This window comes from Oncorhynchus keta, chromosome 33 (assembly GCF_023373465.1).
Source record: "Oncorhynchus keta strain PuntledgeMale-10-30-2019 chromosome 33, Oket_V2, whole genome shotgun sequence".
Taxonomy (NCBI): domain Eukaryota; kingdom Metazoa; phylum Chordata; class Actinopteri; order Salmoniformes; family Salmonidae; genus Oncorhynchus; species Oncorhynchus keta.
In genome coordinates, this window is record NC_068453.1 from 22,905,173 (window position 1) to 22,977,261 (window position 72,089).

At 41.0% G+C, this 72,089-nt stretch overlaps 5 protein-coding genes across 11 annotated transcripts in view; 1 reads left to right on the top strand and 4 right to left on the bottom strand.

Moving 5' to 3' along the window:
* Nucleotides 1-414, bottom strand: part of LOC118366413 (anoctamin-6-like) — an 18,692-nt gene extending 18,278 nt beyond the window's left edge. The window contains exon 1 of one of the 2 annotated variants that reach the window (XR_008089242.1): nt 110-414. Coding sequence is in view for 1 of the 2 variants with exons in the window: in XM_052492497.1 (XP_052348457.1) it covers nt 110-203 (94 nt within the window). In the remaining variant the exon portion in view is untranslated. The remainder of the gene's footprint in view (nt 1-109) is intronic. The other variant, XM_052492497.1, reaches the window with a different exon arrangement.
* A 2,659-nt stretch (nt 415-3,073) lies between these two features.
* LOC118366416 (integrator complex subunit 13) lies at nt 3,074-17,825 on the top strand. Of its 4 annotated transcripts, none has more exons than XM_052492501.1 (17): nt 3,074-3,094; nt 3,823-4,071; nt 4,227-4,301; nt 4,548-4,750; nt 9,477-9,557; nt 9,783-9,873; nt 10,148-10,276; nt 11,700-11,784; nt 11,931-12,022; nt 12,269-12,368; nt 12,495-12,673; nt 13,393-13,560; nt 13,688-13,842; nt 14,104-14,334; nt 16,531-16,664; nt 16,938-17,073; nt 17,541-17,825. In XM_052492501.1, the coding sequence occupies exons 2-17, from the start codon at nt 3,847-3,849 to the stop codon at nt 17,575-17,577; spliced, it is 2,121 nt and encodes a 706-aa protein (XP_052348461.1). In that variant the 5' UTR covers nt 3,074-3,094; nt 3,823-3,846; the 3' UTR covers nt 17,578-17,825. The 4 variants fall into 4 exon arrangements, with proteins under 4 accessions (XP_052348461.1, XP_052348460.1, XP_052348459.1 ...); XM_052492500.1 differs by lacking the exon at nt 3,074-3,094 and adding an exon at nt 3,101-3,417; XM_052492499.1 differs by lacking the exon at nt 3,074-3,094 and adding an exon at nt 3,101-3,280.
* Nucleotides 17,826-18,027: 202 nt separating this feature from the next.
* On the bottom strand, nt 18,028-20,613 carry LOC118366414 (dystroglycan 1-like). The gene is made up of 2 exons (XM_035749060.2): nt 19,599-20,613; nt 18,028-19,488 (listed from the first exon to the last, which is right to left on the bottom strand). The coding sequence occupies exons 1-2, from the start codon at nt 20,611-20,613 to the stop codon at nt 18,329-18,331; spliced, it is 2,175 nt and encodes a 724-aa protein (XP_035604953.1). The 3' UTR covers nt 18,028-18,328.
* Nucleotides 20,614-28,599: 7,986 nt separating this feature from the next.
* On the bottom strand, nt 28,600-35,748 carry LOC118366418 (zinc finger protein ZFMSA12A-like). 3 transcript variants are annotated; one of them, XM_052492503.1, is made up of 9 exons: nt 35,728-35,748; nt 34,166-34,368; nt 33,972-34,061; nt 33,657-33,752; nt 33,088-33,198; nt 32,854-32,977; nt 32,342-32,552; nt 30,678-30,727; nt 28,600-30,569 (listed from the first exon to the last, which is right to left on the bottom strand). In XM_052492503.1, exons 2-9 carry the CDS (start codon nt 34,313-34,315, stop codon nt 29,455-29,457), a joined length of 1,947 nt encoding a protein of 648 aa, XP_052348463.1. In that variant the 5' UTR covers nt 34,316-34,368; nt 35,728-35,748; the 3' UTR covers nt 28,600-29,454. The 3 variants fall into 3 exon arrangements, with proteins under 3 accessions (XP_052348463.1, XP_035604959.2, XP_035604960.2); XM_035749066.2 differs by lacking the exon at nt 35,728-35,748 and adding an exon at nt 35,184-35,349; XM_035749067.2 differs by lacking the exon at nt 35,728-35,748 and adding an exon at nt 35,184-35,319 and having other exon boundaries at nt 34,166-34,294.
* A 4,461-nt stretch (nt 35,749-40,209) lies between these two features.
* On the bottom strand, nt 40,210-54,465 carry LOC118366417 (zinc finger protein ZFMSA12A-like). The gene is made up of 9 exons (XM_052492502.1): nt 54,302-54,465; nt 53,457-53,659; nt 53,003-53,062; nt 52,726-52,821; nt 43,468-43,578; nt 43,233-43,356; nt 42,622-42,871; nt 42,434-42,483; nt 40,210-42,315 (listed from the first exon to the last, which is right to left on the bottom strand). Exons 1-9 carry the CDS (start codon nt 54,357-54,359, stop codon nt 41,000-41,002), a joined length of 2,268 nt encoding a protein of 755 aa, XP_052348462.1. The 5' UTR covers nt 54,360-54,465; the 3' UTR covers nt 40,210-40,999.
* Between the last annotated feature and the right edge of the window lie 17,624 nt (nt 54,466-72,089).

The following is a 72,089-nucleotide window of genomic DNA, read 5'->3' on the forward strand; positions in this document are numbered from 1 at the left end:
TGATAGGCGGAAACGATAGGTTACAGAGGAAGGCTACATTATCCCGCCCTTTTGCCTTGCAATGAATCCTCTCCTGTTGCAAAAGATAATGAAATCCACGTTAACTCACCAACTTCCATTCCCATCTTTATCTCCGTGTCGCCCTCCAATTTTATCTCGGACAAAAAATCAATTTCAAGAATGTTGTCCCCACTCTCATTCATCTCAAATGTCACATAGTACAACAAGTCATCAACGGTTAAACCTGGGTAGCAAAATGTCACCGCGGAATTAACGCATCATGGAAGATCACTACCAATGAGCTGCATGTATTCCAAAAGTTCCCACTTTATTTCTCAACGTCGTTTCAAAAGAAAAAACATTGCATGCTTTTTAGATCAAGTTCAAACTTGAGATAATGGGTGGGGTAGTCCTATACGTACTATGGGTACTTTATGATGAGTTTTTTTAGTTAGTCTCAGACAGGCGGGTTTCCTCCCACAATATTGTTACCAAAACAATGTAGGTAGGTCTGCCATTTCCCAGTTCAGTTTTTGAGCGATTTAGCAGGACGGGCAGCTTTGTTATGCCCATATAAATATATACACACACACACACACACACACACACACACACACACACACACACACACACACACACACACACACACACACACACACACACACACACACACACACACACACACACACACATATACACACACAAATATATATATATATATATATATATATATATATATATATATATATATATATATATATATATATATATATATATATATATATATATATATATATATATATATATATATATATATATACACAACAGCATTCTTTAGGCCCGTATTGTAATATGAAACTGTTTCCAGTTTCCATATGCAATGAATGATTCTCATTGGGAAATGTTATTATTGCATTTGCTGGTTATTAATAGGTCTGTGATTCTCAACCAGGGGGCCCCTGTGGGGCATCAAAGAGCTTAGGGGTCTTGAAAAAGCAGTGGTAAAACGAACGAAATGAACATAACAGTAGGAAGGCCAAAATACCTCACATTTAACTGAAGAATCGTTTGACATCCATTAATATATTATGCAATGTCATGTATTGAGAAACCCGAACACTGCTCTTGCCAGTATCACTGCTCGTTATTAAGTACGTAGGCAAGGCCTGCGTTAGAGCTTTTTCTAAAAAATAAAAAAGCTCTGACGAAGGCCTTGAGGCCGATAAGTAAAGCTTAATAAAGAGCATTGATACTAGCAAGAGCAGTGTGCGGGTTTTTTCTTTTTTTTTCTCATCTTATTCAAATATTACCATGCACCTGCAACAAAGACTGCTGCAAGTGCGTTTTGAATTTTATATCTTGAGTGTTGACCATGAATATCGAGCACATCTTGTTATCTGTTCTGTTCCCAACCGAATTCCCTGTCAGATACTTACAATTTAAATTTAAAAAATATATATTTCACCTTTATTTAACCAGATAGGCCAGTTGAGAACAAGTTCTCATTTACAACTGACCTGGCCAAGATAAAGCAAAGCAGTGCAACAAAAATAACAACACAGAGTTACACATGGGATAAACAAAAGTACAATATAACTCAATAGAAAAATCTGTGTGAAAATGTAGTAAGATTAGGGAGGTAAGGCAATAAATAGGCCATTGTGGACATTTATTTACAATTTAGCATTAACACTGGAGTGATAGATGTGCAGATGATGATGTGCAAGTAGGGATACTGGGGTGCAAAAGAGCAAAAACAAATAACAATATGGGGATGAGGTAGTTGGGTGAGCTATTTACAGATGGGCTGTGTACAGGTGCAGTGATTGGTAACCTGTTCCATATACTGTTCCTTATTAGATAGACCTACTGTTCTCTGCTCCATATTTGATGTACCTACTGTTCTCCACCAAACGGTTTCCCATAAGATAAGTTCCATATCACAGTGTTCGCAGATACTTTACTTCCCCATCTTTGCTTCCTATCAGATACTGATACCCCATCAGATAGGTTTGGGTCAACTGTTCCTTATACTGTTCCCTATCAAATAGATACTGTTCCCCATCATAATAGTGCCCCGACAAATATTGGTATAACCTTTCTTATCAGACTACAGAGTATAGCCATGATGACAAATTGAAATGAAAGCAAATACAATATTTGTCGAAATACATTATTTTTTGATAAAATGAAAAATATTTCATATTGAACGCGTCATATGCTGCACATTGATTGCGCACATTTTCAACACCAGGGATCATCAGCTAGATTCAGCCATGGGCCATTTTATTATTGAGATGGTCTTGGGGGCGGAACATAATAAAAACATTTTTGTAGACTTCAAATTGACCGCAAGAAGCCTAAACATATATAATATTTGACTAAAACAGAACCATTTCAAACCTTGATTACATTTGGGAACATTGGGTGCCTTCTTTCGGATGGGACATTAAAACTGGAGTCCTGACTGTGGCTAGTCAAAATCCCATGAAGTTTATTTTAAGAGTATGGGTTTCCACCCCGATGTCACGGCTAAATTCCAACTTGGCCACATTCCATCATGACCGCCTAATCATCCCCCTCATTCCTAATTGGCATCCATCACTCATAACTTCTCCACCTGATAGCTGATGTGCAGTGAACGTTCTGACACAAAAATGGTTGCTCAGTCCGTAGATAAGTGCTATATAAATGTATATTTTTTTGGTATACAATCACATACGTGGCGGCAGGTAGCCTAGTGGTTAGAGCGTTGGGCCAGTAACCGAAAACCTGTCCTTCTGCCTTGGAACAACGCAGTTAACACACTGTTCCCCGGTAGACCGTCATTGTAAATAATAATTAGTTCTAAACTGACTTTCCTTGTTAAATAAATACAAAATATGAGTGTGAATACTTGGGGACATATTTCCAAAATTTAAATAAATTGGAGCTGATTTCCTGGTGTTTTACAGTATTTTATGTCCAACAATGAAAATTCCGAAATCTTGGGGGGTCAAATAAAACTACATTTGGTCCGCGACCTCTACTTGGGGAAGGAACCCTGCTCAATATCTATAAGCAAAGAAGACAGGAACCATGAAAAGATGTTGAAGTAAGACACGGACCATCCATACCCGACGGACATAGTTCCGTCAATAACATCTACGTCCGCTTTGGATTATTTTGCTCCAGCATTATGTAGTTTTATTACCTAGATAGATAGCTATTAACTTAGTTGTACAACTACAATCCGTATTTTCGTTGGTGGAAAGGAACCATACAGTACGGGTGCTATATGGTGTGAAAATCTGACTTTATTTTAGACTAATTTGTTAGCTAACTATGTTTGATCGCTAATCTGGCTAGCAAACTAAACTAACATTAGCTTGGGTTAACGGCATCAAATCGACGCGCCTCAGTCTCATTTGGTCCCAGGTACTTCTGCAGACTGCTCGCCCACTACTTAGCTAGCTAGCTAACGTAGTAATGAAGTGTTTTAATTGGTCTAGAAACTCTGGCTAGCTAACGCTACTAAGTAAATCTAGCTAGACAAGTTAAGTAAGCAAACTAGCTAACGACCGTTATCCTTACGACATTGCAGGGGCCATAGTAACTTATTTTAGCCAATTAACGTTAGCTAGCTAAATCTATAGCTATATAACATTGTCATAGGGAATGTTTCTCTAGCCTAGTTAGCTACAGTATATATTAGTAATGTAAATTGGTGTCTACGTAGGCTGTAGCTAGCTAATGTTACTGGTGCCTTGCTCTTTTCATCTAAATTAAGAAGAGATGGTATCTTAACACCAGACTACATTTTTCCTCCGATCACCTCTGCAGAACTCACACAGGGCTGAACCAGAGATGAAGATGTTCTCAGTCTCCCACAAGACGGCCTTCGTGGTCGACCACTGCCCTTACATGGCAGAGTCCTGTCGGCAGCAGGTGGAGTGTGACGTGCTGACAAAAAGCCGTGGTCAGGGCATGATCCCGCTGGCCCCAGTGTCCAAGTCCCTGTGGACCTGTGCTGTGGAGTGCTCCATGGAGTACTGCCGCATCCTCTATGACGTTTACCCCCTCAGGAAACTGGTGAGTCCCTCCATCCCATAGCCTGGCGGTCTAGTCTGTTTTAGCCAAGGTCAGAACAGAGTATAGTCTATCTGTGCGGTTGCCAACTCGTCTGTGTTCATTCATATTCTGAGTTGGGCACAGCACATTATATCGCTTCAGTGGTTATGTTTCAGATCAACTACATTGTGAGTGATTCAGAGTTCCATATTCTGAACAGCTGGAGGCAAGAGGACCAAAGCACTCATGAGGTACTTTATTTCCATCTTCGCGAGATGGATGCTTATTTATCAACAGGGAAACAATTTTGCTTAGAATCATAGAATTAGCGATGTACAATCCATTGTTGAAAGTCTACACCTTTTTGGTTTGCACCACTCACGACACTACTACCAATCTTATTGTCTCATTTTGAGTTTAACCAATCCTGTCGAGATTGAGGTTTTGTTGTAATGTATGGTTGACTTAACCTTCTTCCCTTTGTATACATGTGATAGCTCATGTCTGCTCTGGCAGCTGTGGGTCCACCTAACCCGCAGGAGGACCCTGAGTGTTGCAGTGTCCTGCACGGCCTGGTGGCAGCGGTGGAGTCACTGTGTAAGATCACTGAGTACCAGCACGAGGCACGCACCACCCTCATGGACACTGCTGACAGGGTGGCCAACAGGGGGCGCATTATCTGCCTCACAAACGCCAAGAGGTAAACATGAACATAGTTAGTAAACCTGTTTATTTCTTATAATACCATTTTTGTAAGTGATAGATCAGCTATGAAATTAACAGAAAGATTTGAAACTATCAAATAACATTAATTTAATCATTTCTAATCCCCCTTTATACAGTACCAGTCAAGTTTGGACACACCTACTCATTCACAGGTTTTTCTTTATTTTTTACTATTTTCTACATTGTAGAATAATAGTGAAGACATCAAAACTATAAAATACCACATATGGAATCATGTAGTAACCAAAAAAGTGTTTAAAAAATGTAAATATATTTTGAGATTTTTCAAAGTAGCCAACCTTTGCCTTAATGACAGCTTTGTACACTCTTGGCATTCTCTCAACCATCAATTACCTGGAATGCTTTTCCAACAGTCTTGGCGCTCCCACATATGCTGAGCTGCTTTTCCTTTACTCTGCGGTCCAACTCATCCCAAACCATCTCAATTGTGTTGAGGTCGGGTGATTGTGGAGGCCAGGTCATCTGATGCAACACTCAATCACTCTCCTTCTTGGTCAAATAGCCCTTACACAGCCTGGAGGTGTGTTGAGTCATTGTCCTGTTGAAAAACAAATGATAGTCCCACTAAGCGTAAACCAGATGGGATGGCGTATTGCTGCAGTAGCCATGCTGGTTAAGTGGGCGTTGAATTCTAAATAAATCAGACTGCCACCAGCAAAGCACCATAATACCTCATCTTCCATGTTTTACAGTGAGAAATACACATGCAGAGATCATCTGTTCACTCACACCATGTCTCACAAAGACACGTTTCCACTGGTCTAATGTCCATTGCTCGTGTTTCTTGGCCCAAGCATGTCTCTGCTTCTTATTGGTGTACTTTAGTAGTGGTTTCTTTGCAGCAATTCGACCATGAAGACCTGATTCACACAGTCTCCTCTGAACAGTTGATGTTGAGATGTGTCTTGAACTCTTGAACCCATTTATTTGGGCTGCAATTTCTGAGGCTGGTAACTAATGAATTTATCCTCCGTAGCAGAGGTAACTCTGGGTCTTCCTTTCCTGTGGTGGTCCTCATGAGAGCCAGTTCCATGATAGTCCTTGATGGTTTTTGTGACTGCACTTGAAGAAAGTTATTTTCTTTTTTTATTTAATCAGGTAAGTTGACTGAGAACACATTCTCATTTACAGCAACAACCTAGGGAATAGTTACAGGGGAGAGGGATGAAAGAGCCAATTGTAAACTGGGAATGATTAGGTGACTGTGATGGTATGAAGGCCAGATTGGAATTTTAGCCAGGACGCTGGGGTTAACACCCCTACTCTTACAATAAGTGCCATGGGATCTTTAGTGACCACAGAGAGTCAGGACACTTATTTAACGTCCCATCCGAAAGATGGCGCCCTACACAGGGCAATGTCCCCAGTTACTGCCCTGGGGCATTGGGATATTTTTTTAGACCAGAGGAAAGGGGGCCTCCTACTGGCACTCCAGCACTTCTTCCAGCAACATCTGGTCTCTCATCCAGGGACCAACCAGGACCAACTCTGCTTAGCTTTAGAAGCAAGCCAGCAGTAGAATGCAGGGTGGTATGCTGCTGGCTTATGTCTTAAAGTAATGGTGCACTGTCATTTCTCTTTGTTTATTTGAGCTGTTCTTGCCATAATGGGGACTAACATAAATAGGGCTAACAAACACATTAAGAAGGAAAGACATTCCACAAATTAACTTTTGAGGCACACCTGTTGATTGAAATGCATTCCAGGTGACTAGCTCTTGAAGTTGGTTGAGAGAATGCCAAGAGTGTGCAAAGCTGTCATCAGGGCAAAGGGTGGCTACTTTGAAGAATCTCAAATATAAAATATATTTTGATTTAACACTTTTTTTGCTTACTACGTGATTCCATTTGTGTTATTTCATACATTGTTGAAAATAGTACAAATAAATAAAAACCCTTGAATGAGTAGGTGTGTCCAAACTTTAGACTGGTACTGTATATATATATATATATATATATATTTTTTTTTTATTATTCCCCTACCCCCCTCTTCCCTAGTTGGAGGACCTGGGGAAAACATTACAATTCTATATATACACTGAGTGTACTTTACATAGACCAGGGATCATCAACTGGATTTAGCTGCAGGCCAATATTTTTTTTGAATGTTCTGGGGGCTGGAACATAATTACAAATAATGTATAGACTGCACATTGACCGCAAGAAACTCAAACAGAAGTCTGAAACATAATCACTTCAAACCTTACTGATTTTTGTATATAATTACATATTTCTATTATGCGTGGGAATACTTTGGAACAGATTTCCGAAATTAAAATGACTTGGAGATGATTTCCTGGTCTTTTTACAATATTTTATGTCCAAAAATATTTTTTACACTTTTTTTAAAAACTTGTTCATATAATTTTTGGGGTCAAATTAAATTTGTCCCACGGGCCGCCAGTTGGGGAACCCTGACATAAACTGATCAAGTGAATTGAGGTGAAAGCTATAATCCCTTATTGATTTCACTTGTTAAATCCACTTCAAATCAAAGTTTATTTGTCACTTGCGCCGAATACAACAGGTGTAGGTAGACCTTACAGTGAAATGCTTACTTACAGGCTCTAATCAATGATGTGAGAAAAAAAAGTTGTGTGTGTTAGTAAGTAAATAAATTAAACAACAGTAAAAAGACATTTTGAAAAAAAGAGTAGCAAGGCTATATACAGACACCTGTTAGTCAGGCTTATTGAGGTAGTATGTACATGCAGGTATCGTTAAAGTGACTGCATATATGATGAACAGAGTAGCAAAAGCGTAAAAAGAGGGGTTGGCGGGTGGTGGGACACAATGCAGATAACCTGTTTAGCCAATGTGCGGGAGCACTGGTTGGTCGGGCCAATTTAGGTAGTATGTACATGAATGTATAGTTAAAGTGTCTGTGCATATAAGATAAACCGAGAGTAGCAGCAGCGTAAAAGAGGCGTTGGGGGGGACACACACACAATGCAAATAGTCCGGGTAACCATTTGGTTACTTGTTCAGGAGTCTTATGGCTTGGGGGTAAAAACTGTTGAGAAGCCTTTTTGTCCTAGACTTGGCACTCCAGTACAGCTTGCCATGCGGTAGTAGAGAGAACAGTCTATGACTGGGGTGGCTGGTGTCTTTGACAATTTTTAGGGCCTTCCTCCGACACTGCCTGGTGTAGAGGTCCTGGATGGCAGGCAACTTTGCCCCATTGATATAATGGGCCATACGCACTACCCTTGCGGTCGGAGGGCGAGCAATTGCCGTACCAGGCAGTGATGCTCTCGATGTTGCAGCTGTAGAACCTTTTGAGGATCTCAGGACCCATGCCAAATCATTTTAGTTTTCTGAGGGGGAATAGGCTTTGTCGTGCCCTCTTCACAACTGTCTTGGTGTGTTTGGACCAATCTAGTTTGTTGTTAATGTGGACACCAAGGAATTTGAAGCTCTCAACCTGCTCCACTACAGCCCCATCGGTGAGAATGGGGAAGTGCTCGGTGCTCCTTTTTCTGTAGTCCACAATCATCTCTTTCGTTTGGTTACGTTGAGGGATAGGTTGTTATTCTGGCACCACCCGGCCAGGTCTCTGACCTCCTCCCTATAGGCTGTATCGTCGTTGTCTGTGATCAGGCCTGCCACTGTTGTGTCGTCAGCAAACTTAATGATGGTGTTGGAGACGTGCCTGGCCATGCAGTCGTGGGTGAACAGGGGGTACAGGAGGGGACTGAGCACGCACCCCTGGGGAGTGTTGAGGATCAGCGTGGCAGATGTGTTGCTACCTACCCTCACCACCTGGGGACGGCCTGTCAGGAAGTCCAGGATCCAGTTGCAGAGGGAGGTGTTTAGTCCCAGGTTCCTTAGCTTGGTGATGAGCTTTGAGGGCACTGTGGTGTTGAACGCTGATCTGTAGTCAATGAACAGCATTCTCACATAGGTGGAGCCCTGGTATAGATGAAAGAAGGAAGGATTGATAAGTCTTGAGACATGGATTGTGTATTTGTCGTTCAGAGGGTAAATGGGAAAGACAAAATAGTTGTGCCTTTGAACGGGATATGGTAATTGGTGCCAGGTGCACCGGTTTGAGTGTCAAGAACTGCAACGCTTCTGGGTTTTCCACGCACAACAGTTTCCCGTGTATATCAAGAATGGTCCACCACCCAAATGACATCCAGCCAACTTGTCACAACTGTGGGAAGCATTGGAGCCAACATGGGCCACCATCCCTGTGGAACGGGTTCGAGAGCTTGTGGAGTCAATGCCCTGACGAATTGACCACTACAATCTTAATTCCAACCCTGAGATGTCCACAGACTAACCCATCTTTCCCAGTACACTACAGTTTTAATATTTCCTTTTGCAATACATTCTTCTATTTTACTGTGAAGACTTACAAAGGTCTTGAACCTCTCTGTTTGTACCAAGATTTCCCTTAAAATAAATACTAATATTTACCATTGATTGATGCTGGTTTTTCAGATTTCCTAACAGTACTGTTTGTAGGTCCCTCTGAACACAGACATTATGACTTAACCACTCTAGGACCTGTCTCCAAAAGCGAGCCACCGAAGGACCGTACCAAAAGAGATGATTTATTGATTCTGTTAAACCTGGCTATTAATTGAGAACCTGTAGATACTGAAGTAATGCCCATTTTTGAAGGCATCCATGGAAGTCCTAATGGGGTATTGTGTGTTTCTGTCTGTTACACAGTGACACCCATGTGCGAATGCTGGAGGACTGTGTGCAAGAGACCATTCTAGAGCAAAACAAGATGGCAGCAGGCTCAGACAGGTATGAGAGATTGAGAAGAGAATAACACTGTTTTTACACTCTTTAGTGTGGATAAAAGATTAACTCTAGAAGTCAGATTTTTGATGGGAGAATTCAAATGGATTTAGAGGAGGAGATTTGTTAGACTGGGTTAAATTCATTGGGCATCTTAGAAGGGATTTGAGAGGATCCTAAGGAAGTGTCTTGAATCCTCCCGATGCATTCCAATGTGTCTCTGTGTTTCAGACTGATGCCTATCCAGCAGTGTGAGCTGGTGCTCGTCCACATCTTCCCTCAAGGAGAGGACACCCTGGTCTCAGACCGGCCAAAGAAAGAGGTAGGTTTAAACCTGCTCAGGGTTGCATTAAATTGACTGTTTTCACCTAGTCTAAAGGTTAATCTAGATATGTATAACATCGCTCCAAAAACACTTTGTCATATCAACGCATACTTAATCTGATGGAGATAAAGTATACTGTTAGTATCCTGTTAACGTGTGCTCATTTCCACATGCTGTAGTTACCAAGTTCTATAGAGATGCCATACAATAAAAAATGGCATGCTACTTTGTTAGTGTTAAATTCCTACATAGTCCTCCTCTGTACCGACAGGTCTCCTCTCTGCTGACCAGCGAGGTTCACAGTGTGCGGGCAGGGAGGCACCTGGCCACCAAACTCAACATTCTAGTGCAGCAGCACTTTGACCTTGCCTCCACCACCATCACCAACATCCCAATGAAGGTACGTCTTCTGTCCTCTAGCTCTCCCAAGGTTCAGTCCTTCACCAGCCCCATCTATAACCTTTCACCCTTTTCACTGACTCCCACCCATTACTTCCTTCAGGGCTGTGTCCCAGCAGTCTTGAGTTAACTATTTTCCCGCCTCCTTCATGTCATGACTGATGTTAGATTAGTTATTTAAGGTATAAGGTGGGCTATTTTTGATGGCTGGACGAGTTTTTGAAAAGGGCGATGTCCCGTCTGCAAAATGACCTATCCTGACCCGTCCACTTATTTTCTCTACATCCACAAACCAACACATTACACATTTCTGTTGGCCCTTCCACCCAATGCACCTATCGCTTCACTCGCCTCAACCTTCTGATACCCTAACCTTGCCCCACCCCATCCTCGGGCCCAAAATGTCACAAACTTCCTTCTTATTCCCCGTCAGCCATTTTGCACTATGATTTTACACACAGTTCTTTGTTCATCATCATGTTGAAATGACTCTTGGAACCGCTGCTGTTTTCATGCTGTATTTTCTGTTTTGCTAGCCCACATTAAATGTTTGCGAGCAGGTCAGTACTCTTAAACACACACCAAGAGGGACCGCAGAACGCAAGGCTGTGTGGATTGGTTTTGTCCATCCATCGGACGCTCAACGGCCCTCACTTTTGATTGACCGCCGATTGTCCACGTTACATTCCAGCAGCCAATCAGAGTTGAGAGTGTTAGCATGTTTGGTGGATGAGAATGTACGCATTACGTGCCCTGTAGTTTGCCCCCCCACCCCCGACCTCATGTCCTGTCTGACTCCTTGTTGGTGCCTTCTCTACCTCAGTTGATTGGTCGCAGTCCCTCCTTGTAGTGTCTTGTTGTGGTTCTTTGTGCTGTGTTGAGTAGTACGTATTGGTATCAGACCACCCTCTGTCCCTCCTTTCCTTTCCCTCTCTCTTTCCTCTCTTTCTTTCTCTCATTTGAATAGTAAGTCATTTAGTCCTTAGCCATGATAGGCAGGTAGACGCCCATCTTTCACCCCAAATGTTTTTGTCCCCCATGTAGTCCCATGTTATTCATCTGGGTTAGAAAACATGTACGCCCCTTTTCACTGAAATACACGTCAGACCCTTAAACTTTAGTCTGCAACAACCACAGCTGTCAATCTTCACATCACCGGAATCACCTTATAGGAAGAACGAAAGGGAGGGAGCCAGAGACAGAGACGATGCTAAGATCAGTGGTTTATGCATTTGATGGTACTTCTCGAACCCTTGTTGTTAACAAGAAAGCAGCCATGTCTGTTTGTCTTGATGGCATCAGTGGATAGGCACTCACTACTGCAAGTAGGATAAGAGCGTCTGCCAAATGACTACAATGTCAATGAAAATAATACCTCGCTGATGTCTGTTTTCTTTTCTCTTCCCTTTACTGTGGGTGTGAAGGAGGAGCAGCACGCCAACACGTCAGCCAATTACGACGTAGAACTCCTGCATCACAGGGACGCCCATCTTGAGTTCTTCAAAAGTGGTGAGGTTTAAAAAAAGAAATAATAATAAAATAATCTGTATTGTTTTGGCCACTAAGTTATTGTGGCTTTTAGTGGCTTGGCCATAAACCACTAAAATAAACATTCCGTTTCTCCCTTTCATCTCTCCTCTTTTTCTGTTGTTCAGGCGACCTGCACATGGCTGGTAGTACGAGTCGAGACAGTGGACTTAAGGAGACGGTTACTCTTAAGTGGTGCACTCCTCGCACCAACAGTGTAGGTAGGCACCATGAACCCTGGGAAACGTAGTTATTTATTGTATGTTTGACGTCACGCTAACTGAAAGTAAAGTCCCGGTAGAGGTGGGGCTTGAGTGATGTTTGAAATGATAAAGATAAAAGAAAAATGACTGAAAATATCCTTGATATTGACACATCAAGATCCAGAGAGCATTTAATGTAATATTCTCCTTTGGCTTATCTGGATATTTCCCATCTTTCTTGCGTGTGTGTCTGTGTGTGAACTGGTGGCTCAGAACTGCACTACTGCACTGGAGCCTATCGGATCTCGCCTACGGACGTCAACAGCCGACCCTCATCGTGTTTGACCAACTTCTTGCTGAACGGTGAGCCTGAATATTTTTGCCCTGGCCCCATGTCTCTACCACCTACCCTAAATGTTAATACTACTTGCATATGGATAATACAAACAAATGTAGTTGAAATACAGATGGTGATTGATTGCATTGCAGGTCGCTCAGTGCTGCTGGAGCAGCCCAGGAAGTCTGGGTCAAAGGTCATCAGCCACATGCTGAGCAGCCACGGTGGGGAGATCTTCCTGCACGTGCTCAATAGCACCCGCTCCACCCTGGAGGACCCTCCCTCCATTAGCGAGGGCTGCGGGGGCCGGGTGACTGACTACCGCATCACTGTAAGCCCCTCCCACCTCTTCCTCCTCTACCACAATACTGTAAGCCCCTCCTACCCCATAGTGACTGACTACCACATCACTGTAAGCCCCTCCCACCCCATCCTCCTCTACCCCATAGTGACTGACTACCACATTACTGTAAGCCCCTCCCACCCCGTCCTCCTCTACCCCATAGTGACTGACTACCACATTACTGTAAGCCCCTCCCACCCCGTCCTCCACCCCATAGTGACTGACTACCACATCACTGTAAGCCCCTCCCACCCCATCCTCCTCTACCCCATAGTGACTGACTACCACATCACTGTAAGCCCCTCCCACCCCTTCTTCCTCTACCCCTTAGTGACCACATCACTGTAAGCCCCTCCCACTCCTTCCTCCTCCACCCCTTAGTGACCACATCACTGTAAGCCCCTCCCACTCCTTCCTCCTCCACCCCTTAGTGACTGACTACTACATCACTGTAAGGGGCAGAGGAGGTTTAGTCACAACTAATTGGAGTTTGTTTACAAATCTAATGCGTATAAAATGTCAACGTGAAAACACACAAACAACAAATTTGTATAGCAGCTGTGTACTGTGTTCTATATAACAATGTGTACCTGTAATGTTTTATATTTACACTGTCTATGTAACTACCATGTTAACACTGGTAGGTATAAATATTCTAAAGTGGGACCAGAAGTTTTATACCAGTCTTTTTGGTGTGTCTGCTGCAGGACTTCGGAGAGTTCATGAGGGAGAACCGTCTGACTCCTGTCCCAGAGTCCCCAGACACTGAGGCTAATGGGAAGCCCCCGGCGGAGAGGGCCAAAGCCCAGCTGGAGCGTTACACTCGCTATTGGCCAATGATCATTTCCCAGACCACCATCTTTAACATGCAGGCGGTGAGCAGGACCTTAGTCTTCCCTCACACACTGCACAGTTGTTCACCTTACAGCACTCAGTTTGTTTATTTTTTCAACCGTGTGTATAATTTTGTCTGTGTGTTCATTGTATGTGTGTGTGATCCAGGTGGTTCCGCTGGCTAATCTCATAGTGAAGGAGAGTCTGAGTGAGGAGGACTTGCTGACCTGCCAGAAGACCGTTTACAACCTGGTGGATATGGAGAGGAAGAACGACCCTCTTCCCATCTCCACTGTGGGCTCCAGGGGAAAGGGCCCTAAAAGGTAGTCTGTCTCTGTGTGTGTTTGAGACAGAGAGAGACGGATGTTGTGACTTAGTGTCACACCTTGAGTTTTTATGGGTGGGAACAGCGTATGTGTGTTTATGTGCATTTATGTGTGTGTTTGTATGTTTAGGATGTGTGCCGGAGAGAGTCAAAGTGTAACTGTGTCGCTCCCTGAGTGTTTGGGTGGGAACCGCATATAAGTTCAGTGTGTGTGCCTGGTCTCCTGTCCTGACTGGTTAATGTCTCCTCCGGGATTTAGGGATGAGCAGTACCGCATCATGTGGAACGAGCTGGAGACTCTGGTGAAGACCCACGTGGCTGGCAGTGAGCGACACCAGAGGGTTCTGGACTGCATCATCGCCTGCCGCAGCAAACCCCCCGAGGAGGAGGAGAGGAAGAAACGGGGGAGGAAGAGGGAGGACAAGGAGGACAAGTCAGAGAAGAATATCAACAAGGATTCAGAGGACAAGAGCTGGCAGGAGTCAGAGAGGTCAGGGTGACACAACACACATTTTGTTGGACCCACGCCTGACCTACTGTTTTAAAAAACAGACCTGCATCCAATCAACTTTGTGATTCTGAAAAAAATTCTGTCCCAAAGGGTTTTTCTTTATTTTTCCTATTTTCTACATTGTAGAATAATAGTGAAGACATCAACACTATGAAATGACACATATGGAATCCTGTAATAACCAAAAAACTGTTAAACATACCAAAATATATTTGAGATTCTTCAAAGTAGCCACCCATTGCCTTGATGACAGCTTTGCACACTCTTGGCATTCTCTCAACCAGCTTCATGAGGTAGTTACCTGGAATGCAGAGGATACGTTCATTAGAGTTACCAGCCTCAGGAATAATGGCAGCCCAAATATTTGCTTCACAGAGTTCAAATAACAGACACATCTAAATATCAACTGTTCAGAGGAGGCTGCATGAATCAGGCCTTCATTGTCGAATTGCTGCAAAGAAACAACTACTAAAGGACACTAATAATAAGAAGAGACTGGCTTGGGCCAAGAAACACGTGCAATGGACATTAGACTGGTGGAAATCTGAGATTTGAGATTTTTGGTTCTGGTAAAAAGAAAAATGCTATTGCAACCTCTTTGCAATAAGGAATTGAGCCCAAAAGCTCAAGAGAAGTTTCAAGTGTTTAATACCAAGGATACAGTCAGCTGAGTGCATACATTTAGAAAGTTCACAAAACATCTCATCTTCTTCCCTCCTTTTGGTCACCACCCTCTTGTAGGCTATACATTTTATGAATGCAATGAGTTTCCCTCCTTTCCCCTGTGGAATGTCCATGGTCCTCTCGTTGTTTAGCTAGATGTCAGAATCACAACCCGTCCATCTTCATTGTCCTGGGCCTAACCCTGCTCTCTGATCCTAGGCAATTTTCTCTTATCTGATTTAGGTCAACAACCTTTCTGAATTAGCATACACAGTTTCATGGCCTAAACTCCATTCATACTCACTAAACAGGATACAAACAAACTACAGTTTATCTTGAAACATGTTACATTTGAATAGAATCCATCAGTTCCAACCGCCGTTTCTTTGTGAGACGTGGAGTAGGTGAACAGATGATCTCTGCATGTATGGTTCCCACTGAGAAGCATGGTGGAGGTGCTTTGAGGGTGCGTTGCTGATGACAGTCTGATTTATTTAGAATTCAAGGCACACTTAACAAGCATGGCTACCACAGCATTCTGCAGCGATACGCCATCCAATCTGGTTTGCACTTAGTGGGACTGTCATTTGTTTTTCAACAGGACAATTACCCAACACACTTCCAGGCTTTGTAAGGGCTATTTGACCAAGGAGGAGAGTGATGGAGTGCTGCATCAGATGACCTGGCCTCCACAATCACCTGACCTCACCCCAATTGAGATTGTTTGGGATGAGTTAGACAGCAGAGTGAAGGAAAAGCAGCCAACAAGTGCTCAGCATATGTGGGAACTCCTTCAGGACTGTTGGAAAAGCATTCCTGGTGAAGCTGGTTGAGATATTGCCAAGAGTGTGCAAAGCTGTCATCAAGGCAGGGTGGCTACTTTGAAGAATCTCAAATATAAAACATATTTTGATTTGTTTAACACATTTTTGGTTACTACATGATTCATATATGTTATTTCATAGTTTTGATGTCTTCACTATTCTACAATGTAGAACATAGCAAAAATAAAGAAAAACATTGAAGGAGTAGGTGTCCCAACTTTTGACTGGTACTGTATATACCAGTTTAGGATTTTACCCTGGTATTCTCCTGGTCACTGTGTCATACTGTGTTGCATTCTACCCCCAAGCCATAAGACTCCTGAACAGCTAATCAAAGGGCTACTCAGACCCCTCTTTTACGCTGCTGCTACTCTATGTTTTTATTATATGCATAGTCACTTTAACTATAACTACATGTACATATTACCTCGACTACCCAGTGCCCCTGAACATTGACTCTGTTCAGGTGCGCCCTGTATATAGCCTCGCTTGTTATTTTACTGCTGCTGTTTAATTATTCGTTACTTTTATTTTCCATTTTCTACTTAAGATATTTTTTAAATAAGTGTTAACATCTTAAAGCATTGTTGGTTCAGGGCTTGTAAGTAAGCATTTCACTGTAAGGTCTACTACATCTGTTGTGTTCGGCGCATGTGACAAATAAAATGAGATTTGATTCCTTCACCAGGCTGAAGGGGGTGGTAGAGCGTGTAAAGGAGGAGCAGGGGGAGTCGGAGGTCATAAAGGATTCTCCTGACTCACCAGAGCCTCTCAACAAGAAGCCCCGTCTGGAAGAGATTCAACTACCTGAAAAAGCCAAAGGTGCATGCCCTCCTCCCTTCTGGTTGGCCTGGACCTTATTGTCCTCAGATCCATGGTGTGACCTGGCATGTTTGTCCAATGCCAAGTTCATGGTTATCATTGCAATGAGTAGTATTTTATTATTATTATTACTATTATTTGTTTTGTATCATCACTGTATTACCTTTTTTATTTAGAGACAATACGTTGATTAGGCGTGCCAGTACCAGTATTGTTCCTTTTCACTGATCTTTCTGTCTCTGTGTGTGTTTTCGCCCTGTGGTTACAATGTAGGTCCGGTGTCCCTGCTCACCATGTGGACTAACAGAATCACTGTGGCCAACTCCAGGAAACACCAGGAGTTTGCCGGAAGGATCAGCTCTGTGAACAACAAGGCAGAGTTGTACCAGCACCTTAAAGATGAGAATGGGTGTGTGATAATGTACTGTGTATATAACCATTCCCCACATCAGTGTATTATAGCCCCTAGTTCTAATTAAGCAATAAGGCTGAAAGGAGGTGTGGTGTATATAGCCAATATACCACGGCTAGTGGCTGTTCTTATGCACAATGCAACGTGGAGTGCCTGGATACAGCCCTTTAGCCGTGGTATATTGGCCATATAGCACAAACCCCAGAGGTGCCTTATTGCTATTATAAACTGGTTACCAAAGTAATTAGAGTGGTAAAAATACATGTTTTGTCATACCCGTGGTATACAGTCTGATGTACCACGGCTGTCAGCCAATCAGCATTCAGGGCTCATACCACCCAGTGTATAATGTTTGATAGAGATGTTGTTTGTTTTTTTGACTGAAATCTGATTGTCCAGTACCTGTTATGGAGTAGACGGCCTTATGATAAATAATTAGTTGACTTTGTTTCTACTGTTAACAGAATGGACCTCCACGAGAATGGGAAAGCCACCAGATGATGTGACCTGTCTCTATACAGGATGCACCCACTCCACCTTACCACAGCAGGAATATGAGCTTGGACCAGAGATCATGTCAATCTGAGGTGCATGGACTGTCCTCCCCTACTCTGTCCATACCAGGCATAGTTGAATGGATAGCAGTCAGACGTTGTCATTTTTAGAGTGATTTTTGTTTGTTTTCTACCCACATTTGTATAGATAGGCTCACATATTGTGGGAAGCAATAAAGTTGTCAACAGGCAGTATTTTCTTTCTGTGCCGTTCTACTTTTCTCATGGTTTGGTTAATGGTATGGTGACCGAGGAAAGGTTGCCATCAAGTCTCAAATATAACAAAATACTGTTTTGTCAATTTGGAAGGTTTTTGTCTGAAATATAGTCAAATCCAGCTATGATGGATATTGTATCTTAATTCTACTTTAAGAATCCTCAATGAAATGAAAAACAACAATTTTCATGCTTTATGTTGTACGTTTTGGTACATAGAAGTACAAATGTGTGTAGATTATCACAGCAATACAACGTTCCAGTATAAAAGACACATTTATAATTGCCCTCCCAAGATCCATTAATACGTTGTCTTCCAAAACGGTTGTGCAACACCGTTGTCTCAACAACCCTCGTTGTGGCATGAGTAGTGTGTGTATGAACATGTCACAACCTCACTTCCAAGAATGGATTCATTTGTTTGTATACATTTCTTGGGATTTGTGTTCCCATGGTCTGTTATGTGGGTATTGTGGTGGGAACTAGTATTGTGGAGGTGGGTGAAAAGACACTGGTCTTTGATAAGGCTGTCTGCCCTGGAGATATGTGGGAGAGAGATGCTCTCCACTGGCTGGTGAGGTGTTCAGCCACAACCTTGGGGGAGGTGGGGGTACTTCTGGTTGGAACAGGGGGGGCATCCTTGGCCTTATTGCCCTCAGATCCATGGTGTGACCTGGGACAACTCCCTCTGAGGGCCAAATCGCAAGAGTCCTTACCCTCACATGGCTTCTACAGAAATAGAAAACTATAAATGTAATGGTGACTGCCAGAAAGAGACAGCAGACCACTAGCAGAGCTGTCAACACACTGGCCATCCAATGATAGGGGCCTGTCTGTCGCACTGATGCACCAGTGGGATCCGAGGCTGGGACGGTGTTGATAGAAGTGGGATATGGAGTACTGGGGGAAAGAGTGGGACTAGAGGCTATAGTTGTGGCAGTAGTTGGGCTGGAGAAACAGTCACGTCTGAAGCTCACAGGGCCTACCTTGCTGATGGGGAACTCTGGGAGCATTGCCTGGCTGAACGCAGGGCTAATCTGTCTGGCCTCTGAACTAATTTCCTCCCACATGCGCCAGACCTGACCCACAGGGCACCGTCCCTCGTCACCATCACCCCCCACCTGGCATAGGGTGAAGTTGTACCAAGACACAATAGTGGATCCAGGTGCCAGGGACAGCACGGCAAGGTGGTGGCTGCCAGAGTCATTGAAGAAGCGGGACAGCTTGTCCAGGAGAAGCTCCACCCTGTGGCGCTGGCTGAGGAGGGAGTAAAGGCTCCGGTGAGCTATGAGGCTAAAGCTGTGGCAGGGCTCCGCATGGCTGCGGTGGAGGTCCAAGGTGAGGGGGAGCCAGGCAGCCAGGCCCTGATTGTCCCGAGCAGCCAGCAGCAGCTGCTGAGGGGCAAACTGCAGGTCCACTTCCAGAGGGACACCATGCAGCTCAAGTCCATCCAAGGCCACCCAGGACCCTAGAGTCACAGGAGGGCCATCTATGAACGTCAGCTCCAGGGAGAGGGACTCTGCTGCCCCATCCTCTGGATCCAGAAAGGTCATTGATGGTATTGTGTAGTGGAAAGGGAAGCCGACTGTGGCTTCCAGAAGTGGGATGGACTGCAACACTTTGGGAGGGAGATTGGAGGGCCCTGGAATAACATCAGTACATATTTAGAAAGACTGTTACATCATGCCAAAGTTCATACAGAGAGGAAGTTATGCATGAGAAATGTGATGTGAAAGTTAGTGGTACACTAACCTGAGGAGGCAGCTGAAGGAGACGTGGGTGCAGAAGATACTCTAAGTACTCCAGTTGGAGCAAGGCCCAAAGACACCTCTCGCATCTCAACTGGACCTGATGAGACACTTGAAGTTGCATCATACTCTCTCCAGCCGGTGCTGAGAATCAGTAGGGAGGTCAAAGGGCAGTAACCTGTGATTGGACACACTGTGATTGCTCTGCCCATGCTTGTGATACCTTGAGTCCTGGGCAGTGATTGGTGCATTAATGACACAGCTGACCTGTTTGTGGCACTGAGGACAGATGCTGGAATGCTGGAGGTTTGCGTGGTTACTGAGATGCTGGGTAGACATTGGGAAGAGTGAAGGGATGAGAACGATGTAGCAGTTACAAGCTGATTGGTCTTGGAGAGAAACTGCAAAGAGACGTATTCGGAATTTTTATCTGTTTTGGCAGCTGTTTGTGGACGATCCTTGTGTGACTCTAAGGAAAACTGCCTTGAGGTGTCCGTTTGGATGTAAACTGGATCAGAGTAGTGGTCTCTTATCTCTAAATCACTGAACTTTGATGGGAGCAGAGTCTGTTCTTTCTCTGCACTCTGTGACATGAAATCTAGAGAATCAGTGGGAAAAGTCTGAGTGGAGTTACCCAGCGTGTTCTCCTGGGCTATGGACTGGATATACTGAGGGTAAGAGGGATCCTCCTGGGCTATGAACTGGGTATACTGAGGGTAAGAGGGATCCAGACTCTGCAACAGAAGGAGGGAGGATTCTGTGTATAGTCTTTGAACAGCAGACAGTTCTATTGGCCAGAGCTGGCCGTGAGCTGTTGTCCCCAGGATCTCTACAGTTGCCTGTGGAATACTATATGAACTGTCAAAGTTGGATTCAAAGTCAGCCGTTGTTCGCGTCATCATGAATAACACTGAATCTACGTATAATTCCGCCCTTGGTACTGAGGTTATTTCAGAGTACAGTTCACTTGTGGCTGGAGCAGCTAATGGTATTTGAGTCAAGGAAGGCTCCAGAGTCATGTTGCTCTCTATTTGCCAGGATTGCTTAGCTGATATTGGCGATAGGAGAGGTACCTGTGATGGTGAGGCTATGGATTGTGCACCAGTATGCTGTGTCTTTTGGCTGAGGTCAATTGTCTGCGATCCTGGCCTGTCACCCAGTGGTCCTGCAGTTATCTGAACACTGTGGGTTTTAGGTCTATGGTCATCTGCTAAAACAGTCACAAGCGGACCACTGTGAGTCAAAGGCACTCGGGGCAGGTCCTCGTACAGATAAAGAGGTGAGGAAACGTATGTTGTTACAGGAGTTTTGTCAAAGGCTAACTGCCTACCATTTACTCTACTGAATGTCGATGTTAATGGTTTAGGTCAACCTGTTGAGGCGTGCTTACTAATCTCCCATTTTCAGATTGTGAAACTGTGGTCACTGACCTCTCTAGATTGAATGGCAACAATGTGGTATGCGATATGGTCTTCTCCAGTTCTAACTTTAAGAACATGGCCAATGAAGGTAAGTTTGGTGTGAGTGTTGAACCCTCCAAAGGTGATGCAGACTTGGTCCTTGATTTCTCAAGAGAAGAGAGCATAAATGTTTGCCTCTGCTGTTCTGTAAGTGAAGACATGGTCAGAGACCGCTCGTGTATAAACTGTCGAGATTTGGTCGCTGGTTGCGTCAGCTTAGAGCCAAGCCAGATGGAGAGGTGACTCTTTGTCAGATCCTGGCCTGGGACAGTCAGGAGTTGATGGAGATGAGGCGTGGATGTGTCGGACAAGTGAGTTTCAGGCTCTTTCATAGTCTCTGTGATGCCCGTGTTGTTCCCTAGGAAAAATATATAGAGATACAGGTCCTTTCAATTATCTATTTTTGTGTCCGTCTTTAAATGTCCTTCAACATGACATAGCAAACAAAAAGTACATTCCCCAACTTACTCCCCTCCCTCTGCCCTTTTGACCTTCTGATTGGATGGGATAGATAGGAGTTTCTACATACGCACACTTGTCCAAATCTTCTCAGATCGTAAAGGGCAAGTCAATGAGGAGGGTTGGAGAGTAAGTTAGTCACAGATGTAAGAATAAGACTTACCAAACAAGTCTAGGCTATACTTTGACTGCCCGCTTTCCAAAGTAGAGGTGGGTAGAAGAGCTGGGCCAGTATCCTCAGCTAGCCTTGATGCAGTCAGGGATCCATGGCCCTTTGAAAGGGGGCATGGAGATTGAGGAGTGCCCTTTGATTGTTTAGTGATGTTGTCCAGTAACCCTGTAGAGAGAATGCTTTCAAGTCTAGGGGTCTCTGATACTAATGAAGGGTAAATACTGTGGAGGCGAAGGGTTTCCAATAATATTGGAGCAGGCCAAGGGGTCTCAAGTAACGTCCTAGAGTAGATACTTTGGGACGCCGATATACTTTTCATAGACAAAATAATGGAGGACTGTTTTGGCACTCCCACAGTACTAAGCAAAGACAAGTGAGAAGCTGGAACAATGGAGCTCAAGTGGGAGTCTGCATAAATGGGGTCAGTCCTCTCTGGACGCTCCAGGTTTATTGAAGTAAGCACAGAGTCTGGTCCCACTAGTTTCCCCATAGTTGTCCTCTTCACCATAGTCTTCTGTGCAGATTGGCTTAGCTGTGCTCTTGTGTCTCCAGGTGGGTCTAATGTTAGCTGGGAGGGCTCCATTATAAATGTACGTCTACTGTGCTCTTTTGTCCATGGTGGTGCAGTTTGGACTAGTGTCAGTGGTAGATATCTTTGACTGATGGTGCTCTGGTCTAAAAGGTTTATGGTTGGTGTACTTTGTGAAGTCGATGGGTTCATTGTTCTTCCACTAGAATCATACTCTGACAACAAAGTTGGGCTCCTGCTTATAAAGGCTAAATAGACAGTGTTGTGAAGAGCTGAGGCAAATGTTGTTACGCTGTGGGTGTGTGTGTCTATGGAAACGTGTCTGTGTTCTCTGAATGGTAATGTGTATGTTTGCTGTGTCGGAAAACATTTTGCTGAAGATGTCACGATTAGCTGTGAGTGGATTGATTCTCTGGACATACTAACAGTTGATACCATCTCAGTTTTGGTGGCCGTGTGAAATGTATGCCTCTTCAGTGATTGTGTGAAACACTCTGGGAGGAGTAGGGTTGGTTTGAGAGGCATGGACAACAAATCGTCTCTCGTGCCAGATGGGGGTGATTGCAAAACACCCTCACAAGCAACAGATGATGTTAGAGGGTAACTTGAGGCCTGTGTTAGTTCTAGGTTTGGGGCCCCAGTGTGTCTCTCCAGGATGGCTGTGGGGTATGACATCATCAAACTAGTAGAAGGCTCTGGAGCAGGTATGTGTGAAAGCTTCAGTCTGACTGACTCTGGCACCTGTGTTGGTGGTGGGAGAACTACAGTTGGGGTTGCTGTATGATGCAGAGGTTGCAGGCCCCTCCTGATCCTAGGAAGCAACCCCTTGCAGAGAACCCTCCACCCTAGTATGGGGACTCCCAACATGGTGGTCAGCCGACCTGAGGCAGTGCTATGCTCCAAAATCCGGGCTAAGTCTGATAACTGCTCCCCCACCCCACAACCGACCGGCCACAAGAGCTCTGCAGCCTGCCCTCTTCCCAAGGTCCCTTGCCCCTTTCCCTGGGTAGTGTCAGCAGTCAGGGGATCCTGCCTGCACACCCTGGTTTTCTCTCTCTGCAGTGCAGTGGGGCCCCTCAATGAGAGGAGGTGGACGGAGCCAGGAGTCATTCGCAGATAGTCAGCCATTGTGCTGGTCAGCTGTACACGTTGGTCTGCGTCCAAACTGCCAGGGTCCACCTGAAGCATTAGATCAGCCCAGATGACATTCTCCCCCACAGGGCAGACGAGACCAGCCCTATCAGACACACCACCAACCAGGATTAGGGTCAAAAGTATTATTCAATTCGGTTAGTTTATAAAGTGAATTTAAATACCTACATTTCCTAAATTGGAAATTAACAAATTCATAAATTGAACAGATCAACTTTATTTAAAGCTGGAATCCTTTTATTTACATATAAATTAATTATATATACACCTATTGAATCTTGAAGATTATAACTTATAAGTGCCTAATGAGCTTAGTTCAACTGTCATACCTCATCAGAACTCAAAATACAAACATGTTTTACTCTGTTTGTAAACAATATAAATGTAAACAAACTCTGAATAGCCTTAAAACATGGTTTAAACTCTCATGTTTATATAATGGATGGTCATTCCTTGCATCTATAGCTCTGTCTATGAATTTGAGTGGTTACATTTCTCCAGGCCCATCCCTCAGCTTTTTACCCAAACACAGGCGGGGTGACCGAATTCATGTTTTTAATTTAATCAATCAATACATACAATGCACATGATGAATATAAAATGATCAATGTCCTCTTACTTTATGTGTGTAGAGAGTAGGCTCCCCTCTCCCACTGTTCTATTAAGGACATGAAGATGAAAGTAGGTAATGGATACACAGTGACCTGCGACGGACACTTTAAGAGGGTACTGCCCACAATCTTCCCTCAGAGCCAAGCCAAATAGCTTGCCAGTCTTCTCGGTGAACGCCAACCACCTTGGTATTGCATCATCATTGGCCAAAGAGACCTGAAGGAGTGGATGAACTTTCATTCAGTAACCCTTTTCCTCCATGAGTTACTTAATTATTCTGCCAGGCCTATATGGCCATATTCCATTGTAGTGTAGTCCAGAACTCCCCAGCCAAATGAGTAAACAATGTCCCCACTTGCGTGTTTGAAACAAACATTCGCTACCAAGCTATTGATATATCAGCCTCTAGTTGACATTATTAATGGCCTTGGATTTAAATGGCAACTTTCAGTACAGTCAGCTCACCTGATAGTGCTGTAAAGGTCCCCGGATGGCTGGCAGGGGGAGTGGAAAGTAGAAAGCTGTCCCAGCTTGGACTGTGCAGTTTGGGAGGCCCTGCTGCTGTCCCACTGGAGGACAAGAGTGTGGTTTCACCAAGCCCTGGGACGTTGACACACATCTCAGCAGCATCAAGATACAGAGAGGGGAGAAAAGTTCCAAAAGCATGGACTCCACTTCCTCTGTACATTCGTATCCAATAAGGAACAACACCCGTTGCGCCAGGTATCCGCTTGGAGGGTGAATACACCGTATCATGTCCCTTGGTCTCCCCTCTCACATTTCCCCCAGTCATCCAAACCGACAAATAAACACATATTCCAATTGAACTTGTGCGAGGATCCTCAGGCTTATGAATACATCTGGTCCAGAAGAATGCAGTAATCAAGGTCCAGGAGAGCAGTGGAATGTTCCTAGCAGAAAGCACCAGTTGAACATGATCCTTCAAGCCGACCTCCGCATTGATGTCATACCATGTCCTTATGTGTCCAATTACTAGGCTGCCTGGTTACTAGGAAACCAGAAATGCTACCAGGCAGGGACCCTCCAAAGGCTTCTATGACACATTCAAGGTTGGCTGAACACATTGCTTTCTATAGTTGTACAAATTCAGGGTTCCACTTTACTATCATATAGAAAATAATAGAAAATAGCCTTACATTATGACTGTAACTCAAGTTATGTAGTCTATCTATAGGAAATGCACCTGTCAGCTCATTTATGTAGACAAAACCCTGTAGCAACATGCACAAGATACAGCAACATCAAAAAGCAGCCCCATCCACCCCTATTCTTCAGCCATGTCCTATTTCACCCCCCTCTTACAGTTGTGATGGATAGAGAGGGGGATGTTGACAAACCCAGGGGGTGACATCAACGAGAGACTTTCGAAAAAAGAAACTATCACTGGGTTTCTCAATGCCGCTAGGCTTTAGTTGCCCTTATTCAGCTCCACTGTGAAAGAATGTGGTCAGGACAACAGTGGTCAGTTGTTGCTCAAAGTCTCTCAACATTTCCCTTTTGACTTTTTCTTTACTTATGAAGTTGAGTAACAGAGCGTTACTTAGCTTAGATTTTAACTGACCCAGTTTCCCTGCAGTGAAAGAATGTTTGGCTTGAGTTGCAAGCTGACCCTTGCCAAAGTGACCACCTGGTCCTGCTGGGTTTGGGTTTATGCTGTGGGGTCACACCTGAACTAACTTGTATTGGGATCCACCATGTCTGAGCAGGGTGTCTCTTCAGATAGCTACCTGGATATGGGCCAGGCAGTTTAATGGTTAACATGAGGAAATTGGCGCACTGGAATCCCAGACCATAATGATTCCTTATAAGGGATGTAACTGATGATGACAGAATACAGCCCAGTGTAGTAGTGCAAAGCTAAAATAAATCAGTAAATCATAAATTCCACTAATATATTTTTCACAGTGTGGTCAACACATGGTTTTACTACAATTGTTTTTGCATTTTAGTCCACATGAGTTTACTGTAATGATCAATTATTAACTTGTTATGTTATGTTGACAACACTAATAAACTCCTAGGACTAGAGGGAGGAGTTAGAATATATTCTCAAAGTACATTTGGTTTTTCCTCTGAGAGGATAAAAAAAATTGCACATTGAGGTAAGTTTAAACAGTTCTTACCATCTTTGTTTTGCCATATTGATTGTACTTGGGAGTACACTTTGGTATGTCTCAATGCTGAAACATCAATCAAAGAAGTGTCTACTGAACTTGAAGAGAAATACTACAAAGTATATAAAACCAATGAAATATGTGATGCAGTATCTATTGAATATTGGAACATTAAAATAGGACTACATTTATATTAAAATGTTACACTGTACTTGCATAATTGACTGACATTTAGAAATAAAATAACATTTTAAGGGTGTACTGTTCTGTCTTTGATCTGTTTTATGAAAATATTGCAAAAACATGTTACAGAATTGTATAAGATCCATTTATTTACTTAATATGATTGTCTCATATTTTCCATATATGAAACCACAATGAATTTGAATGCATAATTTTTTATTTTATAATTTTTCTATTTCACCTTTATTTAACCAGGTAGGCTAGTTGAGAACAAGTTCTCATTTACAACTGCGACCTGGCCAAGATAAAGCAAAGCAGTGTGAACAGACAACACAGAGTTACACATGGAATAAACAAACATACAGTCAATAATACAATTGAGAGAGTCTATATACAGTGTGTGCAAATGAGGTAGGATAAGGGGAGTGAGGTAATAAATAGGCCATAGTGGCAAAATTATTACAGTATGGCAAATTAAACACTGGGGGGATAGATGTGCAGAAGATGAGTGTGCAAGTAGCGGTACTGGGGTGCAAAGGAGCAAAATAAATAACAATATGGTGATGAAGTAGTTGGATGGGCTATTTACAGATTGGCTATGTACAGGTGCTATGTCTGTGAGCTGCTCTGACAGCTGGTGCTTAAAGCTAGTGAGGGAGGTAAGAGTCTCCAGCTTCCAATTGGTTGATTCGGACACTTTCCAAGTGTGAAACTCGGGTATCATCTTTCTACAAGTTTCCAAGTTTGACATTTCTGAGTGTCCTAGTTCTGACATGCAGCATAACTATTTTGTAACTATACAGTGAATATATTACCATTTTCTTATGTGTATGACCATCCACAAATTTCCATCCACCTATAGTATGTGGTTCCGGTGTAATGCCTTTGCAAAGAGATTTGTTTTGTATGGGATGCGTGTGTGTGTGTGATTGTATGTTTGTGTGAGTGAGTCAGTCAGCATGTTAATGGAACGAACTGACTGACTGAATGCAAATCTGCTCTCTCTTTACTGGTTGCCTTGGTGACTTCTTGGGCTAAAGTGAAGTTGAAGATTTATTGTAAAATCTCTGACCACAAATCCCTCTGAGCTTTACCCTTATTTGGGTTTCACGTTCATTTCTCCCATATGTTTCATGTGGAGAAGACTTTCCTGAGGAGTGGACTCCTTTCTCTGTTGTTCTAAATGCGGGTGTTATGCAAATTAGGTTGGAGTTCACCCTAACAGTACGTTTATACTGGACATTACTTTGAGAAATCAAACAACCGGAAATCAGTCATTTCCAATGGGAGGAAGAGACACAAGGAGACATTGTCAGAGGTTGTCGAGGTTGCCGAGGCGGCAGCGTAGCCTAGTGGTTAGAGCGTTGGACTAGTAACCGGAAGGTTGCGAGTTCAAACCCCCGAGCTGACAAGGTCTGTCGTTCTGCCCCTGAACAGGCAATTAACCCACTGTTCCCAGGCCATCATTGAAAATAAGAATATGTTCTTAACTGACTTGCCTGGTTAAATAAAGGTAAAATTTGAAAAAAAAAATATGCGACAAATTGCAGAAGTGATTATTTTTCAAAGGACCCTCCTTAACCCTCCTATTATGCAGATCAATTTGACCCCTAAAATACTAGTTAACCTCTCTTTATCTCCATGTCTCCTTGTCCTCGTTTTGCGTCATGAATCTAACTCATGAATCTAACTTCAAAATGGGGACACACTGATGTGTTGTGGAATGTCTGTGTAGATTTTGTATACAAACATGTTGTGGGTCATTTTGACCCAGAGGCTTTCATGTGTATAGATATTTCCACAGGTCCAAAATCAACAAGTGTCTGGTGTATAAACTCCCTATGCTTCTTTGAGACCTGTTTCAAAGTCACCGAGATCTCTTCCAGCCATTGTAGCCAAAATAATGGGCAACTGGGCATTTTTATACATGACCCTAAGCATGATGGGATATGAATTGCTTAATTAACTCAGGAACCACATCTGTGTGGAAGCAACTGCTTTCAATATACTTTGTATCCCTCATTTACCCGAGTGTTTCCTGAATATCGGCAGTTACCCATCATTCTGAGCTTTGGCTTGTTTCATTGCACGAAGCAGTCGGGCGCCCTCTGGCGTCCTCTGGTCCAACCAGGACATCTAGGGCAGTCGCATCCCAGTTCTGAACAGTCACCTGCACGATAACCCTGTAAGCCAGTGCCAGATGGGAGCACACCAGCATGTAATGATTATGAAAATGCTTGACTCAATCATTCATCCACTTTAATGTTTTGGAATGGCACAACGTTTACACAAAGGCTAAACGGTTGGCATTTTTAGATGTATATGTTTATTGATATATGAATGCATAACTCAATTACAGAAGAGTAGATTCTGCCGATTATACTGCATTCAACAGAACACTAAATCACTATATCACCATGGAAATAAATCCAGGTGCTGAACATATAAATAGTTTCACCAAAACTCCATATAACATTACGTAAACAAACAGATGGAACAGCCTCAATATGTACATAAGCCACTCCACTGGTTTTCATCCTCAACTATTATGCAGAGTGATTTTTAAAAAGGGCAAGTTCACTATTTAACAACTTAATGTTCAATGGTTCATCACCTTGAAAGTAGACCGGGCCAGGAAAACCTGGAATCTATGGTTCCGTTTTCTTTAAGCAGCCACTACAAACTTAAGCTAATTTTAAACACCGCTAACTACAAATCAAAGGGAGTGGTCAATTATGCAATTGTTCTAAACGCAATAGCCAAATCACACAAAATAAATCCAATATTATTGGTTTCACATTAGCATAAGGTAATTTAGCTATTTATTTATTTTTTTTTTACATTTCATGGCTGCCCCATATCACTTCCATTGATTGTCAGCTAGTGGGGGCTCAAGTCAGCTTGTTAGTTTGTAGTGTCTGTTTAAAGAAAACTGAAGCACAGATTACAGTGTCTCCTGGCCCATAGACTACTTAAAGGATGAGGAATTGTCAAGCTGTAAATTACTGAACTTCCCCTTGAACTGGGAAACAAGGCTTTAAAGTGTTGAGGATATGATAAATTAGTTTGGTACTGGGTGTACTTCCTGCATCTCCACTAATGCCACTATTACAAAAGCTCTACCAAGAAAAGCATATTGTAAATACACACTACAACTTTCAATGATTTTTCTTCATGTGATAGTTCAGGTGTGAACTGCGTTTGTAAGTATTCGGGCAACGAAGACATGAATATGGCCTCTCCCCTGAATGAACTAGCAAATGTTTTTTTAAGCAAGTTCTCCGGATAAAACCCCTCCCACATTCATTACAAGTGTAGGGACGCTCTCCCCTATGCCCACGCATGTGGACCACTAAATGGCTCGACTTAAAAAAACGTTTGTCACACTCTTTGCATTGGTAAGGTCTCTCCCCAGTGTGAAAGCGCTGGTGTACCTGCAGATCACCTCCTGATGGAAACGCCTTCCCACACACAGAGCACATGTAGGGTCTCTCCCCTGTGTGGAGCCTTATGTGCACAGTGAGATTACCTTTCTGAGTGAAACATTTCCCACAGTAGGAGCAGGAAAAGGGACGATAATTCATATGAGTGCGCATGTGATCCTTGAGGCGACGGTTTGTTACGAAGGACTTTCCACATTGGTGACAATGGTGTGTTCTCGGAAGTTGCAATCCTTTCTTCTTTGGAAGGTGCGACGATGGCCTCAGATCCGACCTCTTGTGGGCTTCCACGTGGTGCACTAGACTGGGCAAGTTGCTGAAGGTCATTCCACATTTGTGACAGTCGAGCGTTTGGACGACACTGTGACTTTTTTCGTGGGCGTCCAGTTGATTCGATTCGGGAAAGCTCCTTGCACAGTGACGACACTGGAATGGATATTGTGGTGATGTCTTAAAACTCTTCCCGCTCTGTGGACAGATGGACATGGATTCGTTGTGTGGACACTGGTGTCTCAATTTCTCACGAAGAGAACCAAACTCTCTCCAGCACTTGGAACAGCTAAAGGCAGTGCCCACACATTGCATCCTCTTATGGTTTGACAGACTTGTAAAGAATTTGAATCTATTCCCGCAGTTGGAGCACTTGTATGGATTATCCCCACAGTGAATTTGCTGGTGTTGGACAAGTTGAGACTGATAATTAAAGCACTTCCCACACTGAGGACACTGGTGGAAAATGTTAATGTGTGATGAACTGGAAGTAGATGGGGCACACTCATTTGAAGCTGAAGAAAGGGGAGTCAACACCTGAAACGACACCCCTGCAACTGGGTCTGTGGAAAAATGAATAAAAACATTGACGTTTCCCCATTGCCCCACAATGGTCAGCTGCAGCTTTCCAAAGGGTAAATGTACTTGACTAAAAGTTTGTGAGGTCTCACCTGTATCACCACCTTGCATGACACTGGTAGGAGAAAGACCAGAACCAGCCCTGTGAAAGGCACAAAACAGAAATGCAAATTGATGACCATTACTAAGTCAAGTGGTAAAGTTGTTTGATGCACTAGCCAAGGTAGAAAACAACAAAAATGTATAAATTAATTCTCACATACAGGGTCTCAAAGTATTTACACCACTTGACTTATTCCACATTTTGTTGTTACAGCCTGAATTTAAAATGGATGAAATAAAAACAATTCTCACCCATCTACACACAATAATACCCCATAATGACAAAGCGAAAACATGTTTTCAGAAATGTTTGCAAATGTATTAAATGATATACAGAAATAATTAATTTACATAAGTATTCACACCCCTGAGTCAATACTTTGTAGAAGCACCTTTAGCACTGATTACAGCTGTAAGTCAAAACTGTAACTCAGCCAACCCGGAACATTCACGGTCTTCTTGGTAAGCAACTTCAGTGTGGATTTTGTCTTGTGTTTTAGGTTATTGTCCTGCATCTCCCAGTGTCAGGTGGAAAGCAGACTGAACTAGGTTTTCCTCTAGAATTTTTCCTGTACTTAGCTGCATTCTGTTTACTACATAACGATTACAAGCATACCTATAACATGATGCAGCTACCAGTATGCTTGAAAATATTGAGACTGGTACTGAGTAAGTATTATTTTAGTGCCTTGTATATTTATTTCACCTTTATTTAATTAGGCAAGTCAGTTAAGAACAAATTCTCATTTACAATGACAGCCTACTTGTAAAGCCCCCCCAGCCAAACCCTTCCCTAACCCGGATGACGTTGGGCCAATTGTGCGCCGTCCTATAGGACTCTCCCGACCACGGCCGATTGTGATACAGCCTGGGATCGAATCCGGGTCTCTAGTGACGCATCTAGCACTGCGATGCATTGCCTTAAACTGCTGCGCCATTCGGGAGGCCAAGCATGTTTTGGAATATTTGTTATTCTGTACGGGCTTCCTTCTTTTCACTCTGTCAATCAGGTTAGTATTGTAGAGTAACTACAATGTTGTTGTCCATCCCCAGTTTTCTCCTATCACAGCCATTAAACTCTATAACCGTTTTATATTCACCATTGGCCTCATGGTGAAATCCCTGAGCAGTTTTCTTCCTCTCCAGCAACTGAGTGGACGCCTGTATCTTTGTAGTGACTGGGTGTATTGATACACGATCCAAAGTATAATTAGTAACTTCACCATGCTCAAAGGGCTATTCAATGTCTGTCTTTTTATTTATTTATTTGGAACCATCTTTGTGAAGCATTGGAAAACCTCCCTGGTCTTTGTGGTTGAATTTGTGTTTGAAATTCACTGAGGGAACAAACAAATAATTGTATGTGTGGGGTACAGAGATGAGGTAGTCCATTCAACTTCTTATGTGACTTGTTAAGAAAATATTTACTCCTCAACTTATTTAGGCTTGCCATAAAAAAGGGGTTAAATACATAATGACTTTTCAGCTTTTAATTTGTAAACATTTCTAAAAACACAATTTCAAGTCGATATTGTGGGGTATTGTGTGTAGGCCAGTGACAAAACATCTCAATTGAATACATTTTAAATTCATGCTATAACATCTACATTTGGAAAAAGTCAAAGGGTGTGAATACTTTCTGAAGGCACTGTACCTTTTCTGTGCTGACTCGTCCTCTACATCTATGTCATCTTCATTCGCTTCATCACAGGTTTCATCGCAGCCTATAATATCTCTTGTGCTCCCCATTGCCACTAAATGTTCTGTCCTCATAGCCACACCAGTGTCCAGATTGGTACGGTTTAACTGGTCAGGGAAGGCATCGGATTCAATATCTGATTCCTGAGGAATGTCAGAGGAGGAAACTGCACAGACAAAAACAAATACGTTAAAAATAAATGTCATATCTGCCAGGCTGTTCTGAATACTTATCTCATATCCATCATTTACATTTTAATCTATCAAATTGTTTATTATTTGGCTAATCCATCCAAGTTTAAATCCCTTTAAAATAAACGAGAAATGTAAGGAACATGGTGAGAGGAACTTCCTGCACATAAATCAGATTATGATCCTCAGATGCTGTTGAACCATCAATAAACCTTCTGACCATGTGGTGCTATAATTATGTGTAAAAAAAAAGAGAGTAATTTTCTATGAACTTACTGTTTGTGTACAATGTTCTGCATTGTTTGTAATTCTGGAGCAGAAACTGGAGATCTTCTGAGTGAGAGAAAGACTGCAGGCATTCATCCAGGCCAGAGGAGCCAGCACTCAGCAACAATGCAGTCTAGGGAAAAGAGGGACACAAATAAAATGCCAAAATAGATTCCAGGCCAACTACAGTTATTCATTTGAATGCCGTTCTCTCAAGACTGTCTCACGAAAGTGATTCTGCACCTGCTTAAAGTCTGGTAGTGTAAGCAGCTCTTCCAACCTAGTGAGGAAGTCACAGACCAGTTCCTGAAGTGCTTTGTCAAAATCAGGTCTGAATTCCTCAAGGAACACCACCTGAGAAGATGGAGAGTCCGTGAGATAATGCAAAAGGAAAATGGTTAGCCTACTTAATGATTGGTTGGGAGACCCTGCATGATCCTACTTTGGGTGCCAAGTCTTTTCTTCTCTCTTGCCAGGGTCTACTAGTTATGACTTATCATACAACAAAATGCAATTTTTCAAGGACATTATTACGAGCTTCTCCCTGACTGTACCATCGATCCAGTCAAGCCATATGGCAGAGACTGCCTTTCCAAACTGCCTCAACTATCTGAAGCAGACTAGACACCATTCACTTTCCATTTTGATTATTAGTTGTGCCGGTTTGTTTTGCTTTTGAAGCGTTTCGAGACTCTATTTTGTAATGAGAAGTGCTATATAAGAACAATACATTATTATTAAGTTGAGTCAGGCTAAAGAAAATGTTAAAGTAAAACAGGTTCAAGACAAGCTTGACATGAACAGCTACTTACTTGAACGAAGTGTTCACGCTCAACTGGGTCTGTAATCAAGCTTTGGGTGAGCTTGGCGAAGTTAGCTTCAGGTGATTCCATGCCTGCATCATAGGACTGTAAAACAATGTGAAAAACACACCGAAACCGGATGGTCATTTTTAGACTTGTTGTTAAAGGGGGTGACAAATGGCACACAAGTGTCCATACCAACACACTTAAGCTCTTGATTTAAATGTGGCTGAATTATCAGGGTGTTAATTCTCATGTAAGTGTCCAGCAGGGGAAAGAAAAGTTCAAATCTTGGCATTGTACTATGACATTTGATTTACCAACCTGAACCTGTGCAAGTTGAGAAGACTTTATAGAATAAAGGAGGGTTTGGAGGCTGACAGGGTGCTCAGCAGAAAATCGCCCCAAAGTTACCTGCAAGAAAAGTGGTGATGGAGTCTGATACTTTGCATAAAACTATTCTCTGTACTTCACCAATTGAAGCGATCCCGTATGAAAGATTAGACAGAATTTCTTACCCTTGCTCTCAGCCCCAAAATAAGGAGGGTCCTCTGTCTGTCAGTCATAAGTTCTGGGACAGTTTGTGTTACCACGGTCACAAACTCCTCTAATTTTCCATAGTGCTTAATGGCCCTCTGTTGTGATACCTGCCACATAAATGCAGACATCAGTCGTAGAGGTGGAACCAAAAGGCGCAGGGAGGAGAGAGGGATGGGGGAATCTATAATGTGAAAAGCACAGTGTGTTACTGTTAGATGGCTAGCTAAATCAATTACGTTTAGCTATGCATATCTAGCTACCATTATGTCATAATAACATTGTCATAACAATCCCAGCAGACAATAGCCTGCGCCAAATTTGCATGTGGACACTCAATAACATAAAAATAGCTAGCTAGCTAGTCAATAACATATTATAAACTGGGTAGTTTTAACCCTGGTTGCTGATTGGCTGACAGCCGTGGCATATCAGACCACGGGTATGACAAAATATGTATTTTTACTGTTCTAAATACGTTGGAAACCAGTTTATAATAGCAATAAGACACCTCGGGAGTTTGTGGTATATTGCCGATATACAACGGCAATGCCTTGTATCCAGGCACTCCGCGTTGCGTCGTGTGGAAAAGCAGCCCTAAGCCGTGGTATATTGGCCATATACCACACCCCCTCGGTTTTATTGCTTAAAAATATAGAATGGCACAGCTAGCTAACGTTAGATATTCAAGAGGTTTTGCTAGAAACCGCACAATAGCTAGCTAGATAGACGGCTACTTCATTGACGTCAGGGTCGTTTTCACTCGACACCAAATGCTAGAAAACTGACCGAAACATGGAGCGAAGACCCGAATTTGTCCAATTAGAAACGCTCGTTTACATGTTCCGTTGCAAAACGTTTAGCTACGGTTTTCTATTATACGACCCTGGTCATAGCTAGCTAGCGACCTGGTTATTACGCCCACCTAGGTTAGAAAGCTAGCTAGCAAACACACAATATTGTAAATATTGCAAGTTAACACGAATACCGTATACATACCCATTATGGCCCATGTGCCAATCAATATCTTAGCTACCTTGGCTAGTGAGCGCCGCATGAGACAGTAGAAAGTAAATCTAGCTAGCTAACGTTACCACCATAAGAGGATGTGAAACCTTTGCCACCAAGTACTATTTTAACATCAGTGTCCAAAAAGTCTTCAAAATAAAAGTCATCAATTATGCTAAATGTGTAATATTTAACTATCAAGCTGTTCAATATATGTATTTATGAACTTGATTATTGCCAATACAATCTGCATTTGAGTTATTACTAACTTTATTTACATGTAACCATTAACTTAATAATTAGTTTAATGAGAGATCTAAGACATCTGTAACAAGGGCATTGTAGACTACCACGAGACATCTACATCATCATGACCATACCATTATAGACCATATCTGTCTAAAATAGTATACCTACTAATCACTTCCTCATGCTGTGATTGTGAATTGAATAGTCATAATCAATGGCAGCCTAAGATGTGTCCCTATCAAGGGAAACTATGTAAGGGTAGGGCTTACATTAGTTATATACTTACATTTTTTATTATGTGAGCCACTTGAGCTTCATGGGAGTGGAGTCATAATTCTCTGTGACATGTCAGACCGAGGGACCATAGGGAATTTGGTAATATCTGATAGTTGAAAAGGTATCCACAAATGTGTTTACCCGTGTTGTTCATGATGCCTCCATTGCTTATCACTTCGTGCCAATATAGAGCAAGACAGTCACACACTATTCAGGAAGTAAATGCTGATTGCACCCACAATTCTATGAAACTGTATGGAAGAGGGTGAATGTTTTAATAAACCGTGTGTTGTGAGTAGGGTTGCACATTTTGGGGAATATTCAGTGGTGGAAACTTTACATGGGAATTGATAGAATATTTGTATTTATTTATTTCACCTTTATTTAATATATGGTAATATATGGTAACTAATTATATGGTAATTAACGGGAATATATGGGAATTAATATTAATACCACTTAAATGTAGATGTTATTTTGCATTGGATATACAGTTGAAGTCGGAAGTTTACATACACCTTAGCCAAATATATTTAAACTCAGTTTTTCACAATTCCTGACATTTAATCCAATAAATTGGGTGAATTTTGGCTCACTCCACCTGGTGTAACAGGTTTGTAGGCCTCCTTGCTCGCACATGCTTTTTCAGTTCTGCCCACAAATGTTCTATGGGATTGAGGTCTTTGTGATGGCCACCAATACCTTGATTTTGTTGTCCTTAAGCCATTTTGCCACAACTTTGGAAGTATGCTTGGGGTCATTGTCCATTTGGAAGACACATTTGCGACCAAGCTTTAACTTCCTGACTGATGTCTTGAGATGTTGCTTCAATATATCCACATAATTTCCCTGCCTCATGATGCCATCTATTTTGTGAAGTGCACCAGTCCCTGCTGCAGCAAAGCACCCCCACAACATGATGCTGCCACCCCCGTGCTTCACGGTTGGAGTGGTGTTCTTCTGCTTGCAAGCCTCCCCCTTTTTCCTCCAAACATACAGATGGTCATTATAGCCAAACAGTTCTATTTTTGTTTCATCAGACCAGAGAACATTTCTCCAAAAAGTATGATCTTTGTCCCCATGTGCAGTTGCAAACTGTAGTCTGGCTTTTTCTTTTTTTTTTCTCGTTCAAATATTTTTTTATTAAACACACACAAGAATGGTGTATAGGTATAAAAGTGTACAAGTATACAATTGTTATCTAAACATAAGAGAGCAGACAGGAACAACAACACCCAAAGTTCTGGGTACAAAACACAACATACAAAACAAGGACAGGTAGAAAGAGGATAGATATCACCCCCCCCCCTTGCTGTTGTTCTGGGATTGATTTGCACTTTTCGCACCAAAGTACATTCATCTCCAGGAGACAGAACACGTATCCTTCCTGAGCGGTATGACGGCTGCGTGGTCCCATGGTGTTTATACTTGCGTACTATTGTTTGTACAGATGAACGTGGTACCTACAGGCGTTTGGAAATTGCTCCCAAGGATGAACCAGATTTATATATTTGTTCCTGAGGTCTTGGCTGATTTGTTTTGATTTTCCCATGATGTCAAGCAAAGAGGCACTGAGTTTGAAGGTAGGCCTTGAAATACATCCACAGGTACACCTCCAATTGACTCAAATGATGTCAATTCGCCTATCAGAAGCTTCTAAAGCCATGACATAATTTCCTGGTATTTTCCAAGCTGTTTAAAGGCACAGTCAACTTAGTGTATGTAAACTTCTGACCCACTGGTATTGTGAAACAGTGAATTACAAATTAAATAATCGGTCTGTAAACATTTTTGGGAAAAATTACTTGAATTACTTGAATGATCCCCAATGATCCTTCGCATCTACCAAAAACATTTTCAACATACATCTGTAAAATGATAGTCTAGAAACTAAAGCTTTGGTTGTCTTCCTCTCAGGCTTCCATGTCTTCTCCCTGGACATCCTCAATGTCCACCTCTTGAACATCAGACTGAGGCCTCATCTTCACTGTCACTTTCCAACTCTGTTGAGGATGGCTCGTTGTCAGGCTCACAATGCCAAAACTTTGCACAGATGGCCAATTTTTCAACCCTTGTATTGGTCAGCCTGTTGCGTGCTTTGGTGTGTGTGTTCCCAAACAAGGACTAGTTGTGCTCTGAGGCGGCTGATGTTGGTGGGATTTGGAGGATGATGGCGGCAACAGGGGAAAGAGCCTCAGATCCAAAGTCTCTTCCACCAGGTGGCTGATGAGATATGTTGGCACGACTGCTATATTGTATCTCCATCCCAAAGCCCTTGCTTGGAAGTGTACTTTGCCAGGCTGCCAAGAACCTTGCCCTCATCCAGGCCAAGGAGGCGAGACAAAGTAGTAATGACACCATAGGCCTTGTTGATCTCTGCACCAGACAAGATGTTCTTGCCAGCATAATTGGTGTCCAACATGTACACTGCAGCGTGTATGTGCTTCAGGCAAAAGTCTTCACGTTTTTTTTATGTATTTCAGAACTGCAGTTTCCTCTGCTTGGAGCAAAAGTGAAGTGGGAAGGACAGTACGGACTACTTCTCTTACATCTGCAAGCAGAGTCTGAACATCAAACAGGATGGCATTGTCTCCCTCAATCCGTGCAATGGCTACTGCTATAGGTTTCAGGAATTTCAGGCTGCTTACCACTCTCTCCCAAAATACATCCAGGAGGATCCTCTTGATGGGGCTGTCCATATCGGCAGACTGTGATATGGCCATTTCTTGGAGACGCCTTCCCCTCCAGAAGACTGTCACCATGATGACAACACCACCCAAACGGGTGTTGCTGGGCAGCTTCAATTTGGTGCTCTTATTCTTCTCACTTGGGCTTGGTGAGGTAGATTGCTGTTATAACTTGATGGCCCTTCACAAAACTAACCATTTCTTTTGCGCTCTTATAGAGTGTATCCTTTGTTTTCAGTGCCAAGTCCTTGAGGAGCAGATTCAATGCATGAGCAGCACAGCCAATGGGTGTGATGTGAGGGTAGGACTCCTCCACTTTAGACCAGCCTTCATGTTTGCAGCATTGTCTGTCACCAGTGCAAATACCTTCTGTGGTCCAAGGTCATTGATGACTGCCTTCAGCTCATCTGCAATGTAGAGACCGGTATGTCTGTTGTCCCGTGTGTCTGTGCTCTTGTAGAATAATAGTTGAGGGGTGGAGATGTAGTTAATTATTCATTTCCCACAAACATTAGACCACCCATTAGAGATGATTGCAATACAGTCTGCTTTCTCTATGATTTGCTTAACCTTCACTCGAACTCTGCATCCAGCAAATTAGTAGATAAAGCATGTCTGGTTGGGGGGGTGTATGCTGGGCGAAGAACATTCAGAAATCTCTTCCAATACACATTTCCTGTGAGCATCAGAGGTGAACCAGTTGCAATCAAAGCTCGAGCAAGACATTCATCATCCTTTCTCTGGCTACGTTCCTCCATTGAGTCAAAAACATGTCTGATTCCAGGAGGACCATGAGCTGTTGCTATCAATAAGGTGTCTGATTCACTATTTTCACCTCAAATAGAAGAAGAGGGACTTTTGTCAGAGGTTGCTTGTTGTGAGTGCTGAGGGAACTTTATGCACTTGGCCAGATGATTCTCCATCTTTGTTGCATTTTTCACATATGATTTGGCACACTACTTGCAAATGTACACAGCTTTTCCTTCTACATTAGCTGCAGTGAAATGTCCCCACACATCAGACAGTGCCCGTGGCATTTTCCTGTAAATATTAGAAAAACATGAGTAAAAAAAACAACAAATACAATTCCATGTACAGATAAATAGTTTAACAGTTAGATTAAACAACTTCTTTGTAAGAAAAATATTTTAAATTAAACATGTATGGAAACAGGTGAATTAACACTTCAGTTAGCAGGCAAAAACCCACATGGTAGCAAAAACTAACTAGCAGAAATTGTTAAGTTAGACATTATTTAAACACACTTTGCTGTAGGCTACTGTTTACTAGTTAAAAAATAATGTATGCCATACAAAAATATATTCATCCCACCCAGTATTGTAATCAAAACTTACCAGAAAGCATGTAGTCCTTGGCTTAGACAGTGTAGTAGTGTGGGCTCAATAGCATCTCATTTGTGTGCAAGATCTTGAGAATCAGCTGTACATGTGATGGAAGAGTGCACTGTGCATGCAGAGGGTTGCAATGCAATTGAATTGGGGACAGTTTAACCAAAATATGCCACAATACCTTGAATTGCCTTATGTGTATCCCACAAAAAAAGTTAACTTTTATGAGCAAACTTTTTTGATGAATTTAAGCTAAATTCCCAGGCTTAACTTCTCATGGAAAATTTCCGGAAATTTGTTTCCGACCCTTTGCAACCCTAGTTGTGAGCAGACAATAACCCAGAAAACAGAACACACAACCCAATGGCCTTGCGATAGCATGCGATTGTGTTACTTGTGACCAACCTGCACAGAGAGAGAGCACAGTGCCCTTAAAATAAATAAATAAATAGAAGCTTAAGTATTAAAACCTTTAATAATAGGTATAACAAAGAATATCACAACCCTCCAAATATAACACCAGAAAATACACTTTTCTAGATTCCATGAAAGTCTAGAAATACACTTATCAAATAACACATTATCATTATTACTGTTAGAGTAAATACTTATATTACAATTGCACATGCATTTCACCAGTTCACCCTCTATCCATGACTACCGCTCCTATTACATAAACATGTGTACATGCAAACAGCTCTACATGTCTAATACATCTGTAAAGGAATAATATTTGTAATGAGAAAAACAGAACAGAACATCACATGAAACTATAAAGTAGCTTCTTAATTGGTCCGGAAACCTTGGCAACCAAATCAGCTACTTGATGAGGTTCTGAGACATGATGTATAGAGAAAGACTAGAGAGTCTACACCCCACCTCACCTACCAAAGCCCCTCCCCCACCCGTGAATGACGCCATTGCCGCACGTTTTTGGAAAACCTACAATGGACAATTCCTTTGTTTCTGTGTTAATGATAAATTCTTAGTTGTTCCAATTCAATTCCGTGCATGAAGCCATTGCAGACTGTTTGTTTGAAACCTACAATGAAAAATGCTGTTGTTTCCGTGTTAACAATAATTAGAACACCCATTAATCTCTCCGGACTAGTATTGATTTTTCCCCATAACTTGTTGCTTCGCTAGTGAATTTCACTCCCAACTTCCCACTAAGAGGGTTACTCAAAAGTGAGCGGTCAGGCCGGGAGGAAAGTATTGGGACATTTTTCTGTGCGCAGGGCAGCGTTCAACAATTTGAAGGACCGCCTCCTAGTCTCTCCATGGCATAGCCTCGGGACATGCCAACATGTGCCAGCATTTTTATGTTAAGGCTGTCATGATAGATCGCTGGTACGGCCACATGTCCAGCCACGGCGGCCACATGACCAGCCATGGCAGCCGCATGTCCAGCCATGGCAGTCGCATGTCCAGTCATGGCAGTCGCATTAGTAGGATTCTCCTTCATGTGATAGCTTGGTTGTGAACTGCGTTTGGAATTATTCGGGCAACGAGGACGTGAATAAGGCTTCTGCCCTGAATGAACTAGCAAATGTTTCTTTAAGCAAGTTTTCCGGATAAAACTCCTTCCACATTCATTACAAGTGAAGGGACGCTCTCCAGTATGCCCACGCATGTGGACCACTAAATGGCTCGACTTAGTAAAACGTTTGTCACACTCTTTGCATTGGTAGGGTTTCTCCCCAGTGTGAAAGCGCTGGTGTACCTGCAGATTCCCTGCTGACTGAAAGGTCTTCCCACACACAGAGCACATGTAGGGTCTCTCCCCTGTGTGGATCCTTATGTGCACATTGAGATTACCTTTCTGAGTGAAACATTTTCCACAGTAGGAGCAGGGGAAGGGACGATAATTCAAATGAGTGCGCACGTGATCCTTAAGGCGTCGGTTTGTTACAAAGGACTTTCCACATTGGTGACAATGGTGAGTTTTCGGAAGCTGCAATCCTTTCTTCTTCTTTGGAAGGTGCGACGATGGCCTCAGATCCGACCTCTTGTGGGCTTCCACGTGGTGCACTAGACTGGGCAAGTTGCTGAAGGTCATTCCACATGTATGACAGTCAAGAGTTTGGGGGATTCCGTGAATTTTTTCGTGAGCATGCAGTTGATCCATTTCGGAAAAGGCCATTGCGCAATGACGGCACTGGAATGGTTGTTGCTGTGGCGTCTTAAAACTCTTCCCGCTCTGTGGACAGATGTACATGACTTCGTTGTGTGGACACTGGTGTCTCAATTTCTCACGCAGAGAACCAAACTCTCTCCAGCACTTGGAACAGCTAAAGGCAGTGCCCACACATTGCATCCTCTTATGGTTTGACAGACTTGTAAAGAATTTGAATCTATTCCCGCAGTTGGAGCACTTGTATGGATTATCACCACAGTGAATTTGCTGGTGTTGGACAAGTTGAGACTGATAATTAAAGCACTTCCCACACTGAGGACACTGGTGGACAACCATGTGTGATGAACTGGAAGTAGATGGGGCACACTCATTTGAAGCTGAAGAAAGGGGAGTCAACACCTGAAACGACACCCCTGCAACGGTGTCTGCGGAAAAATGAATACAAATATTAAAACTCATGAGGACGTTTCCCCTTCCATTGCCCCACAATGGTCAGCTGCAGCTTTCCAAAGGGTAAATGTACTTGAGTTTGTGAGATCTCACCTGTATCACCACCTTGCACGACACTGGTTGGAGAAAGACCAGAACCAGCCCTGTGAAAGGCACAAAACAGAAATGCAAATGGTTGACTATTACTGGGTCAAATGGTAAGTTTGTTTGACTGTCCAAATGCAAATGGTTATTTACCAACTGTACCATTTGAAACAACAAAAATACATTTATTCTCATACCTTTTCTGTGTTGGGTCATCCTCTACATCAATATCATCTTCATTCCCTTCATCACAGGTTTCATCGCAGCCTATAATATCTCTTGTGCTCCCCATTTCCACTAAATGTGATGCCAACTCCATCCTTTGGCAGTCTCTGCTTTGTATCCCAGTCCTCATCCCCACACCAGTGTCCAGATTGGTACGGTTTAACTGGTCAGGGAAGGCATCGGATTCAATATCTGATTCCTGAGGAATGTCAGAGGAGGAAACTGTACAGACAAAAACATTAAAAACACACTTTGAATAATATCTAGGTGACTGTTCTGAAAACCTAGAGGAAAAACTTCTCAAATACATACTTTACATTATAATCCATCACTTTACATTATAATCCATCACTTTACATTATAATCCATCACTTTACATTTTAATCCATCACTTTATTTGGCTAATCCTTCCAACTTTAAATCCCTTCCAAATGAACAAGGAAGGTAAGGAACATGGTGAGAGGAACTTCCTGCACATAAATCAGATTATGATCCACAGATGCTGTTGTTCCATCAATAAACCTTCTGACCATGTGGTGCTATAATTATATATACAAAAATTGATACTTTTCTATGAACTTACTGTTTGTGTACAATGTTCTGCATTGTTTGTAATTCTGAAGTAGAAACTGGAGATCTTCTGAGTGAGAAAAAGATTGCAGGCATTCATCCAGGCCAGAGGAGCCAGCACTCAGCAACAATGCAGTCTAGGGAAAAGAGGGACACAAATAAAATGCCAAAATAGATTCCAGGCCAACTACAGTTATTCATTTGAATGCTGTTGTCTCAAGACTGTCTTACAAAAGTGATTTCTGCACCTGCTTAAAGTCTGGTAGTGTAAGCAGCTCTTCCAATCTAGTGAGGAAGTCACAGACCAGTTCCTGAAGTGCTTTGTCAAAATCAGGTCTGAATTCTTCAGGAAACACCACCTGAGAAGATGGAGAGTCGGTGAGATAATGCAAAAGGGAAAATAATTAGATGTTTTATATTTATAGACCCTGAATGATCCTAGCCTGGGTGCCAAGCCTGTTTCGGCTGTCTTGGCACCCAGGCTAGCACAATCCAGTACCCACAGTGGCATAGACTGGCATCCCAATTCTGATATTTGCTTACACCTTTGACCAATCACACCAGATTTTTTTCACATCAGATCTGATTGGTCAAAATACCAATGACTGAAAAAAATTCTGAATTGGACTGTCTGTGTATACGCAGTTTAGACAAATTAATGTTAGAGAATGACTAGTTATGATTTATAATAGCGTAGGCCTCCTATTCACTATTCAAATGCTATCTTGACTAACAATCTTCCTGAATCTCAACTCAACTATATTTTCCACGAACATCATAACTAACTTGAGTCAGGCCAGAGAAAATGTTCAAGTAAAGGCCCGCACAGACTGCATGATTTTAGCCGTCTTATGCCACGATTTTGCCCTCCCAGACAAAATGTCCATGTGGTGATCAAATTCTTAGGTCGTAAACGATTGTCGGACGTCTTGGCTTGTTCAGTGTGACAGGGTCTACTGATTAAAGGAAAACTCCACTCCTGTGAGTTAGTCCATTGTTGATGTATAACTTTCAAAATACAGCTGCGTTTTGGTATTTGTGTATTTCGAAAGTTATACATCTTGAAAACTTGATTGCTGACATGTGCCCTCCAAGCGCACCACTAAGCTAAGGACCCTGGGATTAAACACCGTCCTCTGCAACTGGAGGAATGGTGAAAAATAAGTATTTGGTCACCTACAAACAAGCAAGATTTCTGGCTCTCACAGACCTGTAACTTCTTCTTCAAGAGGCTCCTCTGTCCTCCACTCGTTACCTGTATTAATGGCATCTGTTTGAACTTGTTATCAGTATAAAAGACACCTGTCCACAACCTCAAACAGTCACACTCCAAACTCCACTATGGCCAAGACCAAAGAGCTGTCAAAGGACACCAGAAACAAAATTGTGGCATTTCTTCTGTGTGAAAACCTTGTGAAGACTTACAGAAAACATTTGACCTCTGTCATTGCCAACAAAGGGTATATAACAAAGTATTGAGATAAACTTTTGTTATTGACCAAATACTTATTTTCCACCATAATTTGCAAATAAATTCATTAAAAATCCTACAATCTGATTTTCTGGATTTTTTTTCTCATTTTTGTCTGTTGAAGTGTACCTATGATAAATTACAGGCCTCTCATCTTTTTAAGTGGGAGAACTTGCACAATTGGTGGCTGACTAAATACTTTTTTTGCCCCACTGTAGGTGAAAGTTGAGATATTTTAAATGGTATTTGAACCCCACTGTATATCAATGACTTCTCAGTTATGTTGCAGGGCCGTGTTGGTGATGCCCAGAGACCAAAACCTCGCAAACACCCTTTGGTAACTCCTTACATTGCCCTTCGTCAAGGGCTACTCTATCGTTTACAGAAGTAGGCAAAGAACTTATAGCCTTATGCCCAAAGTGTATGTTCCAGTTGTTCTCCAACTGGCCCACTCTTACGCCTTGGGCGCAGATCTGGGCGAGGAAAAGAGAAGGGAACAAATCCTACAGAAGTTGTACCGGCCCGGAATCTACATCTCTGACAGTACCGTGCGACAGACGTGTCCCACCTGTCAGCTGACTGCCCCAGGTACCCGGAGGCAATTCCCCTATGAACTATCACTACCAAGGCCATAGCCAAGGAGTTGGTACATATGTTCACAAGGGTGGGCCTTCCAAGAGTTCAATCCTGGTGACCGAGTGCTCCTTCTGCCCACCACAGAAAGCAAGTTCCTCGCCTGGTGGCAGGGGCCCTACGCGGTCATGGAGACCCAGTGACGTGCGGGATAAACCAGCCAGATCACCGTAAATGGGAGCAAGAATATCACATTAACCTTCTGAAGAAGTGGGAGGAGGATGATGTTACTGTGGCCTTTGTCTCCACAGAGCTTCCTCAGGAAATACCCAGAGATGTCATAAACATGGGCCTAGACCTTACTCCAACAACTCCAAGAAGTAAAACACTTTATTGATCAGTACATGAATATCTTCCCTCACGGATATCTTCCGTGGCTAGATGTGCTAGAGCACGATATCCTTACACTACCTGGGAAGACTGTACATGTGAAGCCGTATAGGGTCCTTGAAGCTCATCGCAAAGCCATCTGCGCCGAGGTCAAAAATGTGTGTTGGACGCCATAGAGGAGTCAAAAAGTCAGAAGGCCAGCCCCATCGCCCTACTATCCAAGCAACTAGCCCTATCCAGCCACCAAGACTCAGGTGAGAGCCTTCATGGGACTGGCCAGTTACTACCGGCGGTGTATTCCATGGATCTTCAAACCTCCCTCTGTTTAGGACCAGTCCTGAGGTCACCAGACTACTCCCAGCCTTTCGTCGTCCAAACATGCGCCTCTGAAACTGGACAGGGAGCCGTCCAGTCCCAGGTCTGGGATGGTTAAGAACATTATGCTTTAATCAGCAGTCTAAAGCTCCTACCTAGGGAACAGAAGTATGCTACCGTATAAAAATGTCTGGCTATAAAATGGGCTGTCTGCTCCCTATCCTACTACCATGGGAAGGCAGTTCACCCTGGAGACAAACCATGCACCCTTGCAGTGGATGGCCAAGGACATAAATGACCGGGCGACCCGCTGGTTCCTCGAGCTACAACCATACAACTTTGTGGTTCGACACAGCCCAGGGTCTGCTCATGGGAACGCTGATGCCCTCTACCAGCTCCATTTTCTCTTCTCTCCCACCAATTCCTCTCATGGCTCGGAGTTAAAGGGAGGGGTGTGTGGCACCATGAAAGGCATGGGCATAGGTGTGGCTGAAGGACTCTCAGTGCAGCAACATGGACAGAACCATCCCACCTTAGCACAAGAGACAGGTGCGCTCAATTCAGCCCCATGGACAACGGCACTCAGTTTAGCACTGTGCAAGGCTGCACTACCTTCAGCACAAGGCCAGCTGAAGACAGTGCCACAGCGCTGCTCAACCAACACACCTGTGCAGGATTCCTAGTCAGCACACCTGCAAGGCATTCCCTAATCAACTGACTGGCACAAGATTGGAAGGCTGGACCTAACTCAAGTGTGCAGTTAGGAAGACACAGCGTGCCTACTCTCCTTCCACAGACTTCTCAGAAGGAGAGTTACAGACTCTGCCAGTGAAGCCACACCGCCACAAGAGACTACAGGTGGCCGCCCACTAACCACCCACTTGCCTGAACAGCTTGTGGACTACAACGCCAGAGACACAAAAAGCTAATGTAAAAGCATCTCAAACTTGAACTCTTGTTGCGTTTACACTTACTGCCACTTGTGTAGTCGGGCACAACCCACTCTTCCTGACAGTACACCATGTATATAGTCAAGATATCGTTACTCATTGCATTTACACCTTATTAATTTAGATAATTTCTCTGCATTATTGGAAAGGGACACATTATCAGAACCCTGCATAATGCACATTCACTAACAATGTAGCAGGCATTAGACTACAGAAAATGAACACAGGTTAAATCAAGCTTTATTTATACAGCACACTTCAGAAATTAATGCAACAATGTTCTTCACAGGAAAAAATATATATTTACTACAAAGATGAGAGGATGAATAACAAAAACTGAATGACTAAAACACACCCGAAAGGAAAAGCAAGGTGTGTTAAGATATTTTTTAAATTTTAATTACAGTTTTGGCCCCTTCAGGTTATTTTACCTTTATTTAACCAGGTAGGCCAGTTAAGAACAAGTTCTCATTTACAACTGCGACCTGGCCAAAATAAAGCAAAGGAGTGTGACAAAAACACAGTTACAAATGGGATAAACAAACGTACAGCCAAAAACACAATATAAAAATATATGTACAGTGTGTGCAAATGTAGTAAGATTAGGGAGGTAAGGCAATAAATAGGCCAATAGTGGCAAATTAATTACAATTTAGCATTAACACTGGAGTGATAGATGTGCAGATGATGATGTGTAAGTAGAGATACTGGGGTGCAAAAGAGCAAGAAGATAAATACCAATATGGGGATGAGGTAGTTGGGTGTGCTATTTACAGATTGGCTGTGGCTGTGTACAGGTACAGTGATCGGTAAGCTGCTCTGACAGCTGATGCTTAAAGTTAGTGAGGGAGATATGAGTCTCCAGCTTCAGTGATTTTTGCAATTCGTTCCAGTCATTGGCAGCAGAGAACTGGAAGGAAAGGCAGCCAAAGTAAGTGTTGGCTTTGGGGATGACCAGTGAAATATACCTGCTGGAGAGCATGCTACGGGTGGGTGTTGCTAGAGTGACCAGTGAGCTGAGATAAGGCGGGGCTTTACCTAGCAAAGACGTACAGATGATCTGGAGCCAGTGGGTTTGGCAACAAATATGTAGCGAGGGCCAGGCAACAAGAGCATCCAGGTCGCAGTGGTGGGTAGTATATGGGGCATTGGTGATAAAACGGATGGCACTGTGAAAGACTACATCCAGTTTGCTGAGTAGAGAGTTGGAGGCTATTTTGTAAATGACATCGCCGAAGTCAAGAATCTGTAGGATAGTCAGTCTGACGAGGGTATATTTGGCAGCATGAGTGAAGGAGGCTTTGTTGCGAAACAGGATTCCGATTCTAGATTGAATTTTTGATTGGATATGCTTAATGTCTGGAAGGAGAATTTACAGTCTAACCAGACACCTAGGTATTTGTAGTTGTCCACATACTCTAGGTCAGAACCGTCCAGAGTAGTGATGCTAGTCAGGCGGGCGGGCAGCAATCTGTTGAAGAGCATGCATTTAGTTTTACTAGCATTTAAGATCAGTTGGAGGCCGCAGAATGAGTGTTGTATGTCACTGAAGCTTGTTTGGGGGTTTGTTAACTTCTCTAGGGTAGGGGGCAGCATTTGGAATTTTGGATGAAAAGCATGCCCAAATGAACTGCCCTCTACTCGGGCCCAGAAGATAGGATATGCATATAATTAGTAGATCTCGATAGAAAACACTAAAGTTTCCAAAACTGTTAAAATAATGTCTGTGAGTATAACAGAACCGATTTGGCAGGCGAAAACCTGAGAAAAATCCATTCGGGAAGTAGGATTTTTTTGTTGATGTTTTAATTTTCTATTCAATGCCAATACAGTATCCATTGACTTAGGACTCAAATTGCAGTTCCTATGCCTTCCACTAGATGTCAACAGTCTTTAGAAATTGTTTCAGGCTTATATTCCGAGAAATGGGAGAGTAAGAGCAGTCTGAATGAGTGGACCCTGCTGTGTCACAGAGCTTTTTCATGCGCGCGACCAGAGAGAGTGCCTTTCTTGTTTACCTTTTATATTGACAACGTTATTGTCCCGTTTAAATATTATAGATCATTTAGGCTAAAAACAACCTGAGGGTTGAATATAAACATAATTTGACATGTTTCTATGAACTTTACGGATACAATTTAGATTTTTTTTGTCTGCCTGTTGTGACTGCGTTTGAGCCTGTGGATTACTGAATAAAACGCGAAAATATAACAGAGGTTTTCAGATATAAAGAGAGACTTTATCGAACAAAAGGAACATTTAAAAAAATAAATGAATGTCTTCTGAGTGCAAACACAACTGGCTTTCGAAGACTTTAGAAAGTCAGGGCAGGATGGATATAGGTCTGTAACAGTTTGGGTTTAGAGTGTCTCCCCCTTTGAAGAGGGGGGTGTGAGCAGTAGCTTTCCAATCTTTGGGGATCTCAGACGATACGAAAGAGAAGGTGAACAGGCTAGTAATAGGGTTTTCAACAACTGCGGCAGATAATTTTAGACAAAGAGGGTCCAGATTGTCTAGCCCAGCTGATTTGTAGGGATCCAGATTTTGCAGCTCTTTCAGAACATCAGCTGTCTAGATTTGGGTGAAGGAGAAGAGGGGGATGCTTGGGCAAGTTGCTGCAGGTGGAAAGCATGGCTAGCCGTAGAAAAAGCTTATTGGAATTATCGATTATCGTAGATTTTAAATCGGCGGTGACAGTGTTTCCTAGCCTCAGTGCAGTGGGCAGCTGGGAGGAGGTGCTCTTATTCTCCATGGACTTTACAGCGTCCCAAAACTTTTTGGAATTAGTGCTACAGGATGCAAATTTCTTTTTGAAAAAGCTAGCCTTAGCTTTCTTAACTGACTGCATATTGGTTCTTGACTTCCATGAAAAGTTGCATATCGCGGGGGCTATTCGATGATAATGCAGAACGCCACAGGATGTTTTTGTACTGGTCAAGGGCAGTCAAGTCTGGGGTGAACCAAGGGTTATAATCTGTTCGTAGTTCTACATTTTTTGTACGGGGCATGCGTATTTAAGATGGTGAGATAAGCACTTTTAAAGGCATTTAAAGACTATTCCAGAGGCATAGTAACTAAAGGCTGCCTCTCCATGACTCCTGGGTCTAGGCTTTGGGATAGTTAAAAGACCAGTGTGCCAGAGGACCTGAGAGGCCTACTGGGTACATAACTTAAAAGCATGTCTGACATGTATTGGGGTGAACAATCATGGATTGATTTAAAAACCAATAGAAATTCATTCTAAAAACGCACAGGCAGTCAGTACTGAGACCTTATGACCGGTGTATTGTGTGCCGTCTGTCTGGTCTTGGTCAGTTCCCATGCTGCAGCATTCTGTATGTTTTTTGCAGTTAACCAATGACTTTCTTGGGTAGGGAAGACAGAAGAGCATTACAGGAGTCAAGCCTGCTTGTAATACAAGCATGGATGAGTCTCTGTATCAGCCCAAGAGAACATTGGACACACCGTGGCAATGTTCCTCTGGTGGTAAAAAGATGAGTCGAAATGGAGTTCAGAATCTAAAATAACACCTAGGTTTTTTATCTGTCTTGTCCGTGAATTGATAGGTGTGGACAGATTCTCTCTGTGCTTTGGCTCCAACAAGTACCACCTCGGTCTTGACTTGATTTAGTTGGAGGAAGTTGTGAGCCATCCAATTATTTAAATCACTAATTCAGTCTAATAATTTATCCGTGGATCTAAAATCCTCTGGTGACACTATTGTAAAAGGTTGTGTATCGTCTGCATAGCAGTGAAAATCAATACTGTGCTTTCTGATAATGCTGCAAAGGGGTAACATATATAAACTGAACGGAACCGAACCCAAAATCGAACTGTGTCAAACGCCACGTGATATGTTCACCAGGGGTGACAAAAAACTCAAAAGACTGGATAAATAGGTACTAAACCATTTTAGAACTGGACCGGAGAGGCCCACCCACCTCTCCAGTCTGTCCAGAAGGACATCATGGTCAACCGTGTTGAATGTAGCACTTAAATCCAAGATTACAACGGACAGAGAGCTGTTTGGCATCTGTGTTGCCTCTAAAATAACTTACAATTTTAACAAAGGCTGTGTCTGTGCTAGTCCTGAAAACCAGATTGGGAAAAAAAGAAGCTGTTTGAAAACAATTTCTCCAGATTTTTGCTTATGAACGGAAGGTTGGAACATAGCCAAAGATTGCTAAAAGCTGAAGAATCTAGATGACTTTTCTTCAGAAGGGGTTTCACCATAGCAGTTATTACTGCAGTGGGGAAAGTTGTGATATCACTTTCCTGAGCATGTCTGTGTCAACCAGGGAAAATAAATCCATAATGTCTTTGCGTGGTAGTCTAGGGCACATATCAAAACTTATCAGGCAGGTCTTGCTGGACTGACAAACGTTAGCCTGGGTATCTCTGAAATATGCCGCAAACTCTTCACATTTAGATGTAGAGGAAAGTTCACATAGGTTTGCGAGGGTAGGATTTATCAGGCCATCAATGGTCAGGAAAAGCACTGACGAATTATTCTGATTCATAGAGATCAAGTTACAAAAATGAGCCCGTCTGGCATTTCTAATTGCTTTGTTATACATGCCAAGACGCTCTCTCAGAATATCATAAATGACTTGTGACTTTTACTTTCTCCACTACTACTTTCTGCAATTTCTCTTTAAAAATGTAATAGTTTCCTCTCTCAAACACAAATAGCGAGTTGAAACCATTTGTCAAGGAGAAGAAGTGATCTCTCATCTTTGTTGTTGTGAGTGACAGGGAGAGGGGCTTGGTGTGTGTGTAAACCAGAGGAAGAAGCGAAGCGAGCGGTTTCGTGCACACTCAAATCTGTCCAAAATAAGCCCAATGCGTTTCAATGGGCTTATTTTGTACCTAAGCTTGTCGCTTGCTTTCCCGCCTTTGGGACAACGACCCCCATTGTTAGGGTGGAGACGTGCATCTCATCATTATATACAGATCTCTGGTGTAAATGGGAAGGCGAACAGAGCACAGAAGGAGCAAAGGAGACGAGAACCAAAAAGACAACATGAGAACAAGTGAACATAAACGCTCATAAAAACAAAAACACTTGATTCTTGCAATACATTTACTTGGAATATCGCACAAAACATAAATTCAAATTAAATTTGCTATAATCGCCCAGCCCTACAAAGGACTAATAAAACAAATACCAAAAGATAGTTTTGGGATGGAATTTTCCTTTAAGTACCTCTACTTTCCCTAAGCTCCGAAAAAGTTACGGCAGTATGAATAAGAACATGACCAGAAATGACGCCATTCATAAAAATAAAAAATAAGAATCACACATTGTATAATGAAAGCTTAGTGCAAGTAATTGGCTCTGTAGTTATAAATAACCATCACACCTTGAATGTTAAAATTGCAATGCTTTTATTGAGCAATGGCAATAATCATGCTACGGGGCTTATATTTGGCATTAGCTTTTCCATGTTGTGATGTACCTCTTCAATTCGAGAGTTAAGCTTTTTATTACAAGGACCGCTCAGTCACAGAGGTAGGAGGAGCAGTGTGTCAATCGACATAGCAACAGCTTGTTGTTGTTCTTTTGACGCCAATGCTTGATACGCCCAGCTGACGTAGCCTAAGTCGACTGACGTAGCCTCGCAAGCCAATCGCAGAATGTGACAACAGAACTGAGGCAAACCTTACAACCCAGCCAGGTTGATGTCAAGATTGTAATTTGGTCACGTTGCACAGTGTGACATGTTATAATCGTAAAAGACTGAATCTGATGTAGTGTGGGAAGGCCTTGTAGGTTCAAGACAAGCTTGGCATTAACAACTACTTACTTGGACGAAGTGTTCACGCTCAACCGGGTCTATAATCAAGTTTTGGGTGAGCTTGGCAAAGTTAGCTTCAGGTGATTCCATGCCTGCATCATTGGACTGTAAAACAAAAGTTTTTTTTTTTTTTTTAAGATTCATTTTTAGACAACTATCCATACCAACAATCTTAAATCTCTTGTATTTAAATGTTGCTTAATTATGAGGGTGTTAATTATCTCAAAGTGTCCAGCAGAACAAAAGCTCCAATCTTGGCACAATATTTATACTTTGATTCACCAACCTGTGCATGTTGAGAAGACTTTATTCTATAAAGAAGGGTCTGGAGGCTGACAGGGTTTACCTGCAAGAAAAGTGGTCCAGTCTGATACTTTGCATAAAACTATTTTCTACATTTTACCTATACACAAAGAAAATCTCCCTACTTCCTGGATAAAGTCTCATACTGTTTCTTTAATGGGCTTCAAGATATCATCAAATTCATGAAAACACAGTAATTTGAGATATGTGAAATTCTTCCTGATGCCTTATAGTTTTTGATTACAAAAACACAATTGAAAACATTCATAAAAGGCCTCGGGTAGAAGTCAATTAATCTACAAATAGAATGTAATGTCTTAAATGCCCATGTTATCATGATTTTTTAAAAGCCCATTCAAAAACAGTATGTGACAGGATGCAGGAAGTAGGTGGAACTATCCTAGCATTTTGAAGTGATTCTGTATGGCATTTCTTACCCTTGCTCTCAGCCCCAAAATAAGGAGGGTCCTCTGTCTGTCAGTCATAAGTTCTGTGACAGTTTGTGTTACCACGGTCACAAATTCCTCTAATTTTCCATAGTGCTTAATGGCCCTCTGTTGTGCTACCTGCCACATAAATGCAGACATCAGTCGTAGAGGTGGAACCAAAAGGCGCAGGGAGGAGAGAGGGATGGGGGAATCTATAATGTGAAAAGTACAGTGAAGTGTGTTAGATGTCTAGCTAAATCAATTACATTTTGTAAGAACATTAACATAGCAGAACTAACGAAATGTGCTAGTTTTGCATATCTTAACTACAGATAGTTATTCATTGAGTGATAAGAAATGTTACGGTTGATATAACATTGCCAGCAGATAGCTAACTTAACCTTATAGTTTAGCTTGCACTTACGTATTGGCTATAAGGCTAGCTTGCACAGAATGTGCCCAAGTGGACACAATAACATAATTCAAATCTGAACGTGAGTTAGTCAATAACATAACAGATCGCCGTGGCGGCACTGCTAGATAGATCAAGGGGTTTTGCTAAAAACGGCAAAGTAGGCCTAGCTAGCTACCCAGCTACTTCCTTGAGATCAGGGTCGTGTTCATTATGCACCGGAGGAGAAAAAAACGGACAGGGACAGTCTGAACTTATACAATAAGAAACGCTCGTTTTCATTTTGCGTTGCAAAACGTTCAGTAAAGTGTACACCAATGAGGACGACCCTGCCTGATCATGGCTAGTTGGCCACCTAGCTAGAAAACCCAACCTAGACAGATGTATAGCAAGCAAAAACAAAATATTGTTTTATATAATATAAGTTACCACGAATACATACCCATTATGGCCCATGTGCCAATCAGTATCTTAGCTACCTTTGCTAGTGAGCGCCGCATGAGACGGTAGAATGTAAACCTAGCTAGCCAACGTTACTGCCGACGAACAAAGAGGATGTGAAACCTTTGCCACCAGTAGGCCTATTACTCCAGCGTCCAAAATTGTCTTCAAAATAAAGGTCCTAATTACGGGCTCACAGCAATAATGTACACTGAGTTTTGCAGTTCATAACACAAACCGGTGCGCCTGGAACATACTACCAAAAATACCACGTTCAAAGGCACGTACATTTTGTGTCTTGCCCATTTACCCTCTGAATGGCACACATACACAATCCATGTCTCAATTATCTCAACTATTAAAAGTCCTTATTTAACCTGTCTCCTCCCATTCATCTACACTGACTGAAGTGGACTTAAAGCTGCAATATGTCATATTTTTAGGCGACCAAACATTTACGAAATAAACTTAAGTTAAAAAAAAGTATTAAATCAAAAAGTAACAAGAAAATGACATAACAATAATGAGGCTATATACAGGGGGTACTTGTGCTGAGTCAATGTGGGGTACAGGTTTATCAAGGTAATTTGTAAAGTGACTCTATGCATAGATAATAAACAGTGAATAGCAGCCTGGTGGCCATTTGATTAATTATTCAGAAGTCTTATGGTTTGAAGGTAGAAGCTGTTTAAGGAGCCTTTAAGGTCCTAGACGTGGCGCTCCGGTACCACTTGTTGTGCAGTAGTAGAGAGTCTATGATTTGGATGACTGGAGTCTTTAACCATTCTATGGGCCTCCCTCTGACACTGCCTAGTATATTGGTCCTGTATGTCAGGATGCTTGGCCCCAGTGATGTACTGGGCCGTACGCACTGCACTCTAACGCCTTACGTCAGATGCCGAGCAGTTGCCATACCAGGCGGTGATGCAACCGGTCAGGATGCTCTCGATGGTGCAGCTGTCGAACCTTTTGAGGATCTGGGGACCCATGCCAAATCTTTTCAGTCTTCTGAGGGGGAAAAGGTGTTGTCGTTCCCTCTTCACAACTGTCTTGGTGTGTTTGGACCATGATAGTTTGTTGGTGATGTGGACATCAAGGAACTTGAAACTCTCGGCCTGCTCCACTTCAGCCCTGTCAATGTTAATGTTAATATAATCAAAGGTCTGACTGCACAGAGATGCTTGGGGAAATGATCACAACGGGGGACCAGCGTATCTTTCAGGGGAAGGGGGTGTATCTGATCTCATTCACCAAGGACTTGACAACGTTTAATCAAATCTCCCCGTTTTTGCTCAATTTTGCATGCCTTCTCAAACAGCTGCAATTGTATATGCATTTATAAATCAAGTAATTTATTGAGTTGGGCTCGGGGATGGAACAACTGTTGAGCATTTGAGCTTATGGTTGTTTGTCGGGGAAAGGGGTTGAGTGTCTTTGAGTGTGTGTGTGTGTGTGTGTGTGTGTGTGTGTGTGTGTGTGTGTGTGTGTGTGTGTGTGTGTGTGTGTGTGTGTGTGTGTGTGTGTGTGTGTGTGTGTGTGTGTGTGTGTGTGTGTGTGTGTGTGTGCGTGCCCCACATCTGTTGCTAGGAGGTAATGAAGTTAGGAACAATATAGGATTAATCACAATAATGGTTTGATAAAATAATAATTGCTTGCCAAAAATGTAATTTTTGTAATGGCAATCCTGGTTATAGGTAGCAACCCTTTGCATGAATTGCAGTTAATTATGGAAATTAACATACACAGTATTTGCGTATATATATTTGAAATAGCTATATATATATATAAAATGCAAATTGAGGTGGGGGTGATGGAAATGCTTTTGGGGGTTGATTTGCTTAGAATCTGTGGGTGGCACTGTGTGCTCTTTTCGAAGGATGGGTCTCGGTCTCTCGGGGGCTCTGGGAGGAACGGGGTGGTCTGCCGGTCCAAACACACCAAGACAGTTGTTAACCCCTCTCCAACCCAACTTGGGATGGGGAGGGGTTCTAGCGGCCGGAATAGTGGGGAACAATTGGAGGTTTACTTAGTAGCAATGCATATATCATGGTACAGCTATATGGACACTCAATCACCATGGTACTTTTTAATGGTGAGTTTACAAATGTATATTATGATAAATAGATTTGAAATTTGTATCTCATTATGGTAAATGGTGAAGTAAGTATAGCCAGTTATAATTGTAATGGCTTAGCTAATAATAAGAAAAGACAATCCGTATTTACCTGGCTAAAAGAGAAGGAATATAATATATATTGTTTACAGGAAACTCATTCAACAATTGTAGATGAAGTTGTGATAACCCTATTATAATATGACAGACCAGCTAGATCTACTGTCTCTATTCTATTATGACAGACCAAGTATATATACTTTCTCTATTATATTATGACAGACCAGCTAGATCTACTGTGTCTATTATTTGATGACAGACCAGCTAGATCTACTGTCTCTATTCTAATTTGACAGACCAGGTAGATCTACTGTCTCTATTATAATATGACAGCCCAGCTAGATCTACTGTGTCTATTATTTGATGACAGACCAGCTAGATCTACTGTCTCTATTATATTATGACAGACCAGAAAGATCTACTGTCTCTATTATATTTTGACATGCCAGGTAGATCTACTGTCTCTGTTACATTATGACGGACCTGGTAGATACACTGTCACTATTATATTATGACAGACCAGCTAGATCTACTGTCTCTATTCTAATTTGACAGACCAGGTAGATCTACTATCTCTATTATATTATGACAGACCAGCTAGATCTACTGTCTCTATTATATTATGACGGACCAGCTAGATCTACTGTCTCTATTATATTTTGACATACCAGGTAGATCTACTGTCTCTGTTATATTATGACAGACCAGCTAGATCTACTGTCTCTGTTATATTTTGACAGACCTGGTAGATACACTGTCTCTGTTATATTATGACAGACCTGGTAGATACACTGTCACTATTATATTATGACAGACCAGCTAGATCTACTGTCTCTATGTCTCTATTGTACTATGACAGACCAGCTAGATCTACTGTCTCTATTATACTATGACAGACCAGGTAGATCTACTGTCTCTATTATATTATGACAGACCAGATAGATCTACTGTCTCTATTGTATTATGACAGACCAGCTAGGTCTACTGTTTCTATTATACTATGACAGACCAGCTAGATCTACTGTCTCTATTATATTTTGACATGCCAGGTAGATCTACTGTCTCTGTTATATTATGACAGACCAGCTAGATCTACTGTCTCTGTTATATTATGACAGACCTGGTAGATACACTGTCACTATTATATTATGACAGACCAGCTAGATCTACTGTCTCTATTCTAATTTGACAGACCAGGTAGATCTACTATCTCTATTATATTATGACATACCAGCTAGATCTACTGTCTCTATTATAATATGACAGACCAGCTAGATCTACTGTCTCTATTATATTATGACAGACCAGCTAGATCTACTGTCTCTATTATATTTTGACATACCAGGTAGATCTACTGTCTCTGTTATATTATGACAGACCAGCTAGATCTACTGTCTCTATGTCTCTATTGTACTATGACAGACCAGCTAGATCTACTGTCTCTATTATACTATGACAGACCAGGTAGATCTACTGTCTCTATTATATTATGACAGACCAGATAGATCTACTGTCTCTATTGTATTATGACAGACCAGCTAGATCTACTGTTTCTATTATACTATGACAGACCAGGTAGATCTACTGTCTCTATTATAATAGGACAGACCAGCTAGATCTACTGTCTCTATTATATTATGACAGACCAAGTAGATATACTTTCTCTATTATATTATGACAGACCAGCTAGATCTACTGTGTCTATTATTTGATGACAGACCAGCTAGATCTACTGTCTCTATTCTAATTTGACAGGCCAGGTAGATCTACTGTCTCTATTATAATATGACAGCCCAGCTAGATCTACTGTCTCTATTATATTATGACAGACCAGCTCGATCTACTGTCTCTATTATATTTTGACATACCAGGTAGATCTACTGTCTCTGTTATATTATGACAGACCAGCTAGATCTACTGTCTCTATTATATTATGACAGACCAAGTAGATATACTTTCTCTATTATATTATGACAGACCAGCTAGATCTACTGTCCCTATTATATTATGACAGACCAGCTAGATCTACTGTCTCTATGTCTCTATTGTACTATGACAGACCAGCTAGATCTACTGTCTCTATTATACTATGACAGACCAGCTAGATCTACTGTCTCTATTATATTATGACAGACCAGCTAGATCTACTGTCTCTATTATATTATGACAGACCAGCTAGATCTACTGTCTCTATTATATTTTGACAGACCAGCAAGATCTACTGTCTCTATTATACTATGACAGACCAGCTAGATCTACTGTCTCTATTATATTTTGACAGACCAGCAAGATCTACTGTCTCTATTATATTATGACAGACCAGCTAGATCTACTGTCTCTATTATATTATGACAGACCAGCTAGATCTACTGTCTCTAATATATTATGACAGACCAGCTAGATCTACTGTCTCTATTATAAAATGACAGACCAGGTAGATATACTGTCTCTATTATATTATGACAGACCAGCTAAATCTACTGTCTCTATGTCTCTATTATGGTATGACAGAGCAGCTAAATCTACTGTCTCTATTGTATTATGACAGACCAGCTAGATCTACTGTCTCTATTATATTATGAGAGACCAGGTAGATATACAGACTCCATTATAAAATGACAGACCAGCTAGATCTATTCTCGCTATTGTATTATGACAGACCAGCTAGATCTACTGTCTCTATTATATTTTGACAGACCAGGTAGATCTACTGTCTCTATTATATTATGACAGACCAGCTAGATCTACTGTCTCTATTATATTTTGACAGACCAGGTAGATCTACTGTCCCTATTATACTATGACAGACCAGCTAGATCTACTGTCTCTATTATATTATGACAGACCAGCTAGATCTACTGTCTCTATTATATTATGACAGACCAGCTAGATCTACTGTCTCTATTATAAAATGACAGACCAGGTAGATATACTGTCTCTATTATATTATGACAGACCAGCTAAATCTACTGTCTCTATGTCTCTATTATGCTATGACAGACCAGCTAAATCTACTGTTTCTATTGTATTATGACAGACCAGCTAGATCTACTGTCTCTATTATATTATGACAGACCAGCTAGATCTACTGTCTCTATTATATTTTGACAGACCAGGTAGATCTACTGTCCCTATTATACTATGACAGACCAGCTAGATCTACTGTCTCTATTATATTTTGACAGACCAGCTAGATCTACTGTCTCTATTATATTATGACAGACCAGCTAGATCTACTGTCTCTATTATATTATGACAGACCAGCTAGATCTACTGTCTCTATTATATTATGACAGACCAGCTAGATCTACTGTCTCTATTATAAAATGACAGACCAGGTAGATATACTGTCTCTATTATATTATGACAGACCAGCTAAATCTACTGTCTCTATGTCTCTATTATGGTATGACAGAGCAGCTAAATCTACTGTCTCTATTGTATTATGACAGACCAGCTAGATCTACTGTCTCTATTATATTATGAGAGACCAGGTAGATATACAGACTCCATTATAAAATGACAGACCAGCTAGATCTATTCTCGCTATTGTATTATGACAGACCAGCTAGATCTACTGTCTCTATTATATTTTGACAGACCAGGTAGATCTACTGTCTCTATTATATTATGACAGACCAGCTAGATCTACTGTCTCTATTATATTTTGACAGACCAGGTAGATCTACTGTCCCTATTATACTATGACAGACCAGCTAGATCTACTGTCTCTATTATATTTTGACAGACCAGCTAGATCTACTGTCTCTATTATATTATGACAGACCAGCTAGATCTACTGTCTCTATTATAAAATGACAGACCAGGTAGATATACTGTCTCTATTATATTATGACAGACCAGCTAAATCTACTGTTTCTATTGTATTATGACAGACCAGCTAGATCTACTATTATGACAGACCAGCTAGATCTACTGTCTCTATTATATTTTGACAGACCAGGTAGATCTACTGTCCCTATTATACTATGACAGACCAGCTAGATCTACTGTCTCTATTATATTTTGACAGACCAGCTAGATCTACTGTCTCTATTATATTATGACAGACCAGCTAGATCTACTGTCTCTATTATATTTTGACAGACCAGCTAGATCTACTGTCTCTATTATATTATGACAGAGCAGCTAAATCTACTGTCTCTATTGTATTATGACAGACCAGCTAGATCTACTGTCTCTATTATATTATGAGAGACCAGGTAGATATACAGACTCCATTATAAAATGACAGACCAGCTAGATCTATTCTCGCTATTGTATTATGACAGACCAGCTAGATCTACTGTCTCTATTATATTTTGACAGACCAGGTAGATCTACTGTCTCTATTATATTATGACAGACCAGCTAGATCTACTGTCTCTATTATATTTTGACAGACCAGGTAGATCTACTGTCCCTATTATACTATGACAGACCAGCTAGATCTACTGTCTCTATTATATTTTGACAGACCAGCAAGATCTACTGTCTCTATTATATTATGACAGACCAGCTAGATCTACTGTCTCTATTATATTATGACAGACCAGCTAGATCTACTGTCTCTAATATATTATGACAGACCAGCTAGATCTACTGTCTCTATTATAAAATGACAGACCAGGTAGATATACTGTCTCTATTATATTATGACAGACCAGCTAAATCTACTGTCTCTATGTCTCTATTATGGTATGACAGAGCAGCTAAATCTACTGTCTCTATTGTATTATGACAGACCAGCTAGATCTACTGTCTCTATTATATTATGAGAGACCAGGTAGATATACAGACTCCATTATAAAATGACAGACCAGCTAGATCTATTCTCGCTATTGTATTATGACAGACCAGCTAGATCTACTGTCTCTATTATATTTTGACAGACCAGGTAGATCTACTGTCTCTATTATATTATGACAGACCAGCTAGATCTACTGTCTCTATTATATTTTGACAGACCAGGTAGATCTACTGTCCCTATTATACTATGACAGACCAGCTAGATCTACTGTCTCTATTATATTATGACAGACCAGCTAGATCTACTGTCTCTATTATATTATGACAGACCAGCTAGATCTACTGTCTCTATTATAAAATGACAGACCAGGTAGATATACTGTCTCTATTATATTATGACAGACCAGCTAAATCTACTGTCTCTATGTCTCTATTATGCTATGACAGACCAGCTAAATCTACTGTTTCTATTGTATTATGACAGACCAGCTAGATCTACTGTCTCTATTATATTATGACAGACCAGCTAGATCTACTGTCTCTATTATATTTTGACAGACCAGGTAGATCTACTGTCCCTATTATACTATGACAGACCAGCTAGATCTACTGTCTCTATTATATTTTGACAGACCAGCTAGATCTACTGTCTCTATTATATTATGACAGACCAGCTAGATCTACTGTCTCTATTATATTATGACAGACCAGCTAGATCTACTGTCTCTATTATATTATGACAGACCAGCTAGATCTACTGTCTCTATTATAAAATGACAGACCAGGTAGATATACTGTCTCTATTATATTATGACAGACCAGCTAAATCTACTGTCTCTATGTCTCTATTATGGTATGACAGAGCAGCTAAATCTACTGTCTCTATTGTATTATGACAGACCAGCTAGATCTACTGTCTCTATTATATTATGAGAGACCAGGTAGATATACAGACTCCATTATAAAATGACAGACCAGCTAGATCTATTCTCGCTATTGTATTATGACAGACCAGCTAGATCTACTGTCTCTATTATATTTTGACAGACCAGGTAGATCTACTGTCTCTATTATATTATGACAGACCAGCTAGATCTACTGTCTCTATTATATTTTGACAGACCAGGTAGATCTACTGTCCCTATTATACTATGACAGACCAGCTAGATCTACTGTCTCTATTATATTTTGACAGACCAGCTAGATCTACTGTCTCTATTATATTATGACAGACCAGCTAGATCTACTGTCTCTATTATAAAATGACAGACCAGGTAGATATACTGTCTCTATTATATTATGACAGACCAGCTAAATCTACTGTCTCTATGTCTCTATTATGCTATGACAGACCAGCTAAATCTACTGTTTCTATTGTATTATGACAGACCAGCTAGATCTACTATTATGACAGACCAGCTAGATCTACTGTCTCTATTATATTTTGACAGACCAGGTAGATCTACTGTCCCTATTATACTATGACAGACCAGCTAGATCTACTGTCTCTATTATATTTTGACAGACCAGCTAGATCTACTGTCTCTATTATATTATGACAGACCAGCTAGATCTACTGTCTCTATTATATTTTGACAGACCAGCTAGATCTACTGTCTCTATTATATTATGACAGAGCAGCTAAATCTACTGTCTCTATTGTATTATGACAGACCAGCTAGATCTACTGTCTCTATTATATTATGAGAGACCAGGTAGATATACAGACTCCATTATAAAATGACAGACCAGCTAGATCTATTCTCGCTATTGTATTATGACAGACCAGCTAGATCTACTGTCTCTATTATATTTTGACAGACCAGGTAGATCTACTGTCTCTATTATATTATGACAGACCAGCTAGATCTACTGTCTCTATTATATTTTGACAGACCAGGTAGATCTACTGTCCCTATTATACTATGACAGACCAGCTAGATCTACTGTCTCTATTATATTATGACAGACCAGCTAGATCTACTGTCTCTATTATATTATGACAGACCAGCTAGATCTAATGTCTCTATTATAAAATGACAGACCAGGTAGATATACTGTCTCTATTATATTGTGACAGACCAGCTAAATCTACTGTCTCTATGTCTCTATTATGGTATGACAGAGCAGCTAAATCTACTGTCTCTATTGTATTATGACAGACCAGCCAGATCTACTGTCTCTATTGTATTATGACAGACCAGCTAGATCTACTGTCTCTATTATATTATAACAGACCAGCTAGATCTACTGTGTCTATTATATTATGACAGACCAGCTAGATCTACTGTCTCTTCTGTATTATGACAGACCAGGTCGATATACTGTCTCTATTATATTATGACAGACCAGCTAGATCTAGTGTCTCTATTATATTATGACAGACCAACTAAATCTACTGTCTCTATTATATTTTCACAGACCAGGTAGATCTACTGTCTCTATTATATTTTGACAGACCAGGTAGATCTACTGTCCCTATTATACTATGACAGACCAGCTAGATCTACTGTCTCTATTATATTATGACAGACCAGCTAGATCTACTGTCTCTATTATATTATGACAGACCAGCTAGATCTGCTGTATCTATTATATTATGACAGACCAGCTAAATCTACTGTCTCTATTGTATTATGACAGACCAGCTTGATCTACTGTCTCTTCTGTATTATGACAGACCAGGTCGATATACTGTCTCTATTATATTATGACAGACCAGGTCGATATACTGTCTCTATTATATTATGACAGACCAGGTAGATATACTGTCTCTATTATACTATGACAGACCAGCTAGATTTACTGTGTCTATTATATTATGACAGACCAGCTAGATCTACTGTCTATTATATTATGACAGACCAGCTAGATACACTGTCTATTTTATTATGACAGACCAGCTAGATCTACTGTCTCTATTGTATTATCACAGACCAGCTAGATCTACTGTCTCTATTATATTTTGACAGACCAGGTAGATCTACTGTCTCTATTATATTATGACAGACCAGCTAGATCTACTGTCTCTATTATATTTTGACAGACCAGGTAGATCTACTGTCCCTATTATAGTATGACAGACCAGCTAGATCTACTGTCTCTATTATATTATGACAGACCAGCTAGATCTACTGTATCTATTATATTATGACAGACCAGCTAGATCTACTGTCTCTATTATATTATGACAGACCAGCTAAATCTACTGTCTCTATGTCTCTATTATGGTATGACAGAGCAGCTAAATCTACTGTCTCTATGTCTCTATTATGGTATGACAGAGCAGCTAAATCTACTGTCTCTATTATATTATGACAGACCAGCTAGATCTACTGTCTCTATTGTATTATGACAGACCAGCTAGATCTACTGTCTCTATTATATTATAACAGACCAGCTAGATCTACTGTGTCTATTATATTATGACAGACCAGCTAGATCTACTGTCTCTTCTGTATTATGACAGACCAGGTCGATATACTGTCTCTATTATATTATGACAGACCAGGTAGATATACTGTCTCTATTATATTATGACAGACCAGCTAGATCTACTGTCTCTATTATATTATGACAGACCAGCTAGATCTACTGTCTCTATTATATTATGACAGACCAGCTAGATCTACTGTCTCTATTATAAAATGACAGACCAGGTAGATATACTGTCTCTATTATATTATGACAGACCAGCTAAATCTACTGTCTCTATGTCTCTATTATGGTATGACAGAGCAGCTAAATCTACTGTCTCTATTGTATTATGACAGACCAGCTAGATCTACTGTCTCTATTGTATTATGACAGACCAGCTAGATCTACTGTCTCTATTATATTATAACAGACCAGCTAGATCTACTGTGTCCATTATATTATGACAGACCAGCTAGATCTACTGTCTCTTCTGTATTATGACAGACCAGGTCGATATACTGTCTCTATTATATTATGACAGACCAGGTAGATATACTGTCTCTATTATATTATGACAGACCAGCTAGATCTACTGTCTCTATTATATTATGACAGACCAGCTAGATCTACTGTCTCTATTATATTATGACAGACCAGCTAGATCAACTGTCTCTATTATAAAATGACAGACCAGGTAGATATACTGTCTCTATTATATTATGACAGACCAGCTAAATCTACTGTCTCTATGTCTCTATTATGGTATGACAGAGCAGCTAAATCTACTGTCTCTATTGTATTATGACAGACCAGCTAGATCTACTGTCTCTATTGTATTATGACAGACCAGCTAGATCTACTGTCTCTATTATATTATAACAGACCAGCTAGATCTACTGTGTCTATTATATTATGACAGACCAGCTAGATCTACTGTCTCTTCTGTATTATGACAGACCAGGTCGATATACTGTCTCTATTATATTATGACAGACCAGCTAGATCTAGTGTCTCTATTATATTATGACAGACCAACTAAATCTACTGTCTCTATTATATTTTGACAGACCAGGTAGATCTACTGTCTCTATTATGTTTTGACAGACCAGGTAGATCTACTGTCCCTATTATACTATGACAGACCAGCTAGATCTACTGTCTCTATTATATTATGACAGACCAGCTAGATCTACTGTCTCTATTATATTATGACAGACCAGCTAGATCTACTGTCTCTATTATATTATGACAGACCAGCTAAATCTACTGTCTCTATTGTATTATGACAGACCAGCTTGATCTACTGTCTCTTCTGTATTATGACAGACCAGGTCGATATACTGTCTCTATGATATTATGACAGACCAGGTCGATATACTGTCTCTATTATATTATGACAGACCAGGTAGATATACTGTCTCTATTATACTATGACAGACCAGCTAGATTTACTGTGTCTATTATATTATGACAGACCAGCTAGATCTACTGTCTATTATATTATGACAGACCAGCTAGATACACTGTCTATTTTATTATGACAGACCAGCTAGATCTACTGTCTCTATTGTATTATCACAGACCAGCTAGATCTACTGTCTCTATTATATTTTGACAGACCAGGTAGATCTACTGTCTCTATTATATTATGACAGACCAGCTAGATCTACTGTATCTATTATATTATGACAGACCAGCTAGATCTACTGTCTCTATTATATTATGACAGACCAGCTAAATCTACTGTCTCTATGTCTCTATTATGGTATGACAGAGCAGCTAAATCTACTGTCTCTATGTCTCTATTATGGTATGACAGAGCAGCTAAATCTACTGTCTCTATTGTATTATGACAGACCAGCTAGATCTACTGTCTCTATTGTATTATGACAGACCAGCTAGATCTACTGTCTCTATTATATTATAACAGACCAGCTAGATCTACTGTGTCTATTATATTATGACAGACCAGCTAGATCTACTGTCTCTTCTGTATTATGACAGACCAGGTCGATATACTGTCTCTATTATATTATGACAGACCAGGTAGATATACTGTCTCTATTATATTATGACAGACCAGCTAGATCTACTGTCTCTATTATATTATGACAGACCAGCTAGATCTACTGTCTCTATTATAAAATGACAGACCAGGTAGATATACTGTCTCTATTATATTATGACAGACCAGCTAAATCTACTGTCTCTATGTCTCTATTATGGTATGACAGAGCAGCTAAATCTACTGTGTCTATTATATTATGACAGACCAGCTAGATCTACTGTCTCTTCTGTATTATGACAGACCAGGTCGATATACTGTCTCTATTATATTATGACAGACCAGGTAGATATACTGTCTCTATTATATTATGACAGACCAGCTAGATCTACTGTCTCTATTATATTATGACAGACCAGCTAGATCTACTGTCTCTATTATATTATGACAGACCAGCTAGATCTACTGTCTCTATTATAAAATGACAGACCAGGTAGATATACTGTCTCTATTATATTATGACAGACCAGCTAAATCTACTGTCTCTATGTCTCTATTATGGTATGACAGAGCAGCTAAATCTACTGTCTCTATTGTATTATGACAGACCAGCTAGATCTACTGTCTCTATTGTATTATGACAGACCAGCTAGATCTACTGTCTCTATTATATTATAACAGACCAGCTAGATCTACTGTGTCTATTATATTATGACAGACCAGCTAGATCTACTGTCTCCTCTGTATTATGACAGACCAGGTCGATATACTGTCTCTATTATATTATGACAGACCAGGTAGATATACTGTCTCTATTATATTATGACAGACCAGCTAGATCTACTGTCTCTATTATATTATGACAGACCAGCTAGATCTACTGTCTCTATTATATTATGACAGACCAGCTAGATCAACTGTCTCTATTATAAAATGACAGACCAGGTAGATATACTGTCTCTATTATATTATGACAGACCAGCTAAATCTACTGTCTCTATGTCTCTATTATGGTATGACAGAGCAGCTAAATCTACTGTCTCTATTGTATTATGACAGACCAGGTCGATATACTGTCTCTATTATATTATGACAGACCAGCTAGATCTAGTGTCTCTATTATATTATGACAGACCAACTAAATCTACTGTCTCTATTATATTTTGACAGACCAGGTAGATCTACTGTCTCTATTATATTTTGACAGACCAGGTAGATCTACTGTCCCTATTATACTATGACAGACCAGCTAGATCTACTGTCTCTATTATATTATGACAGACCAGCTAGATCTACTGTCTCTATTATATTATGACAGACCAGCTAGATCTACTGTCTCTATTATATTATGACAGACCAGCTAAATCTACTGTCTCTATTGTATTATGACAGACCAGCTTGATCTACTGTCTCTTCTGTATTATGACAGACCAGGTCGATATACTGTCTTTATTATATTATGACAGACCAGGTCGATATACTGTCTCTATTATATTATGACAGACCAGGTAGATATACTGTCTCTATTATACTATGACAGACCAGCTAGATTTACTGTGTCTATTATATTATGACAGACCAGCTAGATCTACTGTCTATTATATTATGACAGACCAGCTAGATACACTGTCTATTTTATTATGACAGACCAGCTAGATCTACTGTCTCTATTGTATTATCACAGACCAGCTAGATCTACTGTCTCTATTATATTTTGACAGACCAGGTAGATCTACTGTCTCTATTATATTATGACAGACCAGCTAGATCTACTGTCTCTATTATATTTTGACAGACCAGGTAGATCTACTGTCCCTATTATAGTATGACAGACCAGCTAGATCTACTGTCTCTATTATATTATGACAGACCAGCTAGATCTACTGTATCTATTATATTATGACAGACCAGCTAGATCTACTGTCTCTATTATATTATGACAGACCAGCTAAATCTACTGTCTCTATGTCTCTATTATGGTATGACAGAGCAGCTAAATCTACTGTCTCTATTGTATTATGACAGACCAGCTAGATCTACTGTCTCTATTGTATTATGACAGACCAGCTAGATCTACTGTCTCTATTATATTATAACAGACCAGCTAGATCTACTGTGTCTATTATATTATGACAGACCAGCTAGATCTACTGTCTCTTCTGTATTATGACAGACCAGGTCGATATACTGTCTCTATTATATTATGACAGACCAGGTAGATATACTGTCTCTATTATATTATGACAGACCAGCTAGATCTACTGTCTCTATTATATTATGACAGACCAGCTAGATCTACTGTCTCTATTATAAAATGACAGACCAGGTAGATATACTGTCTCTATTATATTATGACAGACCAGCTAAATCTACTGTCTCTATGTCTCTATTATGGTATGACAGAGCAGCTAAATCTACTGTCTCTATTGTATTATGACAGACCAGCTAGATCTACTGTCTCTATTGTATTATGACAGACCAGCTAGATCTACTGTCTCTATTATATTATAACAGACCAGCTAGATCTACTGTGTCTATTATATTATGACAGACCAGCTAGATCTACTGTCTCTTCTGTATTATGACAGACCAGGTCGATATACTGTCTCTATTATATTATGACAGACCAGGTAGATATACTGTCTCTATTATATTATGACAGACCAGCTAGATCTACTGTCTCTATTATATTATGACAGACCAGCTAGATCTACTGTCTCTATTATATTATGACAGACCAGCTAGATCTACTGTCTCTATTATAAAATGACAGACCAGGTAGATATACTGTCTCTATTATATTATGACAGACCAGCTAAATCTACTGTCTCTATGTCTCTATTATGGTATGACAGAGCAGCTAAATCTACTGTCTCTATGTCTCTATTATGGTATGACAGAGCAGCTAAATCTACTGTCTCTATTGTATTATGACAGACCAGCTAGATCTACTGTCTCTATTGTAATATGACAGACCAGCTAGATCTAATGTCTCTATTATATTATAACAGACCAGCTAGATCTACTGTGTCTATTATATTATGACAGACCAGCTAAATCTACTGTCTCTATGTCTCTATTATGGTATGACAGAGCAGCTAAATCTACTGTCTCTATTGTATTATGACAGACCAGCTAGATCTACTGTCTCTATTGTATTATGACAGACCAGCTAGATCTACTGTCTCTATTATAAAATGACAGACCAGGTAGATATACTGTCTCTATTATATTATGACAGACCAGCTAAATCTACTGTCTCTATGTCTCTATTATGGTATGACAGAGCAGCTAAATCTACTGTCTCTATTGTATTATGACAGACCAGCTAGATCTACTGTCTCTATTATATTATGACAGACCAGCTAGATCTACTGTCTCTATTATATTTTGACAGACCAGGTAGATCTACTGTCCCTATTATACTATGACAGACCAGCTAGATCTACTGTCTCTATTATATTTTGACAGACCAGCAAGATCTACTGTCTCTATTATATTATGACAGACCAGCTAGATCTACTGTCTCTATTATATTATGACAGACCAGCTAGATCTACTGTCTCTATTATATTATGACAGACCAGCTAGATCTACTGTCTCTATTATAAAATGACAGACCAGGTAGATATACTGTCTCTATTATATTATGACAGACCAGCTAAATCTACTGTCTCTATGTCTCTATTATGGTATGACAGAGCAGCTAAATCTACTGTCTCTATTGTATTATGACAGACCAGCTAGATCTACTGTCTCTATTATATTATGAGAGACCAGGTAGATATACAGACTCCATTATAAAATGACAGACCAGCTAGATCTATTCTCGCTATTGTATTATGACAGACCAGCTAGATCTACTGTCTCTATTATATTTTGACAGACCAGGTAGATCTACTGTCTCTATTATATTATGACAGACCAGCTAGATCTACTGTCTCTATTATATTTTGACAGACCAGGTAGATCTACTGTCCCTATTATACTATGACAGACCAGCTAGATCTACTGTCTCTATTATATTATGACAGACCAGCTAGATCTACTGTCTCTATTATATTATGACAGACCAGCTAGATCTACTGTCTCTATTATAAAATGACAGACCAGGTAGATATACTGTCTCTATTATATTATGACAGAGCAGCTAAATCTACTGTCTCTATTGTATTATGACAGACCAGCTAGATCTACTGTCTCTATTATATTATGAGAGACCAGGTAGATATACAGACTCCATTATAAAATTACAGACCAGCTAGATCTATTCTCGCTATTGTATTATGACAGACCAGCTAGATATACTGTCTCTTCTGTATTATGACAGACCAGGTCGATATACTGTCTCTATTATATTATGACAGACCAGGTAGATATACTGTCTCTATTATATTATGACAGACCAGCTAGATCTACTGTCTCTATTATATTATGACAGACCAACTAAATCTACTGTCTCTATTATATTATGACAGACCAGCTAGATCTACTGTCTCTATTATATTTTGACAGACCAGGTAGATCTACTGTCCCTATTATACTATGACAGACCAGCTAGATCTACTGTCTCTATTATATTTTGACAGACCAGCTAGATCTACTGTCTCTATTATATTATGACAGACCAGCTAGATCTACTGTCTCTATTATATTATGACAGACCAGCTAGATCTACTGTCTCTATTATATTATGACAGACCAGCTAGATCTACTGTCTCTATTATAAAATGACAGACCAGGTAGATATACTGTCTCTATTATATTATGACAGAGCAGCTAAATCTACTGTCTCTATTGTATTATGACAGACCAGCTAGATCTACTGTCTCTATTATATTATGAGAGACCAGGTAGATATACAGACTCCATTATAAAATTACAGACCAGCTAGATCTATTCTCGCTATTGTATTATGACAGACCAGCTAGATATACTGTCTCTTCTGTATTATGACAGACCAGGTCGATATACTGTCTCTATTATATTATGACAGACCAGGTAGATATACTGTCTCTATTATATTATGACAGACCAGCTAGATCTACTGTCTCTATTATATTATGACAGACCAACTAAATCTACTGTCTCTATTATATTTTGACAGACCAGGTAGATCTACTGTCTCTATTATATTATGACAGACCAGCTAGATCTACTGTCTCTATTATATTTTGACAGACCAGGTAGATCTACTGTCCCTATTATACTATGACAGACCAGCTAGATATACTGTCTCTATTATATTATGACAGACCAGCTAGATCTACTGTCTCTATTATATTATGACAGACCAGCTAGATCTACTGTCTCTATTATAAAATGACAGACCAGGTAGATATACTGTCTCTATTATATTATGACAGACCAGCTAGATGTACTGTCTCTATTATATTATGACAGACCAGCTAGATCTACTGTCTCTATTATAATATGACATTATGA

Bases quoted from the DNA above. Each gene is read 5' to 3' on its own strand.
- LOC118366416 (XM_052492499.1), top strand. The intron at 10,277-11,699 runs GTACGTCTTCTG...GTGGGTGTGAAG, and splicing joins TCACCAACATCCCAATGAAG to GAGGAGCAGCACGCCAACAC. The intron at 13,561-13,687 runs GTGAGCAGGACC...TGTGTGATCCAG, and splicing joins CCATCTTTAACATGCAGGCG to GTGGTTCCGCTGGCTAATCT.
- LOC118366414 (XM_035749060.2), bottom strand. From the start codon at position 20,613: ATGACTCTGGAGCCTTCCTTGACTCAAATACCATTAGCTGCTCCAGCC. The intron at 19,489-19,598 runs GTTAGTGTACCA...ATGTTATTCCAG, and splicing joins TCCTTCAGCTGCCTCCTCAG to GGCCCTCCAATCTCCCTCCC.
- LOC118366418 (XM_035749066.2), bottom strand. From the start codon at position 35,241: ATGCGGCGCTCACTAGCCAAGGTAGCTAAGATATTGATTGGCACATGG. The intron at 34,369-35,183 runs GTATGTATACGG...TTCACATTATAG, and splicing joins TGGCACATGGGCCATAATGG to ATTCCCCCATCCCTCTCTCC. The intron at 33,753-33,971 runs GTTGGTAAATCA...ATTGTTTTACAG, and splicing joins CTCAACTTGCACAGGTTCAG to TCCTATGATGCAGGCATGGA.
- LOC118366417 (XM_052492502.1), bottom strand. From the start codon at position 54,359: ATGCGGCGCTCACTAGCAAAGGTAGCTAAGATACTGATTGGCACATGG. The intron at 53,660-54,301 runs GTATGTATTCGT...TTCACATTATAG, and splicing joins TGGCACATGGGCCATAATGG to ATTCCCCCATCCCTCTCTCC. The intron at 52,822-53,002 runs GTTGGTGAATCA...TTTGTTTTACAG, and splicing joins AGTCTTCTCAACATGCACAG to TCCAATGATGCAGGCATGGA.